Raw genomic sequence first — 72089 nt, 5'->3', positions numbered from 1 at the left:
CTGGCCACTGGGTGTGGGAAACAAATCCAGCATTCGTAGATATAATCACAAAAAGATTTTTAGGGACATCTCCAAGTACCAAAAGTGATAAGCCCTAAGCCCATAGAAGGATAAAAGTAGCATCTAAGGCTAAGGAGCAACTAGGGCACACAGCATGATTGACCCTTCTGTGTAGCCTGACCTAGGGAGAAGCCTCATCCCCCAAAGCCAAGATTTTGCCTCCTTTGTGTCCTGATTCTGCTACAGCAATCTCAAGGCAAAGACTGACTCGGAGCTCTGTTCTGATTGGAGAAACAATAATATATCAGAAACACACACACAGTTCAAAGTCAGAATGTTTGCCCAGCCATCAAGCAAAGGTCCCTTTACCTACCTTACAATATTAATGTAACCAACAGAATCCAGGATGAGAAGTACTAAAAAGTGATACTTTCTTATCAATAAAATGACAGGCAAAGAAATATTGACATGTTTTATATTTCACGTCAAAACAGTGATGAGATACCAAACTTAGAAAGAAAGTACATCAAAGGGATTCCCTCCCTCAGTATCTGTCTAAATGATCAATAAATGATAAGCGCACGCGCGTGCGCACGCGCGCGCGCGCACACACACACACACACACACACACACACACACATGCTCTCGACATCAGCACATTAGACTGGTAACCAGGAAAGCTGCAGAAGGTTCTGAGGCAAGTGGGAGCAAGCATTCTCACCCCCATCTCGATGCCCAGGAGCCTCGGCTGGCCTTGCTGGCAAGTCCTCTTGCTAATGCTGGCGAAGCCAGTATGATCCAGTGAGTGGGAACTCCTGTTCCTGTATCCTTGACCAGGAAGGAGTACATTGGCTGAAGTAATACCCTGGGCATGAAGACAATGGGGAGACAACTCAGCAGCAGAGAAGCTTACACAGTAAGTGGGGAAATGTCCCACAGAAGAGAGAAAACTGACTTTGAGAAGACTGTTAACAGAGCACACTGTCCGGAAGAGTCAGGGCCTCAACAATGGAATAATTGGAAACAGCTTCTGTAGGATGTGGCCTGGTGCTGGACTTTTTCAAGAAAAGCCAGAGAGTAGGAGGTTAACTGGGGATCAAGAGTTGTCAATGAAGCTGGGCTTGGTGGCACATGCCTGCCTTTAATCTCAACACTCAGGAAACAGAGAATGTTTCTCTGCTTTGCAGAGAAACCCTGTCTCAAAAAACGGGGGGCGAGGGGGTTGTCAAGTAAAGCAGTCAAATATTGGGAGATTTCTGTGGTTTTAATCTAGCAAGAGGATTTCAGCAAGCCTAAAATTCTCATTGGTTAAAGATCAGCGTCCCTCAAACAACAGTCCCAAGTGGTGGTGGTTTTATTAGGTGGCTCTTTCTTTCTGGTTGGTGGGGGTAGGAGGGGGGATGTCACACACTGTTTACATCCAAAAACTCTGTAAGTACTTCTTCCCTTCTGTGTAAAGCACTTCTGCCTGGCTGTCACAAAGGACGCCATGTCCTTTCTCAACAGTGGGTTTCAAATGACAACAGACAATGCTTCTTTTAAACCTTGGGTTGACAAAAATTAAGAACCAGAGCCAGGGTGGTGGCACGTCCCTTTAATCCCTGCATTTAGGAGGCAGAGGCAGACAGATCTCTATGAGTCTGAGCCCGGCCAGGGTCTACAGAGTAAGTTCCAGGATACCTGGGGCAAACAGTAAAAACCTGTCTCAAAAAGAAGGAAGAGGAGGGGGAGGAGGAGCAGAAAGAGCCCATGCTAAGGGAGATGTAATGGAACAACAGGTCTTCAAGTACACCAAAGACAGGGGTGGTGACTTGTAATAGTTTCTTAAATAGATGGTTGAGAGGGGAGGCATAGCAATGTTCGCCTACGACCTCAGCTGCCTGCAGGGCTGATACCGGAAATGTGCCATTTCAAAGAATTACTCTTGTTCTACAAAATTTAGAGCAGGACAGTGCAGTGACAGATCCTTCATAACCACTCAGCCACCATCAGGCTCGTCCACGCTTCCAGCCCCTTCTCTCCAGAACCTGTCTCTTTTTAAAGCTTTACTTACTGTTTTTATGTCATGTGTACATACCGGATATGTCCTCGGGTCTTCGGAGCCCAAAAGAGAGGGCCTAATCTCCGTAAATATATACAAATGGCTGCGAGCCACCCCCTAGGTACTAGGAAGTGAGTCCTGGATCCTCTGGAAGACTAGCAAATATTGTAACTACTGAGCCATCTTGCTAGGTCCCCCCCCAAAAAAAATTGCCTATCAATGGGAGAAAGGTTAATACATGTAAGTATGTATGTCAGTTCAGAGAAGTCAAGTCACGTCTGTGGAAAATGTAGGAAGAGCTGGTGATGGCTTGATCGATTAAATTAAATGAGAAAGGGCATTGCTGGGTGAAGAAGTAATATCCATATGTGTGTATATACATGTATATAGTGTATATGTGTACATGCATGTACATGCTTAAAATGTGTATATAATACACACACACACACATATATATTCCCTTCTGTAAAAGCAAATGACATGTTCATAATGTTTTAATATATTGTATATCTGTTTATTCCTATGTATAAGAACATGCATGTCTTTCTTAATGTTTACTTGATTATGATGTATAAGCTTATAGCATTGAGCAGATGACATGGCTTACATAGCGGTGACCAAGGAAGAATGGGTAAGTGAGATCATGATGGGAAATGAAAATAAAAACAGATAAGCTAAGTAGAAAACACCATATCTGTAAAGTGTAATGAATAGGAACAGCTCAAACAGCCAGCCACTCCGCTACTGCAAACCTGTAAAACTGAATATGCACACAGTGGGGACAGAGAGCCCCCATCATTTGTATGGTAGCTTCTTGTTCTGGGAGAAAATAAATCAATAGACACTTTATGTGTATATATTTATTCATTTGTTTTAAAAGATTTGTTCATTTATTATATATAAGCACACTGTAGCTGTCTTCAGAAAAACCAGAAGAGGGCATCAGATCTCATCACAGATGGTTGTGAGCCACCATGTGGTTGCTGGGATTTGAACTCAAGAGCAGTCAGTGCTCTTAACTGCTGAGCCATCTCTCCAGCCCCCACTTTACGTGTATTTAAAAGCAAACCATCTGCTGAAATGTTTTTCTACTTCATTTTTGCCTGTCAGTGATGTAGATGCAGGAACCATCTATTTGAGGGATTATGTTTGCAAGATGCTATTAATAACTTCAAGTCTCAGTCAATTCAAAGCACACCTCATGCCTGGTTCAAATTGGCCTATATGTTGTTGAATGCGGTGTCATTCTCTACAAATCCTGTCAGGTAAAGAGGCTGACTTCATGGCCATCAATACAACTGTGTACCAATTCAATTACCGTTGAGATCAGAGATGCAAAAACGATTTCACTGTGCATGTCCTCCTGTACTTACTGGTATGGACAGGTTATAAGATATTTTATTGTTTTATTATTGTTTAATGTATTGCTTTTAGGCACAGGTTCTTTGGAGCTCTGCTCATGACTTGAGTTTAGCAGCACATTTGCCAAAAGGAATCTGTACTGGCTGGTTTTGTGTCAACTTGACACAAGCTGGAATTATCACAGAGAAAGGAGCCTCAGCTGAGAAAATGCCTCTATGAGATCCAGCTGTAAGGCATTTTCTCAACTAGTGATCAAGGGGCCATTGTGGGTGGAGCCATCCCTGGGCTGGTAGACCTGGGTTCTATTAGTTCAAGCAGGCTGAGTAAGCCAGGGAAGCAAGCCAGTAACTAACATCCCTCCATGGCTTCTGCATCAGCTCCTGCTTCCTGACCTGCTTGAGTTCCAGTCCTAACTTCCTCTGGTGATGAACAGCATGTGGAAGTGTAAGCTGAATAAACCCTTTCCTCCCCAACTTGCTTCTTGGCCATGATGTTTGTGCAGGAATAGAGACCCTAACTAAGACAAATTGGTCCAGCATAGTGTGGTATTCCTGTGACAACCTGACCATGTTTTGGGGAGGACTGTAGAAGGACTTTGGAACTTTGAGCTAGAAGAGCCACTGGCATATTAAGATCTCTGTGGCATGTTCAGTAGGAGTTTGGAAGATAGTGTTGAACAGTGCAGAAGATGGAGGCCTGACTTGTGAAATTTCAGAGGGAAGATTAAAGACTCTTTGATCGGGGCTGTTGCTGTTTTGGTTGTGAAGATTCTATGGTTTTGGTTAGTTGAGGCTGAAGAATCGGCTGTGATTAACAAGATATTAAAACTACTAAAGCAAAACCTTTGCATTTCTGGGACTATTGGTGGTGGTTGGCTGGAGCTGGGAGATTGGTAGTGATTAAGAAGAGACCAGCATCATTAAGGTAAAGTCTTCTGGGAACTGTTTTCTGAGAGCACAAAGAGGATGTGTTCCAGAGATAACAAAGGTTGTACCTCGTGCTGTGGCTGGACTTAGCAATGTGTAAGAGTCACCCAGGTGGTACTGGTTTTGAAGGAATGAAGGGGTGAATCCATGATGGAGAGCAGCTGAGGCTTGGCACTGTGAGAGGCCATGGAAGGCCTTTGGTGAAGGTGCATCTTCAGTGGCAATTAGTGCCCCAGGACTGAAAATAGTGTTTTGGAGATGCCAGTACCAAGAGATGACCACCAAGAACAGCAGCGGCAGTGGAGAACAGGCAGCTGGAGCCAAGAAGACAAAGTGTTTGCTACAAAGGGCAGAGCTGGAGAAGTGACTCAAGCCCTTGGAGGAACCCAGAAGTTCATAAGTGGATTCCCAGATACTGAATGGCTAGAGATTAATTTTGCTTTTGATTGTGACTGTGCCCTGATATCATTCCCTCTTGAAGGAAGAAGAGGAGCCCACAGTTTAGAGACTTTAAATTGTAAAAAGACTTTGGTTTTTAAAAGATACTGAACATTTCAAAGGTATTGCAATTTTAAAATGTAAGAATTGGTAAAGACTGTGGGACTCTTAAGGTTATCTAGATCTTGGGGATGAACAAGAAAGTAAGGGTTGAAGCTTAATATTGATTTGTTTGTGTGTCAAGTTGACAAGGGGACAATTGTACTGACTGGTTTTGTGTCAACTTGACACAAGCTGGAGAGAAAGAATCCTCAGCTGAGGAAATGCCTCCATGAGATCCAGCTGTAAAGGCATCTTCTCAATTAGTGATCAAGTGGAGCCATTGTGGGTGATGCAATCCCTGGGCTGATGGTCCTGGGTTCTATAAGCAAGCAAGCTGAGCAAGCCAAGGGAAACAGGCAATCCAGTAAGCAGCACCATCCATGGCTTCTGCATCAGTTTCTGCCTCCAAGTTCCTGTCCTGTTTTAGTTCCTGTCCTAATTTCCTTTTGTGATGAACAGCAATGTGAAAGTGTAAGCTGAACTTCTCCCCAACTTGCTTCTTGGTAATGTTTTGTGCAGGAATACAAACCCTAATAAGACAAACCATTGTAGTGGGGGTATTCTTGTGACAACCTGACCATGATTTTTTTGGGAGAACTGTGGAAGGACTTTGGAACTTTGAGTTGGAAGAACCCATGGGATGTTAAGAGCTCTGTGTGATGTTTTATAGGAGCTTGGAAGATAATGTTGAGAACAGTGCGATCGATAGAGATCTGGCTTGTGAAATTTCAGAGGGAAGATTAAAGACTCTTATCAGGGTCCTGGCTGTTTTGATTTCGAAGGTTCTGTAGTTTGGGTTAGCTGGAGCTGAAGAATCAGCTGTGATTAACAAGATACTAGAACTACTGAAGTGAAACCTTTGCATTACTGGGACTATTGATGCTGGTCAGCTGGAGCTAAGAAATTAGTGGTAATTAAGAAGAGACCAGCATCACTGAGGTGAAACCTTCCAGGAAGTGTTTCCTGAGAGCACAGAGAAGCTGTGTTCCAGAGGCAGCCACAGTTGTACATAGTGTTGGCAGCCAGACTTGATATGTATAAGAGTCACCCAGGTGGTACTGATTTTGAAACATGAAGGGGTATCAGCTGATGCTTGACACTGTAAGAGGCCAGGATAGGACATTGGTGAAGGTGCCACCTCAGTGTCAGGTGAAGGCCCAGAACTGAAGGTGTCATACAGAGAACTTGAAAAGAGCTTATGAGAGGCTATCGGTGAAAGTGCAGTCCAGTTCCAGCAGAAGACAGAAGTGTTTTGGAGATGCCAGTACCATGGGATGACCACTAAGAACAGCAGTGGAGTACAGGCAGCTGGAGCCTAGAAGACAAGGTGTGTGCTACAAAGAGCAGAGCTGGAGAAGTGACCCAAGCCCTTGGAGGAGCCCAGAAGATTGTGAGTGTATCCCAGACATTGAATGGTTAGAGTTTGATTTTGCTTTTGTAACTGTGCCCTGATATTTTTCCTTCTTGAAAGAAGAAAGTATTTTAGTGGAGTCCCTAGTTAAGAGACTTTGAATAGTAAAAAGACTTTAAATTTCAAATGAGACTGAATATTTTAAAGGAATTGAAATTTTAATATGTAAGAATTTATGAAGACCTGAGACTTTTACAGTATTCTGATCTTGGGAATGAATAAGAAAGTACGGGCTGAGGCTTAATAGTGATATGTTAGTGTGTCAAGTTGATAAGAGGTCAGTTGTACCTGCTGATTTTGTGTGTCAGCTTGACACAAGCTGGAGTTATCACAGAGGAGGAGCTACCCTTGAGGAAATGTCTCCATGAGATGCAGCTATAAGGCATTTTCTCAACTAGTGATCAAGGAAGGAGGGACCAGCCCATTGTGGGAGGTGCCATCCCTGGGCTTATAGCCCTGGGTTCTATAAGGAAGCAGCTGAGCAAGCCAGGGGAAGCAAGCTAGTAACATCTCCATGACCTCTGCACCAGCTCCTGCTTCCTGACCTGCTTGAGTTCCAGTCCTGACTTCCTTTGGTGATGAACAGCGATATGGAAGTGTAAGCTGAATAAACCCTTTGCTCCTCAACTTGCTTCTTGGTCATGATGTTTTGTGCAGGAATACAAACCTTGACTTAGACAAGGGGCAAGGCCTCTGCACAGCTCTGTTAGCACACCCATCCCCATCTTCTGTGAGGAAATGTTAGTGGGCCAATCTTGTAAGGAGTCTGATGTCAAAAATTAACAGCCATGTTGTGCATGTCAAGGCCAAACAACAGAGCTCCACAACCCTGTTCCATTTCAGATACAGAGGATAAGGGAATGTACTCTTTATGTGGCTTATTTTGCATAGCATAATGGCTTCAGAGTTCTTTCAAGTTGCTGGATGCATCAGGACTTCAGTACTTTTTAATGGCTGAATTATCAAATCAAAAACAAAAAATCTTAAAGGGTATGAAGAAGTATTTAATTGTGGCTTCGCTTTGGATTTTATATATTTTTAAGAGATATGAAGTGATTTTACCTTTATTTCCTTCACTTTAAGCCAATCATTCAATTTCACAGTGATTTCTGGGGTGGGGTAGAAGGAAGGCATCATCCTGAATGATGGAGGCCGTGGCCTGGTTGGCCTCACTGGGGAAGCTGGAGGAGCACGAACTGCCCTGCTGGAAGGTAGGTGATGTTCCGAGAGCGGGAGAGCTGGTATGCAATGTCCTTAGCAGCTTCCAGCTTCCGCAGCTCAATCAGGCCGTCACCTGCTGTGGCCAGCGAGTTGGCGATCAGCTCCAAGCTGCCTTGGAGTCCCCCTAAGCAGAGATGATGGCTGCCTTCTTCTGCTGTTCAGCCTTTCCCAACACAAATCTGGCTCTCTCCGCTTCCTGCTGAGCCACCTGTTTGGCTTCCACTGCCTCTGTGAACTCCTTCCCGAAGGTCAGAGGTGTCAGGGACACATCATCCAGCATGAGCCCAAATGTTGCTCTCGCTCCGTGAGGTCATTGCTCACCTGCCTGGACACCAGCTCTCTCTGGGTAATCAATTCTCCAGGATCGAATCGAGCCACCACCGACTTGAGGATCTCTATGGTGATAGACGGCAACACCCGCTCATCATAGTCCTCGCCAACGCTGGTGTAGATTCGAGGAAGCAGGCTGGCCACCGGCCAGAAAAGGATGTGTAGTGTGATGTTGACGTTCTGCAAATCTTTGCTACCAGTGATGACCCGCACATTCCGTGGTCGAGAGCGGCAGTCAGAGATAATTGGTTTCTGTACCCAAGGGATGAGAAAGTGAGTCCCTTCCCCTACCACAATGTCCTGTATGCCACGGAATCGGTCAAAGATGACAGCTCTGTGTCCAGAATCCACATTATATAAAGCAGAGTTCACCATGCCTCCTGCAACTGCAAAGGCCAAGCGGAACTTTCCGATGGACTCAAACACTTTGGCAGCCATGACTCCTTCTGCTTTCACTCTCTTATAGTTTTTTTTCTAAGTTTAATTTTTAAATTAATTAAGACCTATTTATCTATCTATCTATCTATCTATCTAGGTTTTTTTTAAGACCAAGTTTCTCTTCATAGCCCTGGCTGTCCTGAAACTTGCTCTTTAGACCAGGCTGGCCTCAAACCCACAGAGAATCCCCTGCCTCTGCCACCCAAGCACTGTGCCACCACCACCTGGCTTATTATTTAAAGGACAGGAGTGGAACTGTTTTTCTTCAAAAACCAGGGCCAGCTTCTCAGCTGCAATGCTCTGGATAAAGGCAACAGCTGTCTCGCTGCTTTTACCTTTGTTTGTTTGGTTGGTTGATTGATTGATGAGGTGTCACTGTATAGCACTGACTGGCTTGGTACTTGCTATGCAGAGCAGATGGCCTCAAATGTATTATAGTGTTCTTCCCACCCCAGCCTCCTGATGGTGGGATTACAGGCTACCCCATTATCCCCAGATGGCTCATTGCTTTATCTCTGGCTTTTAACATCGTACCTGGCACATCACAAGCACCCCATAAAGACTAAATAAATATTCTCACTGAGTACAAACAACTACACTGGTAAATGATCTTACCATTCAGGGGGCGTAAATCTATACAGAGGTGACACTTTACAGAATATTTGCAAGTGCACACGTAAACACCTAAAGACACACTGTTCTTTGAAGTCTTAGGTTATACAAGTTGTTTCAGGGCAAACCCAGGATGACTAAGAACCTGTGACGTGACATATAATTAAGAAAAATAACTTCAGGGCACATAGTCAACCTGCCTTGTTGGCAAGGTGCTCTTCAGAGATTCCCATAAGACTTAAGAAAGTCCGGTGAGGGACTCTGTGCTTCCCAAGTTTTAGGCGGGATCACTGAAGAGAACAGCATACACACTCAGAACACCACGCTACCCCTACAGTCATATCACCATTTTCATGCTGGGAAGTCATTCATTATTATTAGTCATCTTATCGTAAACTCTTTAGCAAAACCGTGGCCATTTGAAATTTTCCAATTAGTTTATCTGTGGGTGACTGTTATATATCAGATGACAAGCCATTACTCCCACCCAGCTGAAGAAATTGGGGGCTATCCTGCCTTCCCCATTTACTTCCCACAGAGCAAGGTTAAAGTATTCCTCACTCTTTTCCCCAAGCTAAGAATTTGATGGAATTTATTGACCCATTGACTCGGGTGAGTCCCTGATACTCACAGGAGTAAAGGAATAACAGTAAACAGGGCACTGAGATGGGAGCTTCCTGCTGTCCCTGATGTACCTTCCTCCTTGAGTTATGTTGGGTCCGCCATGTTTGGGAGTCCCCTATACAGACCGAAAGGTGTCTGGCATTTCTCAAAAAGTTCCTCTGGATTCCTCAACAATGTAAGATTGTTAGATGTCCCTGGAAGACACCAATGGGAGTATCCAGGAGAAAGGGGCTGAGCCTATAATCACTGAACTCAGGAGCCCCAGAAAGCAACAAAGTACACACAGTGCAGGTGAAAGAGCCACATCCACACAATGGGAGAACTGTCACTCCAGAGGGGTGACCACAGCTGTGTCTTCAAGGACGGTCTGGCAGAGAGCATTCTTTCTACATTGTTCTCTGTGCTTGAGAAAAGTGGTGAGGAGGGGAAGAGATGTCACCTGCCATTCCTCTGAGAACAATTGTCCCAAATTCACCTGTACTACAAAAACAGGAAAAGCCATGGATTAAACAGATGAAACATTTCACTGGGTCATGCTGAGGTGTTAATACCTAGAACCACAGAGATAAAACCACAAGTTTTAATACCTAAAGCTCTCTGAATGTGGCCACAGTGGGCTGTCAGAGAAATCGCTACCCAGAAAGTGAGAAGATTCCTACAGAGAGTGGTTACTGGATGAGAAAAATGAAACTGTTCTATATTTATGCTCCACAGGTTGATACCTCTTGCTCTGACTGTAGATGACTAGGGTTTTCTAGTTTGTTCCTCTTAAAGAAGAGTCTTTATTTAAGCCGTGGGCATAGATAGACCTTCCGTGAGTAAATACATTTACTCTATATCTAGATACAGACCTATCTAAATATCTATATGATCCAAAAACACATAGGAAGATATGTCTGTCTTTAAATTTAGTTCACAGTATGATTGGGGAACAAGAGTTTGCATTCACCTCAAACTTATTCACTGAATCCTTAACCTTCAATGATCCAGTCTTTGGAGGTGGAGCCTTTGGGAGGTGGCCTAGTTTGTTTGCCTTGTGCTGCTTTGGTAAATGCCATGACCCAAGGCAACCTGGGGGAGGAAAAGGTTTATCTTATAATTCCCAGGTAATGTTGCCTCACTAAGGGAGTTTACGGCAGAGATTCAAGGAAGCAACCGAGAGGCAGGGACTGAAGGATGACCATGGAGGAGTGCTGCTCCAGTAGGCTTGCTCTCCCAGCTTGCTCTCCTTGGCTTTCTCAGCCTACTTTTTTATATAGCCCAGGACCACTGTCCAGGGGTAGCTCTATCGGCAGTGAGCTAGACTCTCTTCTCCCATAGCAATCATAAAACAGAAAATGACCGCCCCCCAAAATTGTGTCTACAGTAGAGAGAATTCCTCTGCTGAGGTTCCCCCTTCCTTAGTGACTCGTTTGTATCATGTCAAAATGAAGCAGCAAAGAAGTCCGAGTTAACTGATTTAATGGGATTGGTGGCTTTGTAAGAGGAAGAATAGAAAATCTTTCTTGTCCCAAGTGAGCCAAATAGGCCATGTGAGAACATAGCAATAAGGTGGCCATGTGCAGCACAAGAGAGTAAATCCTCACCAGGAACCAAACGGACCAGCACCCAACCTTTCTCAAAGACTTGGATAAATAAATGTCTGTTGTTTAAACCCCACAACCTGCAGTGTTTTATCCCAGCAGATGCAGCTGACTATGACAACGTTAAGAGGCCTAAGGAAGGAGGATGCACACATTTTGTTTGTTTGAGACAGGGTCTGGCTGTGGGGCCCAAACTGGCCTCCAAGTCTGGATTCTGCTCTCTCCACTTCCTTAGTGCAAGGAACGTCAAGAATGTTACCAGCTGCGATGACATAGCTTCTTAAAGACCACTTAAGCTAGTGAACAAAGAGGAGAAAAAGATCTGCTCAGAAGACTGGGCCAGAGGTGACAGTAACTTGGCTAGAATCACAGCAGCAGAAGCCAAAAGAAGGGAATGATAGTTGGGAGGTAAAAGAGGACTTGAAGCAGAAAATAGGTAGGTTGGTCATTTGAATAATTGCTGGCTGATGACATCCTGCTCACTAACACAAGAAAAGACTAAAAGAGAGCAGGCTGGTTTTCGATTTTTCTTTTTGTTTTTTTAAAGAGAAGATAGTTTGGGGTAGGGAGAACAGAGGTGAGTTCAGTTGTAGATAGATGCCTAGAAACATCAGTATCCATTTAGAAATTCGTAAATGGAGCTTTAAGGAGAGAGCCAGGCTGGGCTGGGCTGGGAATAAACATGTTGGGTGTGGAGAGCATTAAAGATAGCCTCTCCAGCATCAGAATAGTTGGGATTGTAGGAAGGAAAAGTAAAATGTGGGATCAGCCCATGCTGAAATGCTGGGGCTTGGAGCTGGAGAGATAGCTCAGTGGTTAAGGGAATGTGTCATTCTTCCAAGGACCTGGGTTAGGTTCCCAGCACCCACATGGCTCACAACCATCTATAACTTCAATTCTAGGGGATTCGATGCCCTTTTCTGAACCCTTAAAGGTACCAGGCATCCGTGTAGTGCATATACATTTATGCAAGTAAAACACTCAATCGTATAAAATAATATTTAAAAATCCAATAAAAGCTTTTAAAAAGCAGAGGACTAAAATAAATTTAAAAAATAAAGATTTAAAGACTGAGTAGAGGAATAGAAGTCAGCTAGAGGCTAGAAAGAACTGATTAGAGAAACAGTCACAAATCCTAGAAAGTACAATATTTCAAAAAGAAGGGACTTTGGCCCAGAGAGCCAGGGATATAGCTTAGCCTGTATGGAGTCCTAGGTTCAACCCTGGTGTGTGTGTGTGTGTGTGTATGTGTGTGTGTATGTGTGTGTGTTTTGAAATGAATGATAGCATTATAGGAAACTCACCTTACTGTATCCCTTTATAACAATCATCCACTGGACCAAAACATCTGAAACCTGTGGTCATAAGCTACTTGCCCAGTAGGCGAGTGATCTCTCTCCTCCCCTTCCCCTCCCCCTTCCTCTTTTTCCTCTTCCTCCTTCCTCTCCTTTTCTCTCCCCCTGGCTGACTTAGCCTTTCAAGAGCTAGGATTCGAGGCATGCACCATGATGCCTGGCTCAGACTAGTGAGCCTTAAAGTGTGTTTACCAGACTTTAAGCAATGTTAATATTACCTAAGAACCTGACAGAAATACTAATTTGGTGGCTCACTCCCACAGCTCAGTTTCTCAGTCAGAAACACTGATGTATGGTCCTGCAATATTTATTATATACCCTCCGGCTGATTCAGAAGTTAAAGATTAGAAAGCACTGCACTCCAAGCTGCTTAGATAGCACCCAACAGCTATGCCTATAGGAAAATTCTTGGTTTTTTTTTCTTTTTGTTAAAGAGATTTTTAATTTGAATATATTACTCAATTTTTGATGTTACATGAGCCCAAGCAGGATTTTGTGAATATCCCACATTAAAAATAGCCATGGGTCCCATTTTTATTTTAATGCCCCTACTCTACAGCAAAGCAACCAAAGAATTTACTACTTACCAACAGTTCCCTCTGTTGGGGAGCCAATTTTATTCTTTTTTAAAAAAGATTTATTTATTATATATAAGTACACTGTGGCTATCTTTAGACACACCAGAAGAGGGCATCAGATCTCATTATAGATGGTTGTGAGCCACCATATGGCCGCTGAGATTTGAACTCAGGACCTCTGGAAGAGCAGTCAGTGCTCTTAACCTCTGAGCCATCTCTCCAGCCCCCAATTTTATTCTTATAACTTCTTCTTGTTCACAGCGTTGGAATATACAGGTACCCTGGGACCTCATAGCTCCGTGGGTGTGCCTTTTCGGCAGTTTCTGTCAACTAAGAACTCAACAAACTCTTACATTTGACAGTTTAAATTCCCGTGACACATGTTGTTGGTGAAACTGTAAATTGGTACAATTAGGATAATTTGGTACCATTTGCCAAAATAACAATAAAAATATAGATTTGATCCAATAATTCTGCTTCTGGGAATTTATCCTACCAGGTCTACCTGCACACACAAGAGTATCTCTCCCTCATCCCAGCCAGAAGACCCAGTCGCTAAAATTCTATTTTCAGGTTGCCCTTCTCAGCCCCTTAGGGCTTCTTTAACCTGATGGAGTCACGTTCCTTCTGCCAGCTGCAGGCCTTGCAACCAGGTCAATTAAATGCTCTATCAGAGGCTCCATCAGCTCATTCCAGTGACCCCTCTCCTTGTGACTCAAGCTGGCTAATCACAGCTCCTCACACCTGCAGCCAGAGGCTAGTCACCAGCACCGCCCACTGTGGTCAGTTGAGAGCAGCCTCTCAACCTCAGCGTTTTTCAAGCCCGCCGACCACGAGGCCCAGCCTCTCAGTTCTATCCCTCCCTTCCCTCGCTTCCCTCTAGCTCCTTCTCTGAGGGAAAGGAGAGCTGGATTCCTCCAGGGTTCTGTGACACTGCCACGACCCAGGCGCGCGGCTGCCCCGAGGTGGGCGGAGCTCGGGGCGGGACGGGTCCTCTGGAGGCGGGGCGCCGAGGGGCGGGGCAACGGAGGGGGCGGGGCCGGCGGAGTACTAACCCTGGTGTCGGCGACGCGGTCGCTGCAGTCGCTTCAGCAGCTGGAGCCAGACTCTCAGTCGCCGGGGCCGCTCGCCGCTCGCGCGTGGCTCAGCCGGGCCCGTAGCCATGGAGGACTTTATCGTGATCTCCGACGACAGTGGCTCGGAGAGCTCCACCGGGACCCGCTCGGGCAGGGCTCGGAGGCTGCGCCGGGCCCTGTCCCGGACCCCCGGCGCGCTGCCCCGCCGAACCGTGGTGAGTGAATCCTCTGCCGCTGGCCACGCCAGACGAGAGACTGAGCGTCGCCCCCTCGGGGCCTCAGCGTTGCGACCCTGGCTCCCCGCCGCCCTGTCTTCCCGCCTTTGGCGGCCTCGGGCCTCGAGGAGCGCGGCGGCGCCGCTAGGAAGGCAGGCCTCGGACTGGCCAGCGCTGAGCTCTTAGGGCTGTGCAGCGGAGCCGGCCGAGCACATGGGCGGCACACTGAGCACCAGTGGGAGCTGCCAAGCGGTGGCCGGTGGTGGCCAGCGATGGCCGGCGATGGCCCTAGAGCTTTGGCAGCGGGAGGAGTGGGGGGGTCCTGGCCAGGCCGCAGCCGCCACCCGGACCTCGAGGCGGGCGCGCGGGAGCGCGTAATTGTTTGGCTTGTGATGGGCACAGATGTGTGCAAGGAGGTAACAGGAACCCGGGCTGTGAGCGAGGGAAGCGCCGCCCTTGGCACGGTGGCGGCTGCGCTGCAGGGCCTAGTTCCAGAGCCAAGGGCCCGATTTTTGAGTTGTGGAGAAGGACGGTTTATTTTGCTTTGCAGATGAGAATCACATACAAAGCCCGGGGGCGGGGCACTCGCACCTTTGTTTTTCCTCCAGGTTCTTTATCTTTGTCTTTGCTTTGCTCCTGAAGTGGTGGAATAAAAATATCTGTGGTCTCTGCCTTTCTAGAACTCTCCACCGAAATTTAATGAACCCCTACCATGATCCAGATGCTGTGGCTTCGATTAGTCCAGGGATTGATTGTCTCTGGTCTTCCTAATATATTCCTAAATCAAGATCAGCTACTCCATAAGCATATAAATCACTTTTGAGTGCTCATTCATTCTAGGTTGCCTTTGGGAAGTTGGAGGGTCTTCCTACACCCAAAGGTAGGTGTCTTCGAATTACTATTGCTGTGATGAAACACCATGACCCAAAGCAACTTGGAGAGGAAATGGTTTATTTAGTTCACACTTCACTGTTCAAACTAAAGGAGTCAGGACAAGAACTCAAGCAGGGCAGGAACTTGGAGGCAGAGGCTGGGCATATGCTTACTGTCTTGCTAACTCTGGCTTGCTCAGCCTGCTTTCTCACAGAAACCAGGACCACTAGCCCAGGGATGGCCCCACCCACAAAAGGCTGGGTCTTCCCACATCACTCACTAATTAAGGGAATGCCCTACAGGCTTGTTTACTGCTGGATCTTAACACACATATTCTTGATTGAGGTGATTGAGGTTCCTTTCTCTCAGAACACTGTAGCTTGTTACTAGTTGATGTAAAAGAGGAACGTAATTTTGCATTTTTGATTTATCTAGCTTGTAAATATACTTTTGTGCTAGTTTATTTTTAAAGGTATCTTTATTGTGTTATGATTCATCCGTACAATACATTGGGTTGTACAATACATCATAGCTAATAAATCGTTTACTTCACTCTGAAAGGAAGCCATGTTCTTCAGGTCCGCAAACATCTTTGGAAAAGTGGCTTTTCACCACCTTGAATTATAAACATAATTTTAAATAGAGAAAATTTAGGTTTGCAATACTTTTCCCATTTCCACTGTCTGGAGAGCTACAGTGTGTGTGTGTGTGTGTGTATGTGTGTGTGTGTGTGTGTGTGTTAATATATATATATATGTATATATATACACACACATATATATACACAAGTGTTTCTAAGTGTCTAATTCTTTTCTAATCGGATTCTACTAACTTTTTTTTGAAGTGGGGTCTTCTGTAGTTCAGGCTAGCCTCAGATTTGCTGTGTAGCTGAGGATGACCTTGACTTCTAATTCCCCTTTCACCTCCTGAGTATTGAGATTACAGTCCTGTACAACTCTAGTTGGTTTATAGGGAGCTGGGGATCTAACCTAGGACCTCAAGTCTTAGGCAGGCATCATACAAACTGAGATGTATTCCCCAACTATGAGATTGTAGTAACTTATAGAAATTGCTTAATAATTTGGGTGTTTAAATTAGATATCTGTACCATATTTAGACTATAGACGATTTTATTGATATTGGTGTTCCATGTATATATTAAGTATCCTGGCACATGGTAACTTACCATGTTCTGACATTTAAAGAAATGATTCAGCTGAACCTGTTGGCTCTTGCTATTAAAGGCTGATGGGGCTATCTGTAGAATAAGTTCCTTACAATGGAAATATGTGCTACCCTGGTTTTCATTGGGTTGTTTTCTTTTTTTAAGATTTTTTTTTCTAAAGATTTATTTATTATATATGAGTACACTGTAGCTGTCTTCAGACACACCAGAATAGGGCATCAGATTCCATTACAGATGGTTGTGAGCCATCATGTGGTTGCTGAATTGAACTCAGGCCCTCTGGAAGAGCAGTCAGTGCTCTTAACCACTGAGCCATGGCTCTAGCCTAGGGCTTTTTTTTTTTTTTTTTTTTTTTTTTTTTTTTTTTTTTTTTTCTCTTTGGTTCTTTATATATTGTGAATAGTAGACTTCTATCAGCTATGTAGTTGTTAAAGACCTTCCTGCCAGGTGATGGTGTTGATGCACACCTTTTGTTCCAGTGCTTGGAGGTAGAGGCAGTCGGATCTCTAAGTTCAAGGCCAACCTGTTGTCCAGAAAGAGTTCCAGGACATCCAGAAATACACAGAGAAATCCTGTCTGGAAAAAAAAATTCTTTTCCTGAATGATGAAATCTTTTGCCTGGCAGAAGCTTCTTGGTTTCCCATTTATTAATTATTGATCACAGTGCCTGCATGAACAATGTTCTGTTCAAAACGTCTCATCCTGTGCCAAGAAATTCAAGGCTGTTTCCCACTTTCTCTTCTATTAAATTCAGTATATCTGGTTTTTATGTTGAGATCTTTGATCCATTTGGAGTTAACTTTTGTGCAAGGTGGTAAATGGGAATGGATCTATTTGCATTCTTCTACATGGAGTCGTCCAGTTTAACCAGCACCATATGTTGAAGATGTCTTTTTTTTTTTTTTTTTCTAGTATGGACTTCTAGCTTCTTTATCAAAAATCAGGTGTTCTTAGGAGCATGAACTTATGTCTGGGTCTTCAGTTTGGTTTCATTGATCAACATGTGTCTATTCTTGTGCCGGTGCCTGTGGTTTTTTTTTTTTTTTTTTTTTTTTTGTACTATAGATCTATAGCACAACTTGGAATTGGGAGCAGTGGGGCCTCCAGCAATTCCTTTGTTGTTTAGGATTACTTTAGCTATCCTGGGTTTTTGTTTTTACCATACAGAGTTGAGGATTGGTCTCTCAAGAATTGTGTTAGATTTTGATGGGAATTGCATTGAATATGTAGATTCTGTTTGGTATTAATCCTTCTGATCCATGAGTATGAGAGATCTTTCCATCCTCTAATATCTTCTAGTATCTGCCAGAGTTGGGGACTGCTTCCCTGGATGGAGATGACCACAGGTTTGCAGGGAAATGGCTGCTGGAGCTGGGGGCTTGAATAAAGAGTGCTGGGAGGGAGAAATCTGTGTGATCCATGGGGAATGGGAAAGAAGGGGCACAAGGGGTATAATTCCCTCACCTGGGCATGAGAGGTAAAGATCAGCCATTAAATAAAATTTTTTGGTTTTGTTTGTTTTTGAGTCAGAGTTTCTCTGTATAATAGTCCTGGCTGTTCTGGAACTCACCCTGTAGACCAGGCTAGCCTGAAACTCACAGAAATCCTCCTGAGTGCTTGGATTTAAGGTGTCCACCACCACCACCTGGCTCCAATTTTTTTTCTCATCTTTCTGTTTTGTTTTGTTTTTAATATATTAAATGAGCTCATCAGAAAATTGGAAAACAGTGACAGAGCAAACAGGGAAGGTCAGGACAGATTAATAGAAATGACCAAGTTTACAATCAGTGGTCAGGGAGATTAATAAAACTCAATAACCACATAGTCATGTAGGGTACTGTGAAGCAATATAAAGTATTTGAAATGGAGTCTTAAAAGAACAGGAATAGATTAAACAACTTTAAAAGACAGCTGATAAAAGTTAACAGATTTGACTGGTGAGGGGGATTAATTTACAGATCCAAAAAGGAAAAAAAAAAAAGACATATGGAAGAATAAACAAAGAAAACGTTTTTTTAAAAATCTATATAGAGAAAACTTACATGTTACACATAGAAAACAGTGTTTAACTAATCTAAAGAATACTATATATAACTTGGGATGAGACTGGGGGACTGGATTTGGAGGAGGAGGAAAGGTGAAGATCTGCCAGTGGTGTGGAGAGGGCTCAGTGGTTAAGAGCACGGACTGCTCTTCCAGAGGTTCTGAGTTCAAATCCCAGCAGCCACATGGTGACTCACAACCATCTGTAATGGGATCTGATGCCCTCTTCTGGTGTGTCTGAAGACAGTGACCATGTACTCATACACATAAAATAAATGAACCTTAAAAAAAGAAAAAAAGATCTGCCAGTGGTAAGAACTCTGTGCTTATACCCTCCAAGAGTAAAAGCAAAATAAAGACATCTTAAAAAATAAGCTGAACGCTCACTAGTACCCCTGCATTACAAGATAGGCTAAAAGGAAATGACATCAAATGGAGATTTTTATTTGCACAAAGAAATAAAGGGCACCGGAAATTCTAAATATACGCTTAAAAGCGGACACTTTAAGGAATGGGGCTGGCGAGATGGCTCTGTCATTAAGATCAATGCCTGTTTTTCCAGTGGACCTGAATTCAATTTCCATCACACACATGGCAGCTCACTACTATCTGTAACTTCAGTCCCAGGGGATCTGAGGGCACCAGGACACACATGATGGCAAAACACCCATACACATTAAAAATATATATTTAAAAAAAAAAAAAAGAAAAGAAAAGGACTGGAGAAATGGCTCAGCAGTTAAGAGCACTGGCTGCTTTTCCAGATGACCCTGGTTCAGTTCCTAGCGCCCATATGGCAGCTCACAGCTCTGTAACTCCAGTTTCAGGGGATTTGACATTCTCACACAGACATGAATGTGGGCAAAATATCAATGCACATTAAAAAGAAAGAAAAAGAAAGGAGATAGTTTCTTTAACAGTAACTTGCTTGGAAAATGTAGTAATAAATATCTGTATTTATTTCAGAGGGTTGAGGCAGGATTGCCACAATTTTAAGGCTAGTTTTGGCTATAAAACTGGTCTCAAGAAAATAAAAACAAAAATGAACAGAAGTAGGGTAATGTGGGGGCCTCAGGGACCTTCAAAGACAGCAGAGTGACGAGCTGTGGGGGGCAAGAAGGCAGTTCACTGTAACATGACTCGGTAGCCAGTGTGGACTCAAACTTCCAGAGTCTGACCCCACGTGGTCTATTTAGGTACAGCACAGTCTGGTGAAAACCATTCTTGTCATGACTCTGAATCCTGAGTGCACAACCAAGCATTTCTGATCCTCTTTGAGGAACAAAGTAAACTACAGGTCAGACCTATGTGATACTCAACATAAACATAGGTTCTATATAATGACAGAGAAAGCAAGTTCATGAGAAGGATCTGGAGGAAGGTCCAGTGGTGGAAAGTCCTCAGCCACACAGATCGTGCAAAGGTGACCAGGCTGGAAAGCACATCCACTCCAGTCTTCCATGTGGAAAACAGCTTTGCCTTCCTTCCTTTGAAGGAACAATCTTCTGTGCTTAGCATTCCAGAGTCCCTACTGCATGTCTGAGCACAAGGACCTCCGTACCAACTACAGAGTAATTAATTGAGGAGCTCACACATACAGATTTAAATTAGTTTATCAGTGTTTATAAATATCACAAAAAAATGAGTGAGGAACAGGTAAACAGAATTGTTTTTTAAGTTTCCTATACTTTTACCCCAAGTAATCCATTTTTGTCTAAGCATAGTAGCACATACTGGATTTCGAGACTATAATCCAAAGATCAGCCACTGAAAACATAGTTAGAAGATATATGCCTAGAAGAGCAAGAGGAATTCAAAAGAGAAAGTTAGAAAATCAAAAAGTGATTATAATCACTGCAGGTAAAAGAAAGCAGAAGCAAACATAAAAGGGTCTTAAGAAACTTGGCACGTTTGGGGATACATCAGTGATAAGAAATAGGATAGCTTACCAGGCTTATAGCGAAGAACCTTATGTATCTTGCTAAGGCATTTGACATCAATCCTAAAGTTTGTGTCAAACTGATGATGGTTGGAAATGGAGGTTGACATGGTAACATGTATGTGTGTATATATGTGGAAGTTGGGGGCTGGGGACTGATTCCAGGGTCTTCTGCTAGCTAGGCAATTACTCTACCACTTAGCTTTACCCTCAACCTGGTGGTGTTGCGACTATGTGAGATGAGTTAGATTCAAGCTTGCAAGTAGACTTTCAACTCTGTATGTCCACCTGGCTCTTGAGTGTCATCAAAGACACTGATGTTGTCTGTCTCGTTCCTAGAAACTGAGGCTTTCAATTTTGCCAAACAGTTTCTATTCTAGAACTAGGTACATACCAAGTTTTTACTTGACCCATTCAGAACTCCATGTATTTGAATCTGTTGACAGTGGTGGCCTTGACATCTATTAAGAGAAACAGCACAAAAGCAGAAGGGACTATTTGGAAGGAAGAAGTGTAACTGACAAACAGGGAAGATGAAGAAAGCAGTTCATGACCACCAAGGCAAACCAGAACAAAGTATAAGGATATGGATAAAAGTATAACAAGACACTTAACATGCTAACTAAAAAAACAGGTATAAAATTTAGGAGAGAGAAAGAGTATGCTGGTTATGGTGGCACCACCATTGCCAGACTGTAATATACCAATACTGATGGTACCCAGCCAGGTGAAAAGACACACTGAAACCACCACAGTGTTATTCCAGGCTCATAGCACAAAGGTTGGTGACAGTGCCCCTGGCTGGCATCATCAAGCTTTATAAATTGTTTGAATGAACCTGCTGAAAAATGGAAACAAGGATTAGTGGTTTTCCATTAGTTCAAACTCAGACTGTTGCTTTTCTACCCCTTATTATCTTAAGGCCCAGATGGAATGTTAAGGCCTGGGTACCTGTTATCTGTGTAGCCTGCCATTTTGTGCTGTCACCAATATAACAAGGAACCTTTCTCATATACTGTTACTGTTATTAGGATATTCTGTGCTTTGGTGTTTTTTGAAGGCAGTCACAACAGAAGTCAGTTAGAATGAGTTTCTATAGTTAGCCACAATAAGCTTGGACCTAAGCCAACCCACCCAGCAAACAATACTTGTCTTTATAAGCTGCCTAGGGATGGACTGAAACATAAGAGACACCTGCACCTATTTAGAATATTGCTCAAGTAAAGTTTAAGTCCCCAAGACCTCCCAGGGAACTATTATCAGAAAGAGACATGTAACTGAAATCCTCATTGACAATTAAGACATAAATGTGGCAAGTCTCCTGCCACAGTTGAATACTCCAACCAGTGGGAGCAGAATAACTGTACAATAAGGACATGTTCCTAAGGAAATCCCCTATCCCTAAATCCTGATTGGTGAAATAACTTGGCACCAATGTTTGTGGATTTTAGGCTTAAACTCATTATCACAGTTCAGCTCCCATGTCGGACCATGGCCCTAATTGATCAGTCCTAGGGCAAATGCTCAGTAAATTATCGCTGTCTGACTAAGACCAGTGTTTATGTAGTTTGTGAGCCAAACCCTGGACTCCAACATTGTTAGAGAAACAATCTCTTTTTGAAGCTGATTATAGTCCAGGTGTCGTGGTGCATGCCCATAATCTCTGAATTCAGGAGGCAGAGTCAAATCTTGGATTACACTGTGACCCCTGAGAGTGTGTTATTTACTAGGGGGTGGGGGGACAAAATTCTTTCTGGTTATGGTTTGGCTCAACCCTAGCACCCACCTTAATCTAAGAGCTTTCAGATTATTGTAAACAAGATTAATAAAGTCAACCCTCAGTCAAGCAGACAGTTGTCAGAGAGTGGACATAAGGAAAAAATAGAGTAAAAGGAAGTCAGGAGGACAGATAAGGAAATTCACAAGAAGTAGAAGGGAGGGATATTCAGTTTGAGGATTTTTGAGAGGGCATGAAGAAGGAGAACTTTCTTTGGGACATCAGATATGGAGGAAGGTCATCTGGATGCTTTCTCTGCCTCTCTGAGCTACCAGGCTTTCATCCCAGCATCTGGCTCCTGAGTCTTCACTGGGAAAAATCAAATGATTGAGATTTTGTTAAAAACATTTGGCATTCCAATGCATGACACGACCATAAGGACAAAGAAATCACACCAGCTGTGGACAAAGTGAGAAGCCATCAGATTTGGTAAGTCACCTGGGAAGTTTTCAAGGAGAGAATTAAGGATGGGAAATAATATAAGGTGCTAGGACCCTGCATAATGGACTTTAGATAGCTTAAAATAGAAGCAGAAAATGGGACTATAAATGACTTGAGATTGACATAATGCTGATTATAATTACTATCAGTCTGGTAATTCATAATATATCCTTAATAGCCATAGTTTTTGTGTTAAATATGAAACGTGGATTGATAAAATACAAGCCTTAGAAAGTCTTATAAATGATAATAAGAAAAATATTCAGACACAGACAGAGGAATCTAAACAAGGACCTACCATACGCCACCACATTAAAATTAAAGAGGGGTGGCCAAAGGTCGTTAAAACCCCAACCTTGGTTTATTCAGGAACTATACAAGACCTACCAGAAGACAATAGGCACCCTCAAAGTTATGAAGAAGTTAAATGGATTCCTGTGGACATTAGATTTTAAAAGATTTAAGAAAGCAGTAGTTTATCCTACATGAGGCAGATATTCTGTTCATGGCTCACTCAGAGCAGAATTAGTCCTCAGTTATAATGGCGAACATGATAAAAAGAGAAATCTAGGACCATGGAACAACAAATAGGGCTAGAGGTATTACATTTTCCCAAGACCAGTCACTAGGTGTAGGTCAGTATGCTGAATTACAAAGGCAGCTTGAATTTGATAACCACACCCTGGCACTTTGGCAGCTCTAAATACTTGGAGCAAGGTTGAAGAATCAAGAAAAGAGATCTGAGTTGTTTACTAAAAATAGACCCAAAAGAAGCCTTCACTGAGTTTTTTTGAAAAATTGATTACAGCTGTAAATAAAATGGTATCAGATTCAAAAACCAAACAAATATTAGTCAAATCTTTTGCTTTTGAAAATGCTAATTCAGAATGCAAAAGGGTGATTAGACCTTTAAAGGCAAGGTTAGCATCAGTAGATTAATAGGCTAGAATATGGCTGATAGTGGATCTCACATATATGATAATATTCTGATAGAAGTAATTTCTAAAAATTTTAAGAAACATCAAAATGCCAGATGTCTTAATTGTGTCTCAAATGCCTCAAAGGTCATTTGAAAAGGGATTGTAGGCAAAGCATTTCTAGAAACAATGTTTTCTCTAGAGCTAATAAAAAAAGAAAGCCCCAGCCTTCTGGAGTATGCAGAAGGTATGGCAGAGGCTGGCATTGGAATAATGAATGCAGATTAACAAAGAAGAGGCAAGGTAATCTTTTGTCATTGTAGGGAGCCTGCAAACCCAATATCAAATTTGATTCGATCATTCCCCGTCAGCATTGGAGAAACTCATCCATGGAGCAATTAAAATATATAATGCCTGTTGTTAAAAACAACACCTCTCTTGGATATAATCAAGGACAGAACAGCTTCAGTAGATAAAACAAAAAAAAAATTGGAGACACCAGAAAATAGCTATTTTACAAACTGCTATAAATAATCGGAGACCAAAGCTAAAAATACAAGCAAATGACATTGAAATAGAAGGCTTCAATGGACACAGGAGCAGGTGTAACAATAATTTCACCAAAATTTTGGCATCTAGAGTTGCCTTTTTAGGAGGTAAATACTCGGTTTCTAGAGATTAGAATTTTTTAGGTAAAACAAAGAACAAAATGAGTCAGTCAAATTTATAGGGCGAGAAGGACACATAGGAAAATTAAAGCTGAATGTAGCTAATATAGCCATAAATTTATGGGGACCTGATTTGTTGCAGCAATGCAAAGCACAGATTAACATTCCTTCAATCTCAGAAACAAGCCATAAAATAAATAATGCTTCTGAGAAAAATATTAAAAGATATTATCATGAACAGTCGTAGACTGTCTAGTTGTTCACAAACAGGACATGACAGGTGTTGATCTTTCAAAGGTACCAACTGCCCTACCTTTAAAATGGTTAACTGACAAATGTGTGTGGGTAGAATAATGGCCTTTGACTTGAAAAAATTTACAGGTACTAGAACAGCTGAGCAGGAGCAGCTGAATGTTCAACATACTGAAGAATCTACCAGCCCATGGAATTCCCCTCCATTTGTTATAAAAAGGAAATCAGGAAAATGAACAATATTAACAGATTTAAGAGACATAAATAAAGATGATTCACCCAATGGGCTCTTTACAACCTGGAATTCCATTGCCTTCTATGTCATGGTCTTTGATAATAATTGATTTAAAAGACTTACTTTTTCACAATCCCTTTATATGAGCATGATACAGAAGGGCTGCTTTCTCAGTACCAACTTATAATAGTTGTCTAATAAAGAGATAGTACAAAATCTTACAACAAGGAATCTTAAACAGTCCTACCTTGAGCCAATATTTTGTACAGCAGCCATTAGAAATAATTAGTAAACAGTTTTCTCAATCTAAAATTTACTATTATATAGATAATATCTTCCTGGCTGACTAAGACGCAGATACCTTAGAAAAAATATTTGAAGTAAAGAGTATTTTGTGGGCTGGAGAGATGGCTCAGTAGTTAAGAGCACTGACTGCTCTTCCAGAGGTCCTGAATTCAATTCCACCACATGATGGCTTATAACCATCTGGAATGGTATCCAATGCCCTCTTCTGGTGTGGCTAAAGATAGTAACAGTTTACTTATATACATAAAATAAATAAATCTTTAAAACAAAAAACAGAGTCTGGGGTCACTTTTTAAAAAGAGAGAATTTTGCCTTGCTGGGGATCACAAATTGCTCCTCTAAAAAGGGAAATTCTGCTAGTTATCTAGGATATGAGATGGGTTTACAGAAAATTTAACTGCAGAAAGTAAAAATCAGGAGAGATCAATTACAAACTCTTAATGATTTTCAAAAATTGCTGGGAGATATTAACTGTTATGGCCCATAATTGGATTAACTACCCAAGAGTTTAGTAATTTATTTCAAACCTTAGAAAGAGATAAGGACTTTTTGGGTCCAGCAATCACCTCACAAACTACATGAACACCAATCTCAGTCAGATAGGGATAGTCAGATGTAGCCATGGTCCATCTTCAGGATCCAAGTTAAGATCCTATAGGGTTTTTAAACCCATAATTCAAAACCATCTGTGCCAAGTCATCCCACCAATCAGGATTTAGGGATAGGGGATTTCCTTAGGAACATGTCCTTGTTGTACACTTAACCTGTTTCCATTGGTTGAAGTAGTCAACTGTGGCAATACTTGCCTTGTCTTAACTTGTCTACCAGAATGGGACTTACCTTGCCTACCATTCATGTCTTAACTTGCCAACCAGAATATTTGTTGGAGGTCTTGGGAACTTAAACGTTACTTGACCACTAGTCAAAATGGAAGTCTTATTTCAAATAGTTTCTTATATTGATGCAAGTGTTTCTCTTACGTTGGGGTTCACCCAAGGGTCAGTTTATACCATAAAAGCTTATACACAAGTGAAGGAAGTGATGTTGGGTTTTTGGTTCCAGTCCAAGTTCATTGTGAGTAACTACAAAATAGGTCTTCTGATTTCTATCATGATTGGTTTTTAAGGGCACAGAACATGACAAAATATGTAATCAATCTTGGCATTAGAAAATATCCTAGTATCAGCAGAAACGCATGAGAAAGTTTCCTTATAATGGCAGACTAGCCAGGTCACAGTTAGTTACCTAGGCCTTAACATTCTGTGTAAGCCTTAATATTTTACCTGGGTACTAACAAACTTATAGTACAAGAATATTATCAGCTGAGGCTGAGTGAGGATTGGTTTTGGTAGAAAAGAAATTATGTGGCTAGAGTGGTGGTTCAATGGTTAAGAGCACTGACTGCTCTTCCAGAGGTCCTGAGTTCAAGTCCCAGCAACCACATGGTGGCTCACAACCATCTGTAACGAGATCTGATGCCCTCTTCTGGTGTGTCTGATGACAGTGACAGTGTACTTATATATAATAAATATATATCTTTTAAAAAAGAAAATTATAAAATGCACATGTGTACTGTTCTGATCCAAATCTGGATTGTATTTTGGTTATTTTGCCTTCTACTCATTCTCTTACAGGAAGTCTTATACAGAGAGAAGATAATATTTTAGACTGAGTATTTTTAGCATTCACACAGTAAAGAAAAATGAAAGACCTATGCAGGTAGAAACAGTTTCTGAATTGATTCTGAAAGGAAAAAAATGAGACTTTGTCAATTATGAGATATAGACCCAGCAGAAATTGTAGTATCTTTTACTAATGCTGAAATTACTTCATTATGGGCAGAAAAATAAGCATTAGTAAAGAGCTTACAGTAATTTTTTTGGAAGAGACTAACAACAAATATCCCCCAAACAGGAGACCAGTTTATACAAAGAACTAATTGGATTCTCCCTTGTATAGTAAAAAGGACACAAATTTCTGGAGCCCCTATGATCTATAATGATGCAAATAAATCAGGAAAGGTAGATTATAAGTTAGGAAAAATAAGTAAATTGGCTCAGGGCTCTTATTATTCAGTTAAAAAATCAGAGCCATGCCATTTGTATTAGTCAGGGTTTCTATTCCTGCACAAACATCATGACCAAGAAGCAAGTTGGGAAGGAAAGGCTTTATTCAGCTTACACTTCCACATTGCTTTTCATCACCAAAGGAAGTCAGGACAGGAACCCAAACAGGTCAGAAAGCAGGAGCTGATGCAGAGGCCATGGAGGGATGTTGCTTATTGGTTTGCCTCCCTGTCTACTCAGCCTGCTTTCTCATAGAACTCAGGACCGCTAGCCCAGGGATGACACCACCCACAATGGGCTGGGCCCTCCCCACTTGATCACTAGTTGAGAAAATGCCTTATGGTTGGATCTCATGAAGGCATTTCCTCAAGGGAGGCTCCTTTCTCTGTGATAATTTCAGCTTATGTCAAATTGACGAACAAAACCAGCCAGTACACCATTTTAATGCCATCATTAGGTTTTCCTGGCTCTTAATATCATTACTGACTTTCAATATGCAGAAAAAGTTTAATGTATTGAAACAACTAAACATATTTCAGGTGATTCAGAATTAACTTTGCTATTTATTTAACTACAAAAAGTAATCAGAAATAGAAACTATCCATTGTGTATAACACATCGGGCTGGAGAGATGGCTTAGTAGTTAAGAGCACTGACTACTGTTCCAGATGTCCTGAGCTCAATTCCCAGCAACACATGGTGACTCACAACCATTTGTAATTTGGTTGGATGCCCTCTTCTGATGTGTCTGAAGACAGCTACAGTGTACTTATATATCATAAATAAATCTTTAAAAAGTAAAAAACACATAACAGATTATCCCATTTGAGTCTACCAAGCCCTCTAGCACAAGATAATGAAATTGGTCCATTAATTAATAGGTCCAATAAATTGGTCCTATTAATAGGAAATGTGCTAAAAGCCTCAGATTTTCATAAGAAATCCCATGTTAACAGCAAAGGTTTAAATAAAGATTTCTCTATCCCTTTGGCAACAAGCGAAGAAAATTATACTGTTCTTTGTATAACTAAACTCCATTACCTACAGGAAGTAACCCAAAAGATACCAAAGAAATGAAATTTGGAAAATTAAAGTATGTGCACCATACCATGGATACATATTCAGAATTTCAATGGACAACTGCTTTAAGTTCTGAAAGGACTGATTCTGTAATTACACATTTACTAGAAGTTATGGTTATGATGGGAATACCTTACAAGCTAAGACCGGGAGTGCTTCAACATATGTCTCTAGTAAAATGAAACATCTGGGCTTTGGGGGTTTGATTGTTTGTTTGTTTGTTGTATATTCCAACATAAAGCACATTACAAGCATACCATACAATCAATCCTACAGGACAAGCAGTTATAGAACGATCTAATTATACTTTAAAAGATACACTTAATAAACAGAAAGGGGTAATAAAGACCTCTAGAGATAGATTACATAGTGATTTATTAACTCTAACATTTATGAATGCTAATGAGAAAGAAACAACAGCTGTGAAGAGACATTGGATAATAGATAAAACTGCTGAATCAAGTCAGTCTATAGGTATCAAGATGTGTTGACTTCAGAATGGAAACTGGATTATGTCTTACGTTGGGGAAGAGGTTTGTTTCCACAGGAGAAGAAAAGTGGATACCATCAAGATTTATTAAAGATTAGATTTGAACAGGAGAAATCTCCTCAATCAGGAGAGGGAATAGTTGATCAGATAGTTGTCCAGTCCAAACTAACTTATGAAGACTAAAACTGTTTATTGCCACTAACCTCACAATCTTTTGGTTTTCATCTGGCTCTCTAAAACTTTTCTTAAGGTATAAATATAATCTCAAAATCTGTAAGATTTTTATGTATATAAACTTCCTGTCATGATACTAGCAGTCATGCAGAATACTAATTCTCAAAATAAGCTTCACCTAGCTTCCTGTACTGTTTTCAGGTTTGAGTCTAGGAACAAAGTTTGTGTTTTTCAGATATACTTAATAGATCATAGTCCTCAAATCTTTCAGAGATCTGTTGAATATGGCATTTAAAATGTTTTCTACATCCAATAACCTTTGAGGTTTCTGAGAAGATGATAGGACCCTCCAAATCTATCTGGATTGTGGTAACACCAACCACTGGAAAAAATCTCCCATACCACTTATGCTGCCAGCTTTAGCACAAACAGTGGACACCTTTGGGTTGACTGTTATATTCTACCTAGCCAGGATCGCCACTAAAGTGACAAACGCCACTCAAAGATCAGGTTTGTTCTACAAACTGCTCAGGACATTGAAATTGCTGAGTTAATAGGAGACTAATGGGAACATTTACAGAACTTTTAACTCAAATTAATTAATCATAGGCCTGCCAAATCTAGTGTCAAGCTGAACATTGTGGAAAGCTTGGCAGAATGTCTTCATTATTGTAAACAGTTTTACTTTGTTAGAGTTAAAAATATTTCCTTTTTGTTTAGACAAAAAAGTGGAATTGTAGGCAAAGTTTTTTATTTTATTTTTTTAAGATTTATTTATTTTATGTATGTGAACACTGTTGCTGTCTTCAGTACCACCAGAAGAGGGCATCAGATCCCATTACAGATGGTTGTGAGCCACCATGTGGTTTCTGGGAATTGAACTCAGGTCCTCTGGAAGAGTAGTCAGTGCTCTTAACTGCTGAGCCATCTCTCCAGCCCATGTTATAGGATATTTGATCACATACACACCGTGACACACTCTCACCAAGATTATGTTATTAACTAGAAAAAAAATGTTTCTAGTTGTGGTGTGTTCAACCCTAGCATACACCTTTAAGAGCTTTTTGTTTATTGTAAACAAGATTAAATAGGTTGAGCATACAACCAGTTGACAGGAAGTAAACAAAAACAAACAAAACACAGAGTTAGAAGAAGTCAGGAGGATACATAGAGATGCACAGAAGTAGAAGGGGGGGACATCACTATTCATATGTCTGTCCTTGAGAGTCTTCTCTAATGAAATCAAAAATCTTTGGGACTCCCAAGTCTTGTGACAAACACTCAGCATGTTCTTAGTACCTGGGTACTCATAATAACTTACCATCTTGCTTAGCTTCTGTTGCAAATTATTCTGGGGTTTGCTTTTCCAAGCAAAGGTTGCTTTCTGTTTGTCAGGGGTAGAATTTTTTCTACTACTACCTATCTTTCTTAAATCAGATGGAAAAATACCCCCATTGCATTCCTACATCTAGCATTTGCATGACTTATGAATCTAGAAGTTGACAGCTTTTGACACTAGCAAAATGTTAACTAAAGAAAATAATATTTATAGATGATGCATAGAAGGGGGAGATATAGCTCAGGTATAGAGCGTTTACCCAGCATAAACAAGTCCCTGAGTTCAATCACTAGCACTGTAAGCATATGTAGAAATATCAGTGAAATGAAAATGTAAAATGATATTCATTATTAAAAGCTATAACCTTAGATTTCTCAAAAAGTTACTGGGCTCTCTTCTCACTCTTTCTCTTCTCACAATCTTTAACAGGACTTCATTGACTTAACTAGAGAAACCCGAACGAGAACAAAAGATCGGAATGGACTTTGTGTGATTGATCTGACAAGAAGTGAGGAAGAAAACAGGCCTATTGCCACTCTTGATTTGACTTTAGAACCTGTAGCTTCCTCTCAGAAGGAGCCACCCAGTCTCCAGACATCTACCAGTCTCTCAGGCAAAGAAGTGATGGAAGCCCAGGGAGATAGAGGCTCTCAGCCTGCAGCACAGAGGATCATTAACAATGATCCTGTAGATTTGGATTTGTTGGAGGAAAACATGTTTGAAGGTTCTCGACCCCCTACATCCATCAGCCAGGACTCTGTTTATCCACCAGAACCAAACTGTAGCTCAATCCCATATAAAGGTGACCTTAGCTTCTTGACAAGCCTACAGCTCTCTTCAGATGTTAGCTCCTTCTCCACAAGCAACAGTAGCAGCAGCAGCAGCAGCAGCAGCAACAGCAATCAGAGGACCTCTTTGCCATGCCCAGAGCAAGATGTGCCTTGCCAATCACAAGGCTTGCTATGCTCACTACAGGCCTTATCATGCCCACTTAGAGCTTCACCATGTCCACCACGAGCTTCCTCATGCCCACCACAAGCCCTGTCATGCCCACCACACACTTTGTCATGTCCATCACAAACTTTGTCATGCCCATCACAAGCCCTGTCATGCCCATCACAAACTGTGCAGTGCCAACTCCAAGCTTTGCCTCAACCACCTCAAGAAGTGCCATGCTCTACCCAAAATATACCATGCCCTCAGCAGAATATGCCAAGAACACCTCAAGACTTATCATGGAATCCTCGACACCCCCTATACCCATCCCAAGACACTCTGTGCTTACCTCAAGATGTTCTAGGCCGACCTCAAAACGTGTCATATACACAAGATGTGACACAACTGCAAGATATGCCATGGTCACTCCAAGACATGCCACTGTCACTACAAGACGTGCTACAGTCACTACAAGATGTACCGCCATTGCTGGGAGATGTGTCACAGTCGCCAGAAGTGATGCATTTACCAGGATATGTGACACAGTCATCAAGAGATGTGATTCAGTCACCAGCGGGTGTGATACGGTCATCAGGAGGTGTGATGCAGTCATCAGGATGTATGATGCAGTCATCAGGAGGTGTGACACAGTCACTAAGAGGTGTGATGCAGTCATCAGGAGGTGTGACACAGTCATCAGCAAGTGTGACACAGTCACTAAGAAGTGTGATGCAGTCATCAGGATGTATGATGCAGTCATCAGGAGGTGTGACACAGTCACTAAGTATGATGCAGTCATCAAGAGGTGTGACACAATCATCAGGAGCTGTGACACAGTCATCAGGAGGTGTGACACAGTCACTAAGAGGTATAATGCAATCATCAGGAAGTATGATGCAGTCATCAGGATGTGTGACACAGTCATCAGGAGGTGGGACACAGTCACTAAGAAGTATAATGCAGTCATCAGGATGTATGATGCAGTCATCAGGAGGTGTGACACAGTCATCAGGTGTGACGCAATCTCTAAGAAATGTAATGCAGTCATCAGGATGTATAATGCAGTCATCAGGAGGTGTGGCACAGTCATCAGGAGGTGTGACACAGTCATCAGGTGTGACGCAATCTCTAAGAAGTGTAATGCAGTCATCAGGATGTATGATGCAGTCATCAGGAAGTGTGACACAGTCACTAAGAAGTGTAGTGCAGTCATCAGGAGGTGGGACACAGTCATCAGGGGATCTGATTCAGTCATCAGGAGGTGTGACACAGTCACTAAGAAGTGTGATGCAGTCATCAGGATGTATGATGCAGTCATCAGGAGGTGTGACACAGTCACTAAGAAGTGTGATGCAGTCATCAGGAGGTATAACACAGTCATCGGGAAGTGTGACACAATCATCAGGGGGTATGATGCAGTCATCAGGAGGTGTGACACAGTCACTAAGAAGTGTGATGCAGTCATCGGGGGGTGTGACACAGTCACCAAGAAGTGTAATGCAGTCATCAGGGGGTATGACACAGTCATCAGGAGGTGTGACACAGTCACTAAGAAGTGTGATGCAGTCATCAGGAGGTATAACACAGTCATTAAGTATGATGCAGTCATCAGTGGGTGTGCCACAATCATTAAGAGATAGGATGCAGTCACCAGGAAGTGTGTCACAGTCATCAGGAGATGTGATACAGTCACAAGGCGGTGTGTCACCAGCATCAGAAGATGTGATACAGTCACCGGGAAGTGCATCACCAGCATCAGGTTATATGATACAGTCACAAGGAGGTGTGCCACAGTCATTAAGAGATAGAATGCAGTCACAAGGCGGTGTGCCACAATCAGAAGATGTGATACAGTCACCAGGAGGTGTGTCACCAGCATCAGGAGATGTGATACAGTCAGCAGGAGGTGTGTCACCAGCATCAGGAGATGTGATACAGCCAGCAGGAGGTGTGTCACCAGCATCAGGAGATGTGATACAGTCTACAGGAGGTGTGTCACCAGCATCAGGAGATGTGATACAGCCAACAGGAGGTGTGTCACCAGCATCAGGAGATGTGATACAGTCAGCAGGAGGTGTGCCACAGTCACCAGGCAATATGTCAGAGTCACTTGGAGATACACCAAACTTATCAGGAGATGTGTCACACGTACCACAAGAGTTATTGGACTTAGCAAGAGACAGGCCGAAATCTTCCCCAAGTGATGTGCAAAATCGTGATTCTCCTATGGATATCTCAACTCCGTCCTCTCCAAGTTGCTCTGCTAACCCACTATCTCCACCGTCTGGATTTTCCTTAGAAAAAGTTCCTTGGCTCACTGTCACAGACAGCTCATCCAGAAAAGAGAGATCACTGCCACAGTTTGCCAACCCTGGGTCTGCCCAGATACAAGGACAAATACCACAAGTTGGGGTGTACAATAGACCTTGCCTGCATAGACTGAAGTACTTCTTACGGCCTCCAGTACATCATCTCTTCTTCCAGACATTAATACCAGATAAGGATACACGGGAGGTAAGCTGACACACTCACCCTTCTTGGGATGTCTTTGATAACACTACTGTGACTAAAGTCCATGCATTAGAAAATGGGACAAAGATAAACAACTTCTTTTTAATCTTTTCCCAACTTGAGGGTGTTAAGATCTGTGTTAAGATCTTAGGCCACACTTAAAACCCCATACTGTAAAAGTCACTTTTCTTTGTGAGCCTTGGCCTTCCCATCTGTAAAGCAGAGGTAAAAACATAATTCAGGACACTAAATGAGGTGATGTGTGTGAAGTGTGTGTTTGTATCTGATTTGTCATTGGCCTTCATCAAATTCTTGTCTTCCGTTTTATCCTCTTCCTGAGTTCCTTACACTTCCCTTATCACAGAGAGGAGACTCTTGCCGCTTCAGTGCCTCAAATCATTCCTTAAAGTTTAGAAGTAGAAAATCAGTTTTAAACTTTAATGAGGATACCATTTTCCATTTGAGAACTTAATTAGCTATACGTGGACAAAAATGTTAGTTCCATAGTCTCACAGGCTATTCTCCATCCAGAACTTTACCCTCAACCTTTAAATCGGTTTAAATTGGTTCCAGGCTAGCAAAGTAGCTCAGGAGCTAAAGGCTCTTGCTGCCAAGCCTGACAACTTGTATTCTATGGCCCGGACCCACGTGATGAAAGTAGAGAACTGACTTGCATAAATTGTCCTCTGACCCTGCGTTTGTGGTATGCACTTGTCCTAATAAACACACACAAAGGAAATGGGTAAAATTTAAAAGTCAGAAAGGTAGGGCTGGAAAGACAGCTTCAGTTCTTGGCACCCACATAGGGTGGCTGGTGACCTTGGGTAATTACAGCACCAGGGCACCCACTGCTCTATTCTTCCTCTGTAGGCACCACACTCAGATGTACATTTCTACACCTAGACACGTGTGCATACATAAAATAACAGTCACTTTTTAAACAGTGACTGATGTGTTTAAAGTCACCTGCCGTGTATCAGACAGCTTTATTATGAAGAATTTCATGGATTCCCTTCCCAGTTGCCCTTTTATACATGACCATTTATATTTTTAAGTAATTAGGATTTAAAAAAAAAAAAAACAAAACATGTCTTAGGGTTTCTATTTCTGCACAAAACATCATAACCAAGAAGCAAGTTGGGAAGGAAAGGGTTTATTCAGCTTACACTTCCATATCAATGTTCATCACCAAAGGAAGTCAGGACTGGAACTCAAGCAGGTCAGGAAGCAGGAGCTGATGCAGAGGCCATGGAGGGATGTTACTTACTGGCTTGCTCCCCTGGCTTGCTCAGCCTGCTTTCTTATAGAACCCATGTCTACCAGCCCAGGGATGGCACCACCCACAATGGGCTGGGCCCTCCCCCCTTGATCACTAGTTGAGAAAAAGCCTTAGAGCTGGATCTCATGGAGGCATTTCCTCAGCTGAGGTTCCTTTCTCTGTGATAACTCCAGCTGTATCAAGTTGACAGAGAACCAGCCAGTACAAAACATATGTATCTGTTATTGGTTTTGTTGTTTATAGAATGTAATGGTTAAAACCCATGCATGGTGGTACATGCATGTAATTTTAGTGCTTGAGAGTTGGAGGCAAGAGGATCAAGAGTTCAAAGCCAGTTGCTTCTACAAACAGTAAATCCCATATCAACCTGGGCCATGTTATACCCTCAAAAAGGAAAAAGGGAGGAAGGGAGAGAGGGTGAAAAAAGTGGTATTTATTCTTTTAACAATACAACATGCTCAAGTTTTCTTACCTGTAATTAAGTGTCTAATATACCTTTGACCATGCCCCTAAATCTCTTGACCTATAATCTGAGCACACAGAAGGTGAAGGCAGGAAGATCAGGAAATCAAAGCCCCTCTCAGACTGCTCTTAGCTCTTTGGTATATTCCCCTTTGTTACATTTGAATATGGATGGAGCTATGTTGTATGTAAAATTTAGAATTTCTGTCTTTTAACTTTCCCACATCGTTAAGACTTTTTTTTTTTTTTTTTTTTTGTTTAAAGCTTTGTTGTTTTTCTTTAATAAAACATTTCAAATGTAGAAAATGTTGCTGTTTTCAACCTATTGCAGAACCTCTTGCCTTTAGGAATTGTAGAACCCATCCTGATGTCTATCTATCTCTTTGTCTCTACAGAGCAAGGGTCAGAAATTAGAACCCATCCCTCATCGAAGACTAAGAATGGTGACAAACACTATTGAAGAAAACTTTCCTTTGGGGACTGTGCAGTTTTTAATGGATTTTGTTTCACCCCAACATTACCCACCCAGAGAAATTGTGGCTCACATCATCCAGAAAATCCTGCTCAGTGGCACTGAGACTGTGGATGTCCTCAAGGAGGCCTACATGCTTCTCATGAAAATCCAACAGTACGCATCCTTACAGCCGGTTGGCCACGCCTTCTAGGGAACCACAGCTTTCCTTGTCTAAGCTGTTATCCAGATGACCTGGGAGCTTCCTTAATAATGTTAATTGCAAGTGACAGGAAGCCTAATCAAAACTGGCTTTAATTGCCAGTAAAAGAATGTAATGACTTATTCTCATTAGAAACCTGAGAATGTTATTTGATACTGTTTTCCTAAATGGGACTGCTGCTGGGACCCAGTTATATATAGTCTTTATCTTCAGATTTTTATAGTATTTTGGGTTAGAAAATCAACTTCGGTAATTACACAGTTGTATTATAATTGGGTTAACATGACATATGAGTCCATTTTTTAGACAATCATGGTGAACTGAAGAATAGAATATTATGATTAGCTCAACAAATCACAGGCTTCATGCAGTCCTGATAGGTAAAACTCACTGGCTCTAAGCTGGCCTCCACTGACATGCTGTGGTCCTGGAGGGTAGGCCATGTTGCTTATGATAAGAAGTGGCTTTTTCTCTTGTCACCTTCCAGATTCTATCCTTTCTGTCACTAAAGTCTCCAGAATTGTAATTGATATCACTTGACTTTCAGGCTGCATCCAGCCAATGCCAAGACAGTGGAGTGGGACTGGAGACTGCTCACCTATGTCATGGAGGAAGAGGTAACATAAATTATGAGGACATACCTTTTAAAGAGAAATTTTTACATTGCATTTGTGTGTGGGTTTGAGTATGGGGTGTGTTTGAAAGCACTGTGATGTGTGTGGAAGTCAGAAGACAACGTCTTCCATCCCATGGGTCCTGGGGATTGAACTCATGGTTTCAGGCTTGGCAGCAACTGCCTTTACCACTGACCCATCTCACTGGTCCACAGAAGAAAATTTAACTACAAAGAGAAGTAGTAAAAAACAAAAGCAAACATGTTAGTTATATCTCTGCTACTTTTTCCTATTGATGGTCCTACCCTAGCAAAAAAATTAGTTTTAAACCATGCTGTCTCCCAACTCAAATACTAATGTATTCATGTATTCTCTACTTGAGACCAAACTGAAAACATTATTAGTGCTACAGCTCAAGGTGGGGCACTTGCCTACCATACAATGTATAAGGTCTGTGAGTTTAACAATTCAAGAGATCTTAGGAAAGCATCAGAGTGATTAGTGATAAGACAGCCATGAGCTGGCACTCAGGTGAGAGAGACTGCCACAGCCAGGGAGGGTTCATGTTAGAGCACCAGAGAACTGAAAGGCAATCTGTCCGCTGAGCAGTGTGAATGAGTTCTACAGACAGTGAGTTTGTGCTGAAAATCATTTTGTGGAACTGTCAACTATTACACTCTGCAACACAGTAGGCAAAAAGAAGTGGCATAAACTCCGTAATATAAACAAAAGGTAGAAAGTAAGTAATCTAAGAAAAAAAATTTCCACATTCTGTCTTTAGTAACCTCCAAGTTCAGCTGCCAGCATTCTGTCTGTATACTCTAAGTTAATTCAACAAAGAGGTTCTAAACTGTGAGTTTGGGTATGAGGATGAAATAAAGATATGAGCTGCAAAGATGGCTCAGTGGTTAAGAGCACTGACTGGTCTTGCAGAAGACCCAGGTTCAATTCCCAGTACCCACATGGTGGCTCGTATCCATCTGTGAGGTGAATACAAACAGCCCATATGTTTGAATGTTTGGCCCATAGAGAGTGGCACTATTAGGAGGTGTGGCCTTGGTGGAGTAGGTTTGTTCTTACTGGAGAAAGTGTGTTGCTATGGAGACAGGCTTTGAGATCTCCTGTGTTCAATCTACATGCAGTGTGGCACACAGTCTGCTGCTGTTGCCTGCATGTAGATGTAGTATTCCTTTTGGAGTACTATGTCTGCCTGCATGCTATCATGTTTACAATAATGGACTAAACCTCTAACCTGTAAGCCAGCCCCAATTAAATGTTTTCCTTAATAAGAGCTCCCTTAGTCACAGTGTCTTCATATCAGTAAAACCCTAGAACAACCTGTAACTCCAATTCCAAGGGATCTGACCTCAGTGAACGACATAAATACATGTGGCAAAATATTTATACACATTAAATAAATAAATACACAAATACATTTCCAGATATCCAGAAAATTGAAACTATATTCTCAGATTCTGTTTCTCAGGAGGTTAAGTGCCAAAATGGGGATGTATGGGATCCCAGGCACGGCATCAAGAAGAGTAAGGGAGACACCAGCAAGATGGCAAACTTAAGAAGCTTCAGACCCTTGCTTTCCAATAGAGATGCTGTGGTAACAACACATCTTATTTACTTTTCTATTGCCATGATGAAATGCCATGGCCAAGGGCAACTTAGAAGGAAGGCTTTATTTTATTTATAACATAAGATCTCAGAGGGTAAGAACCATCACTGGCATAGTGGGAGCATGGTGTAGCAGGAGCAGGGCAGCAGGCACAGCACTAGAGCAGCAGCTGAGGACTCTCATCTGGATCCACAAACAAGAATTGAGAGTGCATCCTGGGAATGAAAGGGGCACTCTCCAATGACACATCTCCTTCAACAAAACCACACCTCCTCCCAATCCTTCCCAAACAGTTCCACTAAACAGGGACCAGGTATTCAAGTATATGAACTAAAGGGGCTAATCTCATTCAAACCACTACCTTTTACTCCCTGGCCATTATAATCTCATGGCCATATCATAATGCAAAATACATTCGGTCCAACTTCAAAATCCCATAGTCTTTCAGTCTCAACACCATTTAAAAGTTTAAAGTCTCTTCTGAGACTCAAGTAGTCTTTTAAAGTGTAAGCTCAATCTCAAAACACATATTATACACTTCCCTCTACAATGGCACAGAATATAAATTACTATTCCAAAGGGAGGAAATGCTGAACCACAGGGAAACAACAGAGCAAACTCCAAATCCTGTTTGATGTCAAAGAAGTTAGATGACTTCACCTTCCAGCTTTGCTACCTGCAACATGCTTCTCTCTTGAGCTGGTTCCACTGCCTGCATATACAGTTTCTGGCAGATGTCTAATGGCTCTGGCATCTCCAGTACAAGTGACTTATGGTTCAAAGGGGTTAGAGTCCATGATGGTGGAGCATGGATTTACATCTTAATTCACAGGCAGGAGACAGAGAATGGGAATGGTGGGAGCTTTAGAAACCTCCTTTAGAAACCTCAGAGCCCTCCCCTACCAGTGACATGCCTCTACCAAGAAGGAAGTGACATACCCACTCCTAAACCTTGTAAACACCTCCAACTAGGGACCAAGTACTCAGATGCCTGAGACTTATGGGGAAGGGCTCATCCAAACTACCATATAGCACATGGAAATCAAGACTCCTGAGAGCTCCAGAGACTAGAGTAGCTACAGAGTAGTCTAACTCACCTCCATCTACCCAGGTAGAAATTCTGTAGTGTGTGCCATGCTCAGGTACTTCCCCTCAATGCTACAAGCTACATCCAGAGAGAAACCACTTCTTCAACTCCTTCCTAAAGGAGGCCTACCATGCTGTGTGCCAGTTTGTCTTGGGGTTGCTCAGGAGATTAGTTTTTGCCGTGCCTGTGTTAGAGCAGGGGCATAGTCTCTGTGTCACAGCTACTGGAAGTGCAGGCAATTCCACAGGCAAGCAGCAGGGAAAGCTAGAGACCATGAGCAGTAGGAACAAGCCATTTGGGGAAATTAAAGAAAGCACAGGACATAGAGGCAAAGCTAGCAAGAGCGTTCATTGAGTAAAAGCGTGACATCCTGAGTTGGATTCCCAGAACCAATTCCCAGTCACACAGCTCCTGTGTTTTGGTGACTCAGCACTCCCGTAGTGAGCACGGTGAGTTGAGAATGGAGATGAGGAATCCCCCAAGAGATGGAAGGTTAGGGATCCTGGAATAAACATGAAGGCAGGAGGACAGAGTGGAGGAGGGAAAAGACTCTCAGAAGCCATTCTCTAGCATTAACTGCCATAGAAGACACAGCATGCTATATGTCCATTTAAAGTGTGCTGTATGAGGACCAACACAGTGGACCACCAGGTAACGGAACTTGGTGTCAAGCTTGACAGCTGAGTTTAAGGCCTTAGACTCATGTGGCAGAAGGCGAGAACTGACTTCCATGCGTTGTCCACACAAGTGTGTGTGATCATGTGCATGTTCACAAACATATGGACACACACATATAAACAGATAAACATGATAAATATTTAAACTAAAAGTTTTTGTTTGCTTGCTTGCTTTCAGGCAATATTTCTCTGTGTACCCTGGCTGTCCTGAATTCACTCTGTAGACCAGGCTGGCCTCAAACTCAGGAATCCTCCTGCCTTTGCTTCATGAGTGCTTGGACTAAAGGTGTACATCACTACCATTCAGCACAAAAGTTTAGATTTGAGGGGATTTTGTTGTTGTTGTTGTTGTTTAAGTATAGTGCATAATGCTGGGAAGATGGCTCAGCAGAGTATTTACTGTGCAAGCACAGGGACCTGAGTTCAAATCCCCAGCATTCATATAATGCAATTGCTCACCCTGGCTGGCTGTTTCTCTCTGTCCAAGAGCCATCCCCTCCCAGCTGTCTCTCTCCAGCCGGGAACTTTGCTCACATTCCCCACAGCCTGATAAAATGACTCAATATTTTAAGAATCAAATTTATATGTTAAATACTCAATCCACAATACATTCACACAATAAGCTTACAACCAGTTGACAAAGATATAAACGGCCCACCTAGATAAGACAAATTGATCTATAGAAACCCTTAAAAACATACCTACCTATCACCAACTAAGACCACTTGGATCTAGATCATCCTCTGGCTCCATCTTGATTCTCCTCTCCTTCCCCTTCTCTCCGGCCTTACAAAAACTTTGTCCACACCCCACACTCTACTGTCCAATCATGTGTCGCTTTGACCTAACTAGTGCCAGCCTTCACCTGCATATAGACATCAACCTACACAAAGGGATGAGACAGTGATCAGGCAGAATGCCTGCTGCTCTCTGCCTTCCGTGTGCATGCACCCACCCACATACACACACATACTGTGTACACAGAATAAGGACAGTGAGTGCACATGCCTAAAGTGGGCTTTACTAGAAAAGGGGTGACAGTTCCATGTCAATGTAACTTTTATTCTTCTGTTAAAATTGTCTCCAAAACCTACTGCCTAGGCCTAGAAATTTCTAGTCTCTGCACAATCTAATCTAGGCCTAGAATGATTTTGGACTTACTGCTGAATAAGCTCAACCTTCCTAGTTCTTTCTGAACTCTGGCTGGCTGGTTGAACTCAGCTGTTCTGGCTCAAACTCTCCAAGTTGACTGATTCAATCTTAACTACTCTCTGCTGCCCCCTGAATTGCTCTGCTTGGCCTCATACTAACTTTGTCAATGTATTCTAATCTTCTGGCTTCTTCCCATTCTCTGACTCATTCTGTCTTAATTGTTGTCTAGCTTGTTCTCTCTGTCTCTATGACTGTCCCGGTAAACTGCCTCTGCCTTTTCTCTTTTTTACTTCTTTTTTCTGTGGTGCTCTCCTAAGTAGCCTCTTTTTCCTTTTTGTTCTTGTGAGAGCTGGGCATATCCTATTCTGCCAAATCTCTGATTAGTCACTTTATCTGCTTTCAAGCATGGGTACTTCCTTCTACAATCTAAAGTTGCATTCATTGTTTTGGATTAAGGGTATGTCTATATTCCAGCCAGAGGGATTAAACATGAGTGCTAAGGGCTGAGCCACACCATGACTAGAAACTTTTTTTTCAGTAAGTAACAAAATCTCAGAGTTCACAGTGTGATCAAATATACTGCAACAATTTTAAGCCACACTGCTAAATGTCTTACCCTAAATGAATTCAATCTGTACATACTAAAAAAGGTACTTTCTTCAAATAACTAATTCTCAAAAAAAAGTCACTACCCAAGAGTTCATTCTCAAAAGAAAAAAATGGATAAAGCCTTTAGATGAAGAAAAAGGAACAAAATATTTAAATAAATAACAGTTGAAAAAGGAGCTAGCACAGTTGGCCCCATGGAAACAAAAGTTCATTAGAGATTAGTGTGAACAACCATATGCTGAGAAAAAAAGTGATCACAGAAGAAATGGATAGATTTCTAGACATATCTTCCTTTAAGTAAATTACGAATAAAATATAATTACCTTCTCCTGAAATGCTAGGAATGCTCATGTGTTAAAGCTTTGTAGTGAAAAAAAAAAAAAAAACACAGAAATATAAGAAATGTTTTTCTGATCCCAGTCATGGGGCTGTGGGCTGCTTTGGCCTGTCTGCAGCAGCTGGCAGTGATTTGCCTCGTGCTCTAGCAGAGGCGTTGTTTCACCAGCTACAGATGGTTTTTGTGACTGATGTTTGAGATTTTGGGAACTTTTCAGAGGGTACACAAATGCAGGGGCCCTGAGAGGCAGGGCTGATGGTTGTTGGTCACTTGGTGGGGGGGGCATTTGACTGCTATTTGTTAGTAGGCAAAGAAGTTTGCTAGTGCCCAGAGAAGAAACAAGGAAAGAAATTAGATTCAGGATTATCCCTCTCCCCCCATCCTTACTCTCCTATCTAGACATAGGGGTAAAGGTGGGAGGGGGTGGGTTGGGAAGGTGGGGAAATAAGGGGTAAGAACAAGAGCCTACAAGTAGCAAATACCTGCTACAAGGTTTTGCCCCTAGTTTGTAGATTTGTTCCTTAAATGGTGACTAGAGGACAGTGGTGGCGCAGGCCTTTAATCCCAGCACTTGGATGCAAGGGCAGGTGATCTCATTTGAGGCCACCCTGGTCAACAGAGAGAGTTCCAGGACATTGAGGGTTATCTTGAAAAAAAACCAACAAACAACAACAACAAAGTGACCAAATGAGGACTTTTGGTCCACTGGCTGGTTTATAGTTGATGGTATTAGAGGAGCTTGGTCCTGGTTGGAGGAAGTTGGAGACTAGAAGCATTCTGAGACATTCCTTGGAAGAACAGATCTTCTCAGTCTGGGGGGTGGTCCTTTGGCCATGATGTCTATGCCTTGCCAAGAACTAAAAGCCAAGACAAACAGGAGGAAAGAAAGTAGCTGTTATTGGAGGATGGAAGGGTGAGAAGTGAGCAGCCACTGTTCAATCAGTTTTGCAGAATGAAAGCTTTTGTAGCCTTGGGCAAGACTATGTGTAAGCTGACTACTGTATCAGACTTTTCCTCACAGTGGCAAATACTTGAAAGGACTTCAAAGGACAGACATCTCCCTCTACAGACGTGCTCCCTCTATAGACATCTCCTTCTACAGGCATCTCCCTCTACAGACTTCTCCCTCTACAGACTTCTCCCTCTACAGACATGCTCTCTCTACAGACATCTCCCTCTACAGACTTCTCCCTCTACAGACATCTCCTTCTATAGGCATCTCCCTCTACAGACTTCTCCCTCTACAGACATCTCCCTCTACAGGCATGTTCCCTCTACAGACGTGCTCCCTCTACAGACATGCTCTCTCTACAGACTTCTCCCTCTACAGACATGCTCTCTCTACAGACTTCTCCCTCTACAGACATCTCCCTCTACAGACATCTCCCTCTACAGACATCTCCCTCTACAGGCATGCTCTCTCTACAGACTTCTCCCTCTACAGACATGCTCTCTCTACAGACATCTCCCTCTACAGACTTCTCCCTCTACAGACATCTCCCTCTACAGACATCTCCCTCTACAGACATGCTCCCTCTACAGGCATGCTCCCTCTACAGGCATGTTCCCAGGGATCTGGTTCATCTGCTTAGGCCCCATTTCCTAAGGTTTCAAAGCTTCTAAACACCAGCTAAGGACCACTCCTTCAATCATGAACCTGTGGAGGATATACATTCAAACTATAACACTATTTTAAAATGGCTAAGATAGAAATGTAATATAGTATATATTTTACCACAGAATTTTTAGGCAAGATTGTGAAGAACTAAGTCTGAATCATTGCTGGTGAGATTGTAAATAATACAGCCACTTTGGGAAACAGTTGGTAGTTTTTATTGCCATGACTCAGAATACCTGCTGTGTCCAGAAATTTCTCTCTGATACAGATAAACATGCTGACTCATGGCAGCCCACACTTTCCTGTCATCCAAGAGACCGAAAAGTAGCCCTGACTTCATCTTTCTTCCACAGGGACAAACTCTGCCTGGACGAGTTCTCTTTCTACGTTATGTGGTGCAGACCCTGGAAGATGACTTCCAGCAGATCCTGAGGAGACAGCGGCAGCACCTACAGCAATCCATTGCAAACACTGTTCTGTCATGTGACAAACAGCCCCACAACGTAAGGTAATCAGATATTAGGACTCTGGTAACTCAGCCAGGGCTATGCCTTGAAACCTTGGGAAAAAAGAGGAGGAAGGTGGGGGCAAACTATTTGGAAAGGGACTCTTATAGATTTTCAATCATGCACTGCACTCAGCATCCTGTAGGCCATTTTAAGGTGAAAAATGATCTTTGCATTCTGAAAAATATGTTTTTAAGAAGTCACCCTACATGTTTCTATTTAAAATTATTACTTTTTTTTTTTTTTTTTTTTAGTTTTTGAGACTTGGTTTCTATAGAGCTCTGACTGTCCTGGAACTCACTGTGTAGACCAGGCTGGCCTCATAAGTTCTACCTGCCTCTGCCTTTTGATTGCTGAGATTAAAATGTGCACCATCACATCCAGGCCAGTTAGTTACAATTTTATTTTCTCTAGGGTTAACTGGTTTTAGGAGGGAAGATGTCTGTATATCTATTCAATGCCACTTTTTAAAATCTTGATTACTTAGAATTAGTAATCATCAAATAAAGATTAACCTTATGAGATGCTTTGGCCTTCCTGATAGAGCGAGCCCGAGGCCTGTGTACAGGGTGACTGCAGTGCATATCCTGAGCCCCAGTTCTTACCTTTAATAGATGATGCCTGGTGACAGAGAGCAGATGACTACCTGGTCAGCCAGTCCTGCTTCCCACCTACTTGGGAAGTGTCACTGGTTGGAAAGTCATCTTTGCCCCCCAGAGTGCTTTCCATGATATGGTTTATAGGAGACTGTTGTGAGTATCCAGTGTTTGGATTAGTAAAGCACTTGGTGTTTCCAGAGGCCTGTAGACCTTGGGGGCTCTGCCCTAATGAGTGTGTCAGCTCCTTGATGGAGTCTCAATACACATTATTTGGAGTTGTTGGCCTCCTTAGACGAAGCCAGTGCAACAGCTCACACTAGCCACTTCCTACATTCCCCATTTCTCTGGTGGGTTTTTGTTTTTTTGTTTTGTTTTTTAATCTACCAAGAAGTGAAAAACAGCCTCTGCCATGTGCTGCCAGGATATTGTGCCTGACTGCACCGGTCCAGGCAGCCACTGACTGAAGCCACTAAAACTCTGAGCTGAGATAAAGCTTGCCTCCCTCAAGGTATTCTGTTAGGTGCCTGCCACAGCAGGGATAAAATGTTACTAATATATAACTTATAGGGAAATGTTGAAGGTCAACCCACGGGTAGAGTGTCTGACAGACAGGGGTGCCCAAGTTCCTAGGCTCAGTCGCCTGTACCACGGGAGGAGAAAAAAGAAAAGTGTTGAGATGTGCCCACAGGAACAACTGCACAGTTTGAGGGTGTCAGGCTTCCAAAAGAATTTAGCTAATGGGCCTCATTGCTCATGGAGCTGGAATCCTGGAGAACCAACATGAAGGTTAGAGACAAGTACAGAACCAGAGGCTGGGATGAGGCTTTCGAGGGCAGTGTTTCTAACTTGGGATTTCTCATCTGCCCCACTCACAGTATTAAGCAGCTACCCTTGCATTAAAGGCAAAGAAAGCAGGTCAGAATACTGCGTGAAGGCCAGTTCGGTTAAACTTAAGGACAAATTTCTTGGTTGGAGAGGAAGCCAGAGCATTGAAGGAGTTGCTGCAGTGTATCTTCCAAAGGTGTTCCTGAATAATAGCTTCGTTGAATAACAGGTGGCCTTTTTGAAGATACAACTGTTGAAGCTGCAGCTTTCTGGTCTACCAGCAGACAGCTCTTCAGCACAGAACACAGCCACGGCCAGCAGTGTGAACACAGCCTGCCGAGATGAACAAGAACTGTGCTGTGGAATGTGTGCCTTGTGCCGAAATCTCCAATTTTCTTGTTTGCATGTATTCTCTACGAGTCAACTTTAGATCCCTGCAAACTCAAGGCTATGAGGAAGGTTGTAGTGTGGGTTGTCATCAGCAGGTTAAGTATAGAAGTTGCACCTCTGCTTCCCACAGAGAGGAACATTCAAATGTGTGCTGTGTCAGCACCACCTGGAAGCTTGTTAGCTAATGGAAACCCAACTTTCCTGTGTGAGCACAGCGAGGAACTTCACTGGGGAGCTGAATTTTAACTGCTCTAAAATCCTGGGAAATAAACTTTTAAAGAGCCCCAGGTTTGTTTAAAGCACATCTTTAAAAACTAAAATGTACCAAGTTTTCCTATCTTATTCAAAGAAGATGCTTGTTGGTATTTGTTGAATGAGTGATTATCCAATTAAAGTTTTCCTGAGGGTATGAAACTGAAAAAAAAAAAAAGAAAGAAAGAAAAGTGTTGATATTTCAGTTAGCTTTTATAGTCATGCTGTAGTTTGATGTGTGATCTTAGGCTTGCTTAGGTTCTGCAAATAACCTAAAGGTCCTCTTGGTCGCCTTTGGAGGAAGGAATCCCTGGTCTGGAAGCCTGGTGTAAGCCAGAGTGCAGGTCTAAACTCTATAGGCACAGCAGCTGTGCCCACTTTTCTTGTCTCTTCTGTATTCCAGAGATGTTATCAAGTGGCTGGTCAAAGCAGTGACTGAAATTGAATTAACTCCACCCCAAGATGAGACCCAGACCGCTCCAGGAACAGGGGTCTCGAAAACTAGCGGTGACCATCAGCCTCCTCAGCCTAACCTGACCAGGAACACCAGTCAACTGTAAGGAGCAGGCAGAGTTGTCTCTGGGGCTTTGAGGGTTTGGTATCTAACAAATAGGACTGGTCCTAAGAACAGCTTGCCCCAAACTACCAACTCTTGTAACATAGACTTTTTCTCAAAAAAAAAAAAAGAAAGAAAGAAAGAAAGAAAGAAAGAAAAGAAAGATTGTGAGTATAACTATGTAGAATCCTTGTGTGACATACACTAGTCCATCCACAGAAAAGAAGGGTAGGTGCTTACAGGTTCTCTCTCTGATTCAGAGAATGTTGCCTCTTTCTAGCTCCCTTTTGTGGATGCAAAGTCCTGAGCCTGCTCTGCCCTACAGTTTTCTCTGAAGACATCCACCCCATGTATCCATTCAGACTTCCACTGATGAGCCGTCCTGCTCCCTGGGAGTTGTAACTCTCACCCATCTCCTACCTCATTGCTGCCAAGACCTCCATCTCACCTGCTCTGTTGCTTTCTTTTAAACACTAATGAAATTGTCCTATTTTTAAAAAAACAAAGGACTTGATCCAATTTGGACAGAGCCAGTATAGCAGCTTACAGCTGTCCCATTTCAGAGTCAGAAGCTAGCCTGCTTTGTTCTATTATTTTGGCTCTGTCTGCAGTTTTTCTGAAAACAGTGCTCTTCCACCATATAGTATGTGTTTAAGTGAGTTCTGTCAAGCCAAAGCCACGCTTCTGAAGTGTTGCTTAGCCTCCCAGTGCTGTGTCTGCCTCTCTGCCATATTTGTGTTTGATGGGAGAGAAGGTGAGGGTTCACCACTGGAAATTCTGAGGCTGGTCTCAGAAGTGCTGTGTCAGAAAGAAACCACTAATAGAAAATTTACATGATGGGACTGGAGAGATGGCTCAGCAGTTAGAGCACTGACTGCTCTTCCAGAGGAACCTGGTTCAATCCCCAGCACCCACACAGCAGCTAGAACTCCAGTTGCAGGAGATCTAGGGCCTTCTGTTGTTCTAGGATGGTTCCAGGCATGCACATAATACATAGAATTCATATATAAAAATATTGAGTAATTGAAATTATTAAAAATTAAATAACATGTGTGTCTTCTACAAAAAAAATTAAAATAATGTTAGTCATCCTTGACCTGCTTTTTCATTTACAAAATAGAGAAGTTACAGCGTAGATGGTCCTTACAGTTTTCTAGACCCTTAGGATTGTATGGATCTGCTTTAATTTGAAAGCATCTTGTTTATGTAGCTCACCCTCAGATTCTACAGGTTTCACATATGAACTTGTGGAAGCATTCAGGATGGATTGCTGAGTGCAAGCAAGCTAAGGGCTGGGTTGCTCTCCTTGGCCTGTGTGTTATGCAGACCTTCTAATAATCTCTGTTCTGGTGTTGGTGGTGTTCACTTGGTTTTGTTGCTGTTATTGTTTTGAGACAAAACCTCAATAGGTAACTAGCTGGCCTGAAACTCAGTAGGTAGATCAGACTGGTGCCTACTCAGCCTTCCAAGTGCCAGAACTGAAGGTGTGCACCTCCACACCCAGTTGTCTCTCTGCTTGGTATACTCTGGTGAGCACCTTCTCCAGCATCAGGAAGCCTCTCTCTGTGTCTTCTCACTCACTTGTCTTGTGTTCTGGATCCAGGATTGTGTGTCAGCTGCAGAGGATGTTGTCCATCGCTGTAGAGGTGGACAGGACTCCAACCTGCAGCTCCAATAAGATAGCCGAGATGATGTTCGGGTTTGTGCTGGACATCCCTGAGCGGAGCCAGAGGTGAGTGTAGTTTGAGTCACTTGTTTTGGTTCTGGTTGGTTTCTCTATTAAAAAGAAAACTAAGCCTGGTGCTGATGCATGCCTTTACTTGCAGCACTCGGGAGACAGAGGCAAGCAGATCTCTGTGAGTTTGAAACCATCTTGGTCTACAGAGTAAGTTCCAGGACTGCCAGGACAACACAAAGAAACCCTGTCTCAGGCTGGAGAGATGGCTCAGTGGTTAAGAGCACTGACTGCTCTTCCAGAGGTCCTGAGTTCAAATCCTAGCAACCACACGATGGCTCACAACCATCTGTAATGAGATCTGATTCCCTCTTCTGGTGTGTCTGAAGATAGCTACAGCATTACTATTATATGTAGTAAATAAATCTTTTTTAAAAAAGGAAAAAAAGCTTAGTTATCTGAGCTCTTTTCTCTCTCACTCAAGTGTTCCTTGATAGCCAGGCAAGAGGCTCAGAGTTCTGTACCACTTCATGAGTCAGAGAGGAAAGAAATGAAAAAGTACGAATGCACGCATGCACATACACACACTCACATTCTGGCTCAGCCTGACCACCTTTTTCATCAATTTCACAAGTGTGCATGCATATTTACATGCATACACATAACCTACATATGTAAATATGCACATACATATAGGCAGACAGACATATGTACATTTGATGGGTGGAGCACAGTCCCAAAAGCCACCCTTTATTTCTTCTCTCTGGCCTTTCTATACCTTCCTAGACAAAGTCCTTTATAAAATTACCTCATAGATAAGATGTTATACAAAAGAGGAGTTACAGAAGGATGCTGATAATAAGTTCAAAGCAGTGTTCATTCTGTAAGCTCATTACAAGCTCAAAGCAGCAGTGTCACATGCCCTTGCTTTATCATAGTGCTCCTGTGGCTTCATCCCTGGACCTGACCTAGAAGGAATGTTTTTCCTTGATCACAAATCTGTCCCAAGCCTATTCTCTTCTTAGTGTGGTTTATGAAAGTTCATTGTGTTCCTTAATCTTCAGCCTCTGCTTACTAGTCTATGAGGAGGGGGCACATTCTATTCTTGTTCTTAACTTTATTACATCTCTCTGGAACAACAACTAAAACCATCTCCTTAACCTTTTTTTCCTGAAAGTATTTGAATCAAATTAGGAATTCTATGAAGTAATTAATTCATTTAAACAGCATTAATTCATGAAATATCATCTTCATGTTGGTCTGTAGGACGTTTACCCATAGGGTGTGCTGATGCCTCGGAATCATTAGACTATGTAATAGTGGCAGGAAAGGCACATCAGCAATGAGAAGCTGTCCCGGGATGGAGTCTCTGGGGCTGTGCCCCTCCAGAGTGCACCCATTGCTGCCATGGAAACAGTGGGCTGTCTCCAGGAAATTTACTTCTTGCCATAGCCTTAAAAAGGGAAGAAAAGGGTAGGACTACTAATTTCTTTGATGAGTTAAAGGAGGAGGTTCCCAGGTAATTGATCTGTAGTCAAGGCGTAATTTCTTGGGAAGAAGCAGGACACCCTCAGACCCAAACTCCTCCTACCATGGTAGTTAGAGTAACAAGTCATCCTTCAAGTTTAGACAGTAAACAAAAACAGTATAAATAAAAACTAAGATTTTTCTCAGAAGTGGCAAATTGGCCACCCACCCAAATTATACTAGAAGATATATAAAGTGACCTTTATTTGTATTCATTATAAATTCAGGTATAGTTTGCAGCTTTTCGTTTTTACTGTTACAGTACACAGGTTTACATAGGCAGTATTCATTTCCAGGGGCTTGTTGGTGGTACATAAAGCCTTACAAGGTTGGCAAGAGGGCTCAGGAGGTAAAGGTGCCTGCTGCTGACCTGACAACCTAGTTCAATCACTGGGACCCACATGTTGCCCTGCTTCCCACACACCTTGACATGAATGGATATACACTCAGGCAAATTAATAAAAAATGTAAAGAAAAAGTCACGATGGAAGATAGTTTCCATATTTAAAAAAATAAAATCTTGCAAACTTGATAAATTCAGCTATTCTAATAATTTTTTTTGTAGTTTTCTTAGCCCTTTCCACGTATATAATGGAGTTGTCTGCAGATGGAGTTTGATATTCTCCTTTCTAGCCTGTATGACTCGTCTGTTTTTCTTGCCTCGCTAAACCAGAACTTTCAAGTGGAATGTCAGAGAAACGGTGCGAGCCACTCTCCTCACTGGTTTCATCCTAGGGAAGGGAGCCATTCAGTTTTGAGCATAACCTGTAAGGGACCTGTAGATGTGGGCAAGCAGCTTGTCAGACTGAGGACGAGGTCTATTTCAACATGACTGGTATTTTTCTAAATAATACTGAGGATTTCAGTGTCTGTTGACATACTTTTTTCTCCTTATTCTCTGGATGTGGGGAATTATGTTAATTAATTTCGTGTGTGTGTGTGTGTGTGTGTGTGTGTGTGTGTGTGTGTGTGTGTGTGTGTTTGCTTGCTTGTTGTTGTTTTTTTCCAAGACAGAGTCTCTATGTAGCCTTTACTGTCCTGAAATTCACTCTGTAGACCAGGCTGGCCCCAAACTGAGAAATCTGCCTGCTTCTGCCTCCTGAGCACTGGGATCTAAAGGTGCACACCACCACACCTGGCTTGCCACATTGCTTTATCTTGATTTCTTTTTAATTTCACCTTCATTTGTGAAGGGTTTTTTGCTGCATATAACATCTAATTCCTAAGAACTTAATGTATTTTAAAGATGCTCCATTTTCCCCTGCTGTATCTGATGAAACGCATTAGAAATTTCAGGTCAAGGGTACATCTACTGATGGAGCACAGGGCCCTGGGTTCAGCCCCCAACTGGTTGGTTTCAAGTTCATTATCCTCCTGCCTGGCACTGGAATTATGGTATGCACCAGGATACATGGCTTTGTCTTTTTCAAATGTCAAAGATTGTTCCATTTTTCTGTAAGTTACTAATTTATTAACAAATCCATTGCTATCTACAAGCACTGTGGTTTTGTAGACTTCATTAGGTTAGAATGCTCAGCAAAAGCTGTGCCGTATGCTATTTTGATGTGCTTCTGCTTAACTCCCTCCTTTCCACACAGGGAGATGTTCTTTACTACCATGGAGAGCCACCTTCTACGATGCAAAGTCCTAGAGATCATATTCCTCCACAGTTGTGAGACACCCACCCGTCTCCCCTTGTCTCTGGCCCAGGCCCTCTATTTTCTGAACAACTCCACATCCCTGCTCAAGTGTCAGGTACATTCCTTTCTGCTTCAGAACTTTCTCCTGATCCTGCTGTTTGGGCATCATGTGAGAGATTTGGAAACTATACTTTTATACAGGAACCATTGATTATCCACTGTTTTTCTGTTTCTGCAGTCAGATAAAACCCAGTGGCAGACATGGGATGAGCTGGTTGAACATCTGCAGTTCCTGTTGTCCAGTTATCAACACGTGCTTCGAGGTAAGGAACACTTGCTCACAAGCAGTGGCCATTATCAGAAAGGAGCACTTCCCAGTTGTTCATGTAAGTAAAGCACCATTCTAGGCAGGTGTGGTGATATTTGCCTATAATCCCAGCACCCAGGAAGCTAAGGCAGGAGGATGAAGAGTTGAAGTTTACATAGTAATAAATAGTGTGTCTCAAAAAATATATGAGCTGGAGAGATGGCATCTTAGTTGGGGTTTCACTACTATAAGCAGTCACCATGACCAAGGCAACTCTTACAAAGGACAACATTTAACTGGAGCTGGCTTATGGGTTCAGAGGTTTAGTCCATTATGATCAAGGTGGGAACATGGCAGTGTCCAGGTGCAGGAGGAGCTGAGAGTTCCATCTACATCTTCGTCTGAAGGCTGCTGGCAGAATACTGACTTCCAGGCAGCTAGCATATACAAACCATCACAATGGCTTAGTAACTGAAAGCACTTCCTGCTTCTATAGAGAACCCAGGTTCAAGGCCCAGCAGCCACATGGCAACTAGCATCGGTAACTCCAGTTTCAGGGGACCCAATGCCATCTTCTGTCCTCCATGGGCACAGGATATAATGTGATTACACAGAGATCAAGCTAAAGCACCCACACATAAAATAAAAATAAGTATTTTTTAAATAATAACAAAACAAAACATTTAAAGCATTGTTCTTTGATTGGAATCACTGTGATGATGGGAACATTCCTAGCTTGTCAGCTGGTGATGATCCAGTGGTTCTCCTGGCTATTAGATACTGGCTTCTCTTGGACTACATTTTAACAGCTCTCAGTAAAATACAGAATAGAGCATATCTACAGCAAGATGGACCCACATCTTATAAAAGATGTGAGGGACCTGAGAATGCCTGGGGCTGTCACTCAGGGGTAGAGCTTTTGCTTTGAATCCTTCAGTGCCTTGGCAAAGCTTTAGTGCTGAGTGGATCCTTGGGAGACTAGGACTGCAGCTCGTTGGCTAACTGTTCTCCAAGCCCAGCTGCAGCCCAGCATACCCAGCACTCAGGTGAGGCAGGAGAACCAAACTCAGTCACCCTGGGCTACTTAGCAAGCTAAGTATATACGGGACCTGTCACTGGAAATGTTCAAATCAAATTACTAAGCACATAAGTTTTTTACTGTTGTTTTTTCTTTTTTCAGATTGGACTTTGTTTTGTATTTCAAGATAGTCTGGCACTCACTAAGTAGCCCAGACTGACCTGAACTTAGATTCTCCTGCCTCGAGTTCCCAGGTGCTGGGTTTACAAGCATACACAACCAAGATTGACCAAAAAAATAGGAACCTCACAACGGAGAAATGGGGCATTTCCCCTGAACATGGTGGACTGAGGACACACAGCCTCACATGCCAGAGCTTATGACCTTGTTCCAATCTCAAGGAAGTACCCCACAAATCCAGACCGACAGCTCGGTTTCTATTGTTGATAAAACTCCATGACCAATAGCGACTTGGTGAGGAAAGGGTCTATTCTGTTTATACTTCCACATCACAGTCCATCATCCAGGGGAACTGGGAAGCAGGAGTCAAAGCAGAGGCTACGGAGAAAGGCTGCTAACTGGCATGCTTCCCGCTAGCTTGCTCACTTGTCCCCTCTTCCTGTCCCTCCCCCATGCACAGCTTCAGTTTGCTTTCTCATGACACTAGGGTGCTCAGGGATGGCATCACCCATATCAATCACTGAAGAAAATGCCCTAGAGACTTACCTACAAACCAGTCTCAGAGAAGCATTTTCTCAAATGATGCCAGCTTATGTCAAGTTGACATTAAACTTGCCAGACCATTTGTAAATGAGTGACCTGTTTAAAACCTGTTCCTGATTAAAGAGACACTAAAGTGTATGAATACTAAATGTAACTCTTCTAATTAGAAAGGGCTGGTGTGGGAGAGTTGAGGATAATTGATAAAACATTGCCTAACACACGAAAAGCCATGGGTCCCAGTCCCAGGACTACAGAAATGAGGGGCAGTGTTGGGACAGTTGGTGAATCTGAAGAGTGTATGATATTGGTTGATGGTCTTTATTTTCAATAATTATACCAGGTTACAATAGTAAATGTCCTCGATCTTAGAGGACCCATGTTGCAATACTGGACATGCGATTTACAGATTATCCTCACATAGTATCAAGGAAATTTTACTTGCCTGTGATCATTTGGAGGTTGACTGTAATTCAGTGATGATACATAGAAAGTAAGTGACCTCAGAGAACCATTTAGGCCTGGAACCAAGAACTCAGGGCAGGACTTTTTTATAAACCTTAGTGCTGAAATAAAGTCTCTCCCCCCTCCTCTCCCCTACTTTCTGTGTGTAGCTCAGGCTGCCTCTACACTCATGGCTGTGCTCCTGCATTGGCCTCCATTCCATCACTTTAGTTTTATTCTGCCTGGCTGGGGCAAACTACAGGGTCTTCCCTGTATGAGGTTGGAGTTGTACTAGAAAGTGAAGCCACACCTCCTCGTACTCAACAAGCACTTTCCCACTTAACTGTGCCCAGTCCTATAACTAAACACAGCTGTATTGTGTGTGCACTTTTAGCACCCTCAATGAAAGGTACAAACACATAACACCAAGTAGTAAAAAAAAATTTAATTCAGTATGTTTTCCCAAGTTATCATAAAATAGTTTTATAGTATACTGTGTAAGTCCAATGAAAAAAAAGTAAAAGATATTTAATATGTAGTTTCTTGAATTGGAGATGTCGCTTAGCAGGTAAGATCACTTATTTATCTTCTTTAAGAAGTTTTGTTTCCCTTTTATTGAGGCAGGATCTATTTAGTTCCGGCTGTCCTAGAACACCAGCATGAGCTTAAATTCAGAGATCCATCTATAAGGCACCCACCACCATGCCCAGCAAAGTGAGGGCAAGAACAGACCTTCTGGAAATGGGGCTTCCACAATAATGCACAAGACCTTTTGTCTCCTAGTAGCCAGGCAACAGGCCTAACCTATAAAACTGGACTTTAGCTTTTAAAGTCTAAAGAATAAAAACCCAGATATTTCTTCCCTCTTGCAGAGCACCTACGGAGCTCAGTGATCGATCGGAAAGACTTAATCATCAAAAGAATTAAGCCCAAGCCCCAGCAAGGAGATGACATCACAGTGGTGGATGTGGAGAAGCAGATTGAGGCCTTCCGCAGCCGCCTGGTCCACATACTGGGAGAACCTTTAGTCCCCCAGCTTCAAGACAAAGTGCATTTGTTGAAGCTGCTTCTCTTCTATGCTGCGGACTTGAACCCTGACACAGAGCCTGCTTCAGAGCACTGAGGCAGCCAGACTTCTAAGCACTGAGCACCAAGAATACCTCCTCACTGTCGCCAGCTACTTAGAAGCCCTGAAGTAGTTAGGAATATCATAGGACCAAACCTATCTTATTTATCTGTAGGTTGTAATAACTTTGTAACTCTTCAGTATATATAACCTTTTTTTTAATCTTTATCCTAGCCTATTCAAATTTGGCTTAAACATACAAGGTGTATATATTTTTTATTAAATTATTTATCTATGCTTTGAAACAGGCAATGATATGCACTATATGTCCAACATTTCCATGCAAGATGTGAAAGAACCCTTCTGAACAATCCATCAGTGTTACACTGGTCAAGGTACTGGAAAGACATTAGTTTTTCCTGAATAGACCACATTCTATATGAGACTTTTTATATTGCCCATGAATATGAATCTCTGTGGCCAATTTGTTATCTAATATAGCAAAGCAGGCAAAGAAACAAAAGGATAGACTGTTAAACATCTGCTGTCAGTAAGATACAATAGGAAGTTTATTATGCTCAGGCTCCACTACGGGGCAGGCAGAATGGACAAAAAAGACCTGGGCTTGAGAAAGTAGTAAAGATTTTTATTTGTCAATACAAGATAACACAAATAAATTAATTTTTACAACAATCTTAGACTCCAGGGCTTCTCTATGAGGTTAGCTCATTATGTAAACAGACTACTATCTAAAATGATCGAGCAATTTTGTTTGTGAGTGTTCAAGACCAACAGACCTGTGAACAATGGGAACACAAAGGGGCACTTCCTTGCCTCCCTTCCTTGGTATGTGTTACTGAACAGCTGAGGCTAACGTGGTGGAAAATGGTCTCAGTGTTATCAGAATACAGTGGCACCAACTTCATGTGAACCTGAAGACTAGAATCCAGTTGTGCCTATCATCCTCTTTAACAAAAGCTTGCCCTGGGTGTGGTTGTGTACACCTTCAATCCCAGCAATAGGAGGCGGAGGCAGGTACATCTGTGCATCTACTGATTGACTTCCAGGCTAGCCATGGCTACAAAAGTGAGATATCCCAAAACACACAACTAAAAGTATAGTATCCAGGAACTAGGGGTGATACCCTGTCCGAGCTTAGTCTTTAATAATGGAATCGGAGTGGGGAACCATTTGCTAGTACGAAACTAGCATACTGAATTAAAGTTAATTTCATATTAAAGTGCGAAAGAGAAAGGGGGCTGCATTTGAAGCAGGCAGGTGTATCTCCTTAAATTCAAGGCCAGCCTGGTCTTAAAAGCTATTTCCAGGACAGTCAGGGCTACAGAGAGAGACAGAGCCAAGGTCCTGCCAAGTGTAGCTGTGAGCTGTGCCCAGCTCTCAGAGAAGTCCAGGCTAATGCATGTCAGGAGGCCTCCACTGTGCAAACTGGTTGGTGGGCACCTCTACCATGATTTGTCAGTGCTCACAGTGATCATGGGAAAAGAATCAAGCAGCCTTACTTAGTATTGGAAGCACTCCAGCACAATTTACCTAGGAAAACAAGGATCAGAGTCCTTCTCTAGGATAAATGATTAAAAAATAGTGAGGTCCTCCACTCTACACCACTGACATTTCCCATCAACCTGAAAGCAGTGCAAAATGGTTTCTCTCACACAAAAATCTACACACTCACTCAGGCCTCAGCCAAATCACTCCTATGTCAGACCAGAGAAGTTACCCTGGACAGAAAGCATTCTAGAAGCCAGTGGGTGTAAGCACATTCAGGTCACGTGGTTTGATATTATGGGTTCGAGGTGGTTGTTTCTTTCCTTCTACCATTGGGACATCCATTTTTGGCGGCTTGAAGACTGCTGGATCTTCACCTACTCGTGTGGTCTGGACACGCATCACCTCCATAGGAGAGGGTTTGGGGGCACCTTTGTAAGCCTGAATGGCAAAACCTGCCAAGGAAAACCACAGATTATATATACCCCAGCCTACACAGTAGCTGGGGGTCCCAATACTCTTTCTGAAGCTGCCTTACCAGAATCAGATTTCTGCAGGGGTCGTGGTCCAAAGAGGCTCCATTTGTCTGCTGAGTTCCTATCATTTCCACTCCCAGGATCCATTGTGTGAGGATTTGGAGCAGGTAAGGCTGTTGAGGAGCCAGATGGAAACCAGCCCCTGGAACAGAAAATTAAATACATATTCCTGTATATCATCTTCCTATGTCACTGTAAGTATCTTACACCAAAGCAACCAGACCCCACAGGCTGGAGCCCAGCATCAGCTCAGCACTGGCCTCCCCAGGGTCCAGGGAGACTCACCTGGACTTCTGCTTAGGGGACGACTGAGGGGTGCTGCTCGGGGTAGACTGGGCTGATGCAGGGTGCTTCTCCTCTTTTGTTGTCTCTCCACTCTGCAGCTTTAGTTTCTGTACCAATGAGTGAGAAGAGACTTTTCAAAGTGAAATCAGACACACAACAGATCACCCTCTGATGTACATCCTAACTTGAGGCAGCAGTGATTTTGTTCCTTCCACACCACACGGAACTTTACGGCATCTCAAACATTCCTGTGCTACAAGCCAAACACCAGAACTATGGAAAGAACCACCAAGCTGCATACTGCTTAGGCCTGGCCTTGTATTCTGCTCCTGTCTTTTAGTACAAGCTCAGCCCTTCTCAGACTTTCAAAGCCAAGACGCAGGTTTGCTGTCCTCTTTAGTGAAATGCTTCTGAGAAACCTACCTTACTTTCCCTCCTTTTCCCCATAACCAACCACCTCCACAGCGTTATCAAAGTACTGCTGACAGCAGTGGCTTAGCAAAGTCAGAGCTGCTTCATAGGTCTAAGTTGAGGCTCTACAGTAGTATGTTTATTCTCTATGAGGGACACACCTCTGCTGGACCTAAGCTGACTTAACCCATTAATTTGACAATCTTGCTACAAAATGAAAGGCAAAAACAAGAGTGCCTGCCCTTCAGAAGCATCTGTCTTGTCAAAGTTCAAAGGGTATCAGCTTAACAGGATTTCTCATAGGAGTGGCTTTTAAACTTAACCTGCAGATTCATCTGAAACACTCACTGCACAATGCACACCATCTGCCCTGTTTTTTCCTCACACCTACATACGCACACTGTACACTGTCACCTGTGTCTTTGATGTTCTCCCTATGCCCAAAGGAACTTGTAATGGTTACTTGGATTTTATTTTCTTTCTTGTGTTAAAGATTTTTATTTTTTATGTGACTGGCTATATTTGTGTGTGTGTGTGTGTGTGTGTGCGTGTGTGTGTGTGTGTGTGTACAGTGAGGGGAAGGTGTGCATATGACCTGTGTCTTAGTTAGGGTTTTATTGCTGTGAACAGACACCATGACCAAGGCAAGTCTTATAAATAACATTTAACTGAGGCTGGCTTACAGGTTTAGAGATGCAGTTCATTATTAAGACAAGAGCATGGCAGCATCCAGGCAGGCATGGTGCAGGAGGAGCTGAGAGTTCTATATCTTCATCCAAAGGAAGCCAGGAACAGACTGAGCATCCTCAGGCAGCTAGGAGGAGGGTCTCCAAGCTCACCCCCAGAGTGAACTGGAAGTACAGGTGTGCTACCACCATGTCTGAGACCATAGTAGTTTTTTGTTTGGGGAGTTGTTTTGTATTATTATTTTTGTTTTGTTGAGATCATCTCTCCCTGGGATCTGGGGCTGACTAGACTAGGCTGGTTTGACAGCAATCTCCAGGAATCCACCCATCTTTGCCTCCCTAGCACTGAGGTGGCCAACATCACCATATCTGCCTTTATACATGGTTTCTAGGGAGTGGTTCTCTTGCTTCTGTACCTTACTAACTGATTTATCTTCTTTGTTTACACAACAGAGTATCTACTCCAAGGATGTCAAGATTATGTGAATTATATGAAGTCATAGAACACCAGTTAGTATAAAGCGGCCTCTCTAGAATCATGTGAACACCAGTGAGATGGGTCGGTGAGGAAAGGCACTTGCTGTCAGGCCAACAATCTACAGGGTGGGAGGAAAGAACTAACTTCTACAAGTTTTTCTCTGACCTCCACATGTTTCATGGCATGAACCAACACACACAATAAAAAAAAAATGTTTTTAAGAAAGTCATTAAAACTTTATCACAGACAGGAGTGGTGACTTTATCAGTAACCACAGTACCTGAGACTGAGGAAGGAGAACCATTACTTGAGGCAAGCCTTAACTACACAGAAAGATATATCTCAAAAACTAGAGGTTGGGGGCTTGAAAGATGGCTCAGCAGTTAAGAGCACCAGCTATTCTTCCAGAGGACCCAAGTTCTATTCCCAGCACCCATATGGCAGCTCACAATCATCTGTATCTCCTGTTCAGGAGGTCAGATGCCCTCTTCTGGCCTTTGCAGGTACTAAGTATAAAGTAAATGCATAGAAATACATGGAGACAAAACACCATGCAAAGAAAATAAATCCAGAAGACAAAAGCAATGGGCAAGAGGCTGGACATGGAGCTCAGTGGTAGAACACATTTCAATTACCTGGTTCAATTACCTGGAACTCACTAAGCTGACCAGGCTGGCCTTGAACCCAGAGATCCACACCTGCCTCTGCCTCCCAAAAGCTGGGATTAAAGACCAGCTCCTGAGTGGAATTTCTTTTTTTAAGTTAAGTATTCACTGGGCATGGTGGTACAGACCTCTAAACCCTGCACTTGAGAAGCAGAGGCAGGAGGATCAGTTCAAGGGTAGCCTGGATTTTGGTTTTGTTTTTTTGTTGTTTTTCCTGGCTAGCCTGGAAACCCTCATGCTCACATACACACTGTGACTAAAGGACTATCCCACCATACAAGCCTGCATATATATACAAAGACCCTATCTCTAAATAAACAAGCAGATAATGTTGCTCAGCTGAACTATGAACTCTTAGACCTGTGTGATTCCCCTTTCCCTCCCTCCCAGGCAACCACTCTGGCATATAAAACAGTCCACAGTTCAGAGTTCTCATGCATGCCATACTTATGACATGCCCTCACTTTCCAGAGCAGCCAGCAAAATATCTGCAGCTAAGGAGCCCAAGCCTTCAGCCAGGAGTGCCACCTTAGCAGGGCCATCCTGGTTTGTCTGCCTATTCTCTTCTTGTCACTCTCCACTGATGCCAGACAGCTAAGCTGGAAACTCGTAAACCACAATCGCAGATCCAACCATGATGACCCTGCTTGCTTACATGGAGTGCTTCTGCCACGCGAAGGTACTTGGTCTCCTCAGTGGTAAGGCCCTTATGGGGTGTGTAGCCAGCATCTCGAAGTCCTGCCTGTTGTTCAAAACGCTGGATGCTCTCCTGGGTCTGTTCTGAAAAGAGGACAGTTATGCTCAACCCCTCACCAGTAGCAAACCAGCCAGGACAGTACAGGTGTCTTGTTCTCCCCAGAAGCACGAGGCCATACTGAGCACTGGAGAGTCAGGGTACCTCACACATGCCCTGACACAAAGGCTCCCTCAGAAGCCAGCCTTCCCTCACAGCACACCAAAAAAGCAAACTGCCCTGAAGGGATGCTGAATGCCTTACCTCCTCTCACTCAGACTCGGACACTTCACATTCAGTAACAGCAAAAGGCACCCGATGCATGGACACAGTAAGAAGTCCCAAAGCACTAAGTTCCCTCAGAGAATTACCACCTGCACAGAAACTTTGCCAAAGGGAAGCATTCTTGCCAGCTGGCACCAAGGTGACAGCCAGAGTCGCAGCATGACAACCCGCCTTGAACTAGCCCAGGCCTACACACTCTTACATAAGTTTCTTATGTATGACCTGCCTGTTAACTGTTTCTGGCCCAGCTAACCAGGGCCTTTCAGCTTGGCTTATGATGTCACAAGTCACTCACACTATGGAATGAACAAGAGATGATTTTTTTTTCTACAACATTGCACACTGTACATGAGCATGGTAGCTGAAGACTGTCCTCACACCAGGTGGACTTTGGGTTTATTCCACTTCCTTTATGTGTACCACGTGCATGCCCAGTGCCCTTGGAAGCCAGCTGTGAGGTATGATGCCAGAACAGTCAAGCTTCAAACTACAAGTTGGAGCTGCTGCTTCAAATGGATCGGTGACAGAAAACCAAGACAACTGATGCCCTCCTGGAGAAAAGTAGAGAGCTCTGACAGAAGAGCCAACCAAGAAGCTCTGTGCAGCTCAGTGCTGCGGTGGGGATTACTGCCAACATGGGAGCCACGGACTGATTAACTTCCCACACCTGCCAGAATGACCCTTGAGAAGGAAGCAGCTTAGGTACTTATGGCAGAAGTCTAAGATGAAGAGCTAGAGAGATGGCTCAGTGGTTAAAAGCACTGGCTGCTCTTCCAGAGGTCCTGAGTTCAATTCTCAACAACTACATAATGGTTCATGACCCATCTATAAAGGGATCTGATGCTGTCTTCTGGCGTGTAGATGTGTGTATACATAAAGACAGCATTTCTACATTGAAAAATAATAAGAATTTTAAAAAAGAACACAAAAACAGAAGGACTGTTTTGAGTTCAAAGTCAAAAGGGTACACAGCAAGACCTGTCTCAAAACAAAGCCAAACAAATATGCATGCAATAGTGAAAGGCCAGAGGGCCAACCTCTGGTGTGCCACACACTCTACAACACACCTAGAGCATATCTAAGCTCCTGCTAATGAACTAGCTATTCAACCTTACCATCAACCTGCCAACTAGATCCCTACTTCAGAAAAGTGGGGTACAGCATCTACTATTAAGTAACTTATCCAAGACCACAGAAGGGAAAACGAGACTATATATCAAACAACAGTTGACTTAGGTATGTACCTAAGCCAATGAGATACTTAACAGTCAACAAATCTTCCTTCTTGATGAGGTGGAGCTGAGGGGTTCAGCAGCCACTCATATGTGAGGCCCCACTTCTTCCTCACTCGCTTTACTCTGCTGAGACTGAAGGGCGCTTACTTGAGATCAGGGAACTCATGATGACATGGGTAGCCTTAGCCTTCACCACAGGGGCCTTGTCTGAACTGTCAATGGCTGTTGATGGAGTCACCGCAAGGGAAGAGACACTGGCCGCTCCTTCCTCTGCCTGTTCAAGAGAGGTATGGAAGGATGTGAGTAGAACAGAGGAGCCACACAGCTAGACTTACTTCTTTGGATAAAGTCACAGGAATATGTAACCTGCTAAGTGAAGAAATGTTAGAAGTGGACACTGGCCACAAAACAAACCTCTTAAAGGTTTTATGAACTCTATGCCAGACTTTCAGCTTAACACTGCAATACAATACAGAGAATCACTAAATACTCAAACTCTCTAGTGCCCCAAAATCTGAAACTTTTTCACACTGCCATCACACAAGAGACAGTAAAACTTCCCAGTGTAAAACTTCATTTAGTGCATAAAAATCTGACTACATAAGTGATCAGGCTGTGAGGAGAGGGTATGCATTCTACATAAATTAATTTTCCCCACTACCTCATTATTCTATGGCTGGATAACAGGGAAGCTACAAAGAAGCAAGCAGGATTCATTAGAACTCAGGTATGGAAGCTCTGGAGTTTTAGCTGGGAAGTGAACTCCAGAAGCATCTCGTGTAGTCAACACTGCTGTTCAGTCTTTGGATTTGTAAAGGCACAGAAGATGAACAGAAGGAACAAGTGCTGCCTGATTCTGTAGGGACTGAGAAACACTGAAGCTTCTGGAGGAAAAGGAGGGAAAAGAGGGTGAGTTTGCCAGAAGCCATCAGCAGGGTAAGGTACCTTGTCAAGATGCTGATACTTGCGCTCTGGAATCACTGGCTTCCAGGGGATGCTGCCCATGTCTGATGGAGGAGGAGTCATGGGTGCAGGGTCCTCTAGGGCATCATCATAGCTGAATGCCCGGCGGCACATCCCGATGGGCAGGGACATCTTGCTTAGAGGCCCACTGGGAGCAAGAGCTAAGAACAGAGACACCTGTCAATATGGGACATCAACTGAACATACTAGTGGCTTTAAGTTAATCTGTAAGTAAAAAAGTTGTGGGGGCTGGAGAGATGGCTCAGTGGTTAAGAGCACTGATTGTTCTTCCAGAGGTCCTGAGTTCAAATCCCAGCAACCACATGGTGGCTCACAACCATCTGTAATGGAATCTAATGCCCTCTTCTGGTGTGTCTAAAGACAGTAGCAGTATATTCACATACATAAACTAAATAAATAAATCTTAAAAAAAAAATCTTTTTGTAGGGGACAACTAATCCACTCAAGGGAGTAATAATAGCACCAGTAGCAGTGCTCACAGCCTTCTCTATCCACCACGATGTACTATATTGGCTCAGCAACAAGAGCCTATTAGGTAGGGTCTTGCTAGGTAGTCCTGGCTGGCTGGTACTCACTATATAACTTGCACAGCTGGCCTCACGTTGTGTCAATCTTTCTGCCTCAGCTCTACCCAAGTGCTAGGACTACAGGCACATACCACCTTAATTGATTTTTAGAGAATAAAGAACCTGAACCTCAAGTTAAATTTACCTATGCGAAGTCCCAACTTCAAAGCACAATTCCCAGTTTAAAAAAAAAAAAAAACCTATATCATTTCACAGCTTGCATGCTAAACTCTCAGTCATACAACACTGAGGATAAAAAGTGACTGAAGGTATCATTCTGTGTTTCTCCCCTCACTCTGTAGCCTGTCAGTGTCTCATTTGATGAGGACATTAAAGCCTAGTGGTGAAAGGATTTGCCTCAGTTCAGAGAGAAAGTTTATGATGAGCCCTGTGCCTTCTTTGTCTTCCATCCAAAGAGACCTACAAGAAACAGTCTGTGGTCTGGCACCACCTCTAGCTTCCAGCATTCTGATGATCAGACATTACTGACTGCCACTCTCATCAACACTGCCAGCTCCAGCCTGCCCTTCCTGTCCACGAGAACTGACAGCTGGAAGGTCCAGCTTCCACAAAGGCACCATGCTTCCAGCATACTTTCAGCTGTGCCAGACCAGAGAGCCGGGTCCATTTGTCTGCTTACTGATCCAGAACCTGCCTTCAAGGTGATACTTTCCAGTTACATAATTGTACTCTTCAAGGTACCAACCTGCCTGGCAACAAGTCCCAAACCCTATCAAAAGGATCCAAAGCTACCATGTGACTATCACCAATATTAATAACTAACAAGTCCAAGAAGTTACTGGTTGCCAAGGGCCAGGGAGAGGGCAATGAGATGTATTTCCTAATGGGTACACACCAACCAAGAAATCACCCACTTTAGGTGAATTTACAGTATGTACATTGTTATCTCAAGGAAAAAAGACATGCAAACAAAAATTACCTGGCACCTAGAGCCCTCTGTCTTAGTCAGGGTTTCTATTCCTGCACAAACATGACCAAGAAGCAAGCTGGGGAGAAAAGGGTTTTATTCAGCTTACACTTTCTACGTTACTGTTCATCACCAAAGGAAGTCAGGACTGGAACTCAAGCAGGTCAGGAAGCAGAAGCTGATGCAAAGGCCATGGAGGAATGTTACTTACTGGCTTGCTTCCCCTGGCTTGCTCAGCCTGCTTTCTTTTAGAACCCAGGTCTACCAGCCCAGGGATGGCACCACCCACAATGGGCCCTCCTCCCTTGATCACTAGTTGAGAAAATGCCTTACAGCTGGATCTCATGGAGGCATTTCCTCAGCTGAGGCTCCTTTCTCTGTGATAACTCCAGCCTGTGTCAACTTAACATAAAGCCAGCCAATACAACTGACCCCTTGTCAACTTGACACACAAATCACTGTTAAGCCTCAACCCTTACTTTCTTATTCATCCCCAATATCTAAATAACCTTAAGGGTTCCACAGTTTTTACAAATTAAATTTTCAATCCCTTTAAAATACCCAATCTCTTTTAAAATTCAAGGTCTTTTTTTCACTTCAAAGTCTCTTAACTGTGGGCTCAATTAAAATACGTTCTTCCTTAAAGAAGGAAAAATATCAAGGCACAGTCACAATCAAAAGCAAAATCAGACTCTAACATCCAATATCTAGGTTCCTCACAAACTTCTGGTCTCCAAGGGCTTGGGTCACTTCTCCAGCTCTGCCCTTTGTAGAACACGCCTCGTCTTCTAGGCTCCAGGTGCCTGTTCTCCACTGCCACTGCTGTTCTTGGTGGTCATCTCATGGTACGGGAATCTCCAAAACACTGCTGTCTAAGGCTGCAACACGGCTTCACCAGTAGCCGCTCATAGGCTCCCTTCATGGTGCCAATCCTCAAATCCTTTGCATGACCCCTTCAGTCCTGGACTGTCAACTACAACTGAGGCTGTACTTTCACCAATGGCCCCCCATGGCCTCTCACAGTTCCAAGCCTCAGCTGTTCTTCATGATTCCTTCATGCATTCAAAACCAGCACCACCTGGGTAATTCTTACACATTACCAAGTATAGCTGCAACATGAGGTACAACCTTGGCTATCCCTGAAACACAGTCTTTTGTCCTCTAACACTTCCTAGATTTCACCTCACTGATGCTGTTCTCTCCTTAATCATCACTAATTTCTTAGCTCCAGCTAACCAGCATCAATTGTCCCAGTAGTCTCCTTCTCTTTAATATAAGGCCAGAGTCACATGACCGAAGCTGCCGCTTGCAGGAGCTGGAACACCCCCCCCCTTCTATTACATTACCACTAGATTCCTCTTTTCTAACTCCTTCAGTACCTAAGCTTAGCTGTCCTGGATCTTTCTCTGTAGACTGACCTTGAATTTAAAGATCTGTATGTCAATCTCCTGGAATTGTATGCCCTCTCCTCAGACACACCAGAAGAAGGCATCAGATCCTACTACAGAAACTTGTGAGCCACCACGTGATTGCTGGGAATTGAACTCAGGACCTCTGGAAGAGCAGTCAGTGCTCTTAACCTCTGAGCCATCTCTCCAGCCCTCAATTTAATATTCTTGAATACAGGATTCAGCTCCATTTCACTTCTTGGTGTCCCCTTAATACTCGAACCATATATTTTGTATTTTTTCTTTTTCAACTTGCTCCTTTTCATTAAAATGATCTTCATAAAAGTGAACTTTAGTAAACAAACAACAGAATTTACACCAGGCTGTTTTGAGACTTCTTTTTACAAAGCAATTAATCAAAATCTCTTCACCTTAACCTCAGGCAGACTTTTTGGACAAGGGCAAAAGCAGCCATATTCTTCACCAAAATACTACAAAAACAGTCTCTATGCCACAAACTAAAATTCTCCACTGAAACCTCTTGGACCAAGTTGACGAAATTCAAATCATTCTCAGTAACAATGTCTTCCATATTCTTACTAAGATGGCCCATTAAGCCCCATTTAAAGCCTTTCATGGCTTTCCAAATCCAAAGTCCCAAAATCCACATTCTTCCAAACAAAAGCATGGTCAGGCCTATCACAGCAATACACCACTTCTGCTACCAACTTCTGTATTAGTCTGGGTTCTCTAGAGTCACAAACTTATGGTAGTCTCTATATAGTAAGGTAATTTGTTGGTGCTTACAGGCTATAATCCAACTCCCCAACAATGGTAGGCAGCCCTGTGAAGGGAATTCCAAGGACCTAGCAGATGCTCAGTCCCATAAGGCAAGCAGGCTAAGAGAGTGTGCCTTCGTTCTTCCAATGTCCTTATGTAAATCTCAACAGAAGGTACCACCACACCTAGATCTGGGACTTGCTTTGTCCCAAATGAAATTTCACTCAGAGATCTCCTTGCCTTAGTGTCCTAAGATTCATAGCCACTATGCCTCAAGATCAGGATCACAGGTAAGCCTCCCAATTCTGGATTGTGGTTCATTCCAGGTATAGTCAAGTTGACAACCAGGAATAGCCACTACTACATCCTCCTTGATTTAATCCTCACTAAGTAAACTCTTTTTCCATTTCCCAGCTCAGACAACTGTGGTACATAAGCAATATCACACAGCTAGCAAATGTGCAGTAGACATCAAAACCAGGGCTCCCACCTTGTGCTTACCATTCCATGCTTCTATGTCACAAAGCCATAATCTCATGAGTACCACACACCATAGCTTGGCATGATGACAAGGACTTTGAGAGCCCAGGATAAATGAAAGACACACATGATGGTAGAGACAAATGGTATCAGGACATATGAAGAAAACTTCCACTAACCCATCTAACTGGGGTGCAATTTCAAACCAAGGTTGAAGACCTCGCCCAATGGCTTCATAAAAACAATAGTAATAAAGTTAGTTAATATCTACTAGGAAAAGTATTTCTACTAAGAGATCAAAAACTTTTTTGAGCCACGTGTGGTATACATACATTAAATCCCAGCACTCAGGAGGCAGAGACAGGAGGATCTCTCTGAGTTCCAGGACAGTCAAGTCTACAAAGTGAGACTTTGTCTCAAGCAAAAGACAACAAACACTTTTTTGAACAGTAAATGCAGATTTAGCAGTAACTTTTAACTTTATTTGTAAAATTTTTTAAGCTGGATTTGGTAGCTCATGCCTTTAAAGGCAGCATTTGGGAAGTAGAGGCAGAATGATAGATCTCTGTGAATTCAAGGCCAGCATGATCTAAATACAGTTTCAGGACAGCCAGAACCACACAGAGAAACCCTGTCTCAGGAGAAACAAACCAAAAAAGTGCTTACTTTTCACAACAGACCTGCAGCACATTCTTCTAAGATTCCAAGATTCAGACTGACCTTTCTGGTAACAGTCCAAAGAGGAATCAAGGATCTCAGCAGCTCAGACATTACTGTTCAACACAGGCCAAGAATACACTAAATGTTGGTGCAAATGTTTTTACAACTGAAGATTTAACAGTGACTTGTACACTTTGCCCAAACCTCCATCCTATCCTTACCACCCTCAAAACAGAGAAATTAATCCCACTGACACATCCTACAGTTAATTCTTCTCCTCTGTCATATACTTAAGGGAAGAGGCCCTAAGTGAAAGTCTGGGTTTATACCATGGCTGAGAAGGTGATGACATCATATTAAAGGTGATCGCAAGGAACCAGTACTACCTGATTCAGAGAAAATAAACTCCCGAAGGACAAAACAGTCTTAACCAATAAGAATTTAAGTTTACCAGGCACTTCAGGTTGTCTTGAAGCCATTGAAAGACTGGGATCCAGGTGTTTTTTTCTATACTGAATTCCGAGCTGAGTCCCTGCCACCTAATAAAAATAACAAAGGGCATTTTCTTATGCTGAACAGCAGAGGGTACCTCCAGAGCTGTTCTTTTGACAGACATGCAGAGATTTATGGCGTTGAAACATACACACACTAGAACCAATGAGCGACAAACACACCCCCAAAAGTATAAAGTTCATTGGTTGGCCAGCATCCACTGGCTGGCTCATCTTAACAACTGAGAAGATAAGACAAACATCAATGAAGGCAGACACCTTACCACAGTGAAATGACTTATGCTGACAGACGGATGTTAATGAGGAGCATTGCCCAGCTTCTGCAAATTAGCAAAGCTTCTGAGGAAAGGTCCATCCAGAGGTTCTAGTAACAATAAACAAACCAAGGTTGGTACAACGCCCCTACGTCCACCAAACTATGCCTTGAAGATTCGACCCCGTGAGAGCTTCACGAGCCGCAGTACACAGCAGTACTCCCCCTTGACAGAAATGAGCTATGCCAACATATGAGACCAACTCAGTATTGCTAACGCCGACTAAAAGTTATCGCATCTTACACAACCCTTGTCTTTAAAACCCTTGCACTGCACTGCACTGCACAGAAGGCATTATAGATTCGAATGTTTGTTCAAGTCCACAGGGGCCACTCACTGCGGCCCAGAGGACATCCGCAAGCCAGATACACGCCCTTCCCCGCTCCCTCAGGGACCCCAGGCCCTCGACTCCCCTTCCGAAGCTACAAAACAATGTTTATGGGATGTGTAAAGCCTGTCCGACCCTTCCCGTGGTCCCACCCCTCAAGGCTAAGCCAGCAGGTTCGCGGCAAACGGGTGCTCCGAGGCTCACTGGGGGACCTTTCTGGGGTCCCTCGAGCCCTGCTAGGGTGGAACGAGGCCCCCGCCCGGCCCCCAGGCCGCGGCGCCCCGGAATTCAGAATGCCCCCAGCACCGCCACACCGCAGTCGGTTACCTGCTCGCCCGCCACCTGCGGTCCGAACTTCCGCACTAAAGAGGCTCCGAGGCTCCAGAAGGCTCAAGAGGCTGCGGGGCTGAGCAGAGCCGAGCCATCGTGAAAGCACGGCGAACGCTCCCCGACTGAAGACTGTAGCCGGCCGGCAGCCGAACAGCAAACTAGCCCAAGACCGCCGCAAGTCGCGCGAGATATAACTCGGAAGTCCGCTGGGCACGCAGGGAGTTGTAGTCCGAGATCTGAGTGTACCACTCCCCACCCTCTACCGCCGCCACCACCACTGTACCAACCCTCCCTCTGAGCCTGTAATCGTGACACTTGGAGCCTGAGATAGGAGCATTGCGTGGATCAAGGAGTGCGGTGGAGGTTAGGGGTGAGAGGAGAGAGGGGAAAAGAATGAAGGTTGATTGTTGGAGATGGTTCAGCAGTTAAAACAGCAACTACTGCACTTGTAGAGGACCTAGGTTTGTAACTACAGCTTCGCAGAGTCTGCTGCCCTCTTCTGGTTTCGAAGGACACTGCACTCGCTCGCACATTGCCACACACTCAAAGCATACAAAATCAAACTTTTAGTGGTGGTGCCACTTTTTAATTCCCAATAACTCGGGAGGTAGAGGAAACCGGATCTTTGTAAGTTCAAGGCCAGCCTGGTCTACAAAGAAAGTTCCAAGGCAGCCAGAAATATACGAACAATCACTAACTCAAAACAAACAAAAAGCTGGAAAAGGCATAGTAAATACCCCTTGAAATCAAAGCCAACAAAACTCATAAAGACTTTTCCCAGGGCTTGTGGCCCCATCGCCATTTTCTGTCCACTCCCCCTCTCTCCTAGAGGTCTGTCCATAAACAATACACCAATACTTCTCAACCGTCCCAATGAGGTGACTCTACTATGGTAGTTCCTTCATGTTGTGGTGATTCCCAGCCATAAAGATATTTTTCTTTTATTTTTTAGGATTTATGTATTTATTATATAAAAGTACACTGTAGCTGTCTTCAGACACACCAGAAGAGATGGTATCAGATCTCATTACAGATGGTTGTGTGTAGGGAGCCGTTTGTACCACACCCAAACATGGCGCCAGCTTCCCACCGAGAACTCAGCAAACAGAGCTGTTGCCCAGCCAAGAGACTTAGAGCGCATGCGCCACATACGTCATAGCCCGCTCTCGGGGCATGCTATTGAGTTACTGGAGGGCGCACCAATCAGGTAGCAACACGAGTCTCCTGGGCATATATAAGCAATGCTTTTCTCTCCCGCGTGGAGAAGTCCCCTGCTCAGGGAGATCCCCTGCTCAGAGTATTGTACAATAAAGGTTGTTCGCAGAAGAATCCTGTGGTTGCACACCTATTCCTGCCGGCGGGACGTGGGGCGTGCGACAAGTGGTGCCGAAAATCCCAGGAGCGCCAAGGGGACCCTTCAGTTCGCTGAAGTGGATTCAGAACTGTGAAAAGGTAAATGGTAAGCTCCGAGAGACATGTCTCTCTTTGGATTTTACGGGGTGCCAAAAGAGCGTGCCAAAAACTTAGGCATGTCTCTTCTTGGATTTTCTCCGGAAGTAGAAGGGTTATTGCTTGCATTTGTGGTAACTGTTGTAACATTACTGTTGTGGAAGTTATCTAGACAGAAAGTTATCACGCAGCACCAAGAGGGTGTGTCAGAAACAGAGTGTAATAAAAAAAGGGATCGCGCAAGAAAAAAGCTTAAAAGGTAGTCTCCGAGAGACATGTTCAAAACAAGTCAGAAACGGAGAGGTGGCGGTGGAAAAAACGCTGGGAAAAGAGAGGATCTCGTCCGGGGAAACAGAGTACAAGTTTCCCAGAGAGAATGCTTTGTATCCGCTAAAGGAACAAAAGGCCTTAGAGCTGGCAGAAGAAAAATTAGAGGATGAATTATTTGAATCTGTGGAGGAAGATTTAGAGGAGGAGGCAGCAGAATGTGAGGAGGAGCGGTTTCAGCCCGGACAGAGGACTCCTGTAACACAACCGGAAGCTCTTAAAGCAGCCGCCGTCTCTGCTCTTCCGCTTCACTCAGAGAGGAAGTGCGAGTTCTTTTGTACGCCAGAGACACGCCATGCCATCAGGCAAATGTTTCCCATGTTCGAGGATGATCACCCCGAACACAAGCAAGTTAAAGAGTTGGCAGAGTCAGTCCAAACTTATAGAGTCACTGCTAATTATACAAAAAACCTGGATAGGCTAATGCCACCTGGATTGCCGGTTGCTGGCCTATTTCCCAGCCAAAGGGTAATTTGTTTATTCCTGCCCAACCTAAGTGGTCACCTTTCTGTACAGGAAGAGATTCAGCCCTGTATCCTTGGATTGGCTGTCAATCTCGGGGTGTACGTTGGGCAGTTAAGGGCCCTGAAATATATGGGGCAACCAGCTCCCCAGTAGTCTGGGAGCAGGAGAACCCCCGCGGAGAGCCACTCCAGGTTCCGCGGTATTGGACCTCCGTGCCACCACCAGAATTGTCCTGACCCCACAAATGGGAGTTCAGCCTATCCCTTGTGACTTTAATGGGCCATTACTGGCTATAATACAATAGGGCTGCTTTTGGGACGGTCATCAGCCTCCCTTAAAGGTTTGGTAGTACAACCTGGGGTAATTGATCAAAATTATAAAGGCCAACTAAAAATCATGTGCTCCTCCCCGAGGGGTTTGTTTCCTATCTCAATTGCTCATCCTCCCCAATAGAGTCCTGCCCAATTTGCATCAAACTGGGCGAGAAGGGAGAACAAAGGGAGAAGAGGGAACAAGGCTTCAGTTCTTCAGGAACTGAGTTAGCATATCTATTAG

At 43.1% G+C, this 72089-nt stretch overlaps 2 protein-coding genes and 1 pseudogene across 6 annotated transcripts; 1 reads left to right on the top strand and 2 right to left on the bottom strand.

The window, feature by feature from the left end:
• Window positions 1-7449: 7449 nt before the first annotated feature.
• Window positions 7450-8275, bottom strand: LOC308424628 (prohibitin 1-like; annotated as a pseudogene). The gene has a single exon. The product of its transcript is annotated as a prohibitin 1-like (transcript).
• Window positions 8276-14183: 5908 nt separating this feature from the next.
• On the top strand, window positions 14184-55347 carry SIMC1 (SUMO interacting motifs containing 1; the record flags this gene model as incomplete). Its single annotated transcript, XM_080918945.1, has 11 exons — window positions 14184-14312; window positions 30528-31779; window positions 31882-33548; window positions 35682-35914; window positions 36508-36577; window positions 44032-44186; window positions 46654-46806; window positions 48410-48538; window positions 51607-51763; window positions 51887-51971; window positions 55010-55347. The coding sequence occupies 11 exons, from the start codon at window positions 14184-14186 to the stop codon at window positions 55258-55260; spliced, it is 4281 nt and encodes a 1426-aa protein (XP_080775071.1). The 3' UTR covers window positions 55261-55347.
• A 539-nt stretch (window positions 55348-55886) lies between these two features.
• On the bottom strand, window positions 55887-69429 carry KIAA1191. 4 transcript variants are annotated; one of them, XM_080918964.1, is made up of 9 exons: window positions 69291-69429; window positions 68585-68685; window positions 68261-68348; window positions 62969-63147; window positions 62171-62297; window positions 60426-60550; window positions 57531-57637; window positions 57248-57387; window positions 55887-57164 (listed from the first exon to the last, which is right to left on the bottom strand). In XM_080918964.1, exons 3-9 carry the CDS (start codon window positions 68286-68288, stop codon window positions 56959-56961), a joined length of 912 nt encoding a protein of 303 aa, XP_080775090.1. In that variant the 5' UTR covers window positions 68289-68348; window positions 68585-68685; window positions 69291-69429; the 3' UTR covers window positions 55887-56958. The 4 variants fall into 4 exon arrangements, with proteins under 4 accessions (XP_080775090.1, XP_080775091.1, XP_080775092.1 ...); XM_080918965.1 differs by lacking the exon at window positions 68261-68348; XM_080918966.1 differs by lacking the exons at window positions 68261-68348; window positions 68585-68685 and having other exon boundaries at window positions 69291-69419.
• Between the last annotated feature and the right edge of the window lie 2660 nt (window positions 69430-72089).

This window comes from Micromys minutus (assembly GCF_963924665.1).
Source record: "Micromys minutus genome assembly, chromosome: 1".
Classification (NCBI taxonomy): Eukaryota; Metazoa; Chordata; class Mammalia; order Rodentia; family Muridae; genus Micromys; species Micromys minutus.
The sequence above is the reverse complement of the archived record's forward strand: the minus strand, read 5'-3'. Positions and strand labels throughout refer to the sequence as shown.

Bases quoted from the DNA above. Each gene is read 5' to 3' on its own strand.
- KIAA1191 (XM_080918964.1), bottom strand. From the start codon at position 68,288: ATGGCTTCAAGACAACCTGAAGTGCCTG. The intron at 63,148-68,260 runs GTAAACTTAAAT...CTCTGTTCTTAG, and splicing joins AAGACAACCTGAAGTGCCTG to CTCTTGCTCCCAGTGGGCCT. The intron at 62,298-62,968 runs GTACCTTACCCT...TCTCTTGAACAG, and splicing joins AGTATCAGCATCTTGACAAG to GCAGAGGAAGGAGCGGCCAG.